Here is a 72089-nt window from a genome sequence, read left to right on the forward strand (position 1 = left end):
TTTGGTCCAAATGAAGAGGACAAGTCTATCTTATAAATCTAGTTGAAACATTTACCAACAGTGCTGTAAAACAGTGGTTCTCAACCTGTGGATCAGGACCCCCAGGGGGGTCCCCAAATTATTTTGGGGGGTCCCTATATGTTAAGCTTAATGTTAACATTGTTTTCTCACTCAACAGTAAACAGACCAACAACATAGGTGTATGTATGTATACATGGTATTTGCCCCTTTCTAGTACCTCTGGTCAAACATTAGCAACTAATGTACAGTAATGCCAACTCCTACAGTTCCAAGTGCTTGTCAGGGTGGGGGGTCCCCAGTTGAAATATGATTATTTGAGGGGTCGTGGCCTGAAAAGGTTGAGAACCACTGCTGTAAAAGACATATTTTCAATTTAAACTCCAAACAACAACAATAAAAGATGCTACGGTTCATTACATCCCAGTGATCCAGAAGTGACCCCGTTTTGTTCTGGACACACTCCATTCATCTCTCCCTGTTCTCTCACTACGACGGGGACAGGTAAGAGAGTGTGTGTGTGTGTGTGTGTGTGTGTGTGTGTGTGTGTGTGTGTGTGTGTGTGTGTGTGTGTGTGTGTGTGCGTGTGTGTGTGTGTGTGTGTGTGTGTGTGTGTGCGTGTGCATGTTCACATGAATATGTGTATGCTGCGACTGTGCATCCAGACCAGCTGGACTACATTTAGAGAGAGAGAGGGAACCATCCCCCCTCCCCCCTTCCTATGTACTTCCATGTGTGAACACGTGTCCACTTCCTTGTTGGACATCTCTCTGTCTGTCTGTCTGTCTGTCTCTCCATCTCCCCATCGTCGCAGGGCCAAGTGGTCAGACCTGGAGAAGCTGCAGTCGCAGTCCGCACACTTGAAGGGTTTCCTGTAGTGTCGTGTCAGCTCGTCGCAGAGGGCAAGCTTCCACGTGCAGCTGTCCCAGGTGCATTTGTGTGGCTTCTCACCTAAGGGCAGTGTTTCCCCTACATGCATTAAGCAGTGGGGGGCCCCCGCTGCTTCAAATCCGGCCACCACTGTATGATTTTCAGATTTTTTTTTAAGATTCTTTTTTTTTTTTTTCCTTTCTTCACAACAATGTAGCGCTCACGGTTGTGAATGACAACACGGTTGTCATTCACTCACTGGTTAGATGTGGAATAGAAACGAGGGATACATCAACACCACTGTCATTAGGCAACAAACATTTTTGACTAGTCAGAAATAAACTTTGCTGTTGTGCTTTCATACATGCACACACACAGAGTGTGTAGCAGTGGTGTAAAGTATTTTACAAGTACTGTACTTAAGTACTATAGGAGTATTTCAATTTCTCAATACTTTTACTCCACTACATTTATGACATGATGGCTATATGCAAATAGCCGATCTACAAGCTCACGTGAGCTTGTAGATCTGCTACTTTTAAAGGATTTTAAAAATGTTATACATTTGGAAACTGTTATTATGATTACTGAGAACTTTTACTTTTAGTACTTAAGTTTATTTTGACACCAATACTTTTGTACCTTTACTTATTCCACAATTTTTTTTTATTGTAGTGTCGGTTCTCAAAGGGGTCCTTGAGAGAGTTCCAGGGGGTCCCCAGCCAAATGATAGATAGTTATGAACCAAATAGACCCTTATGGGTCTGTAGCTCAGAAGCAAATGGACCCGTTCATTCCCCCCCCCCCGCCCCCCCCCCCCCGCTCTCCACAATTCTTCCCCACTGCTTCAGCTTCTGGCTAGGGGAAACACTGAAGGGACAAGTCGGACAACTTCAGATTTTAACCACTTTAACCATTGTTTTATAATTTTAACTATTGAAAAATAGCAGCTCTACAAGCTCACACCAACCCTAAACCATGTCCCAATATGTGATTCTTGAAACGTGGTGCACACGAAACAGTTCTGAACTGCCTTCACTGAATGTGTGTGCCAATCCATGCTTCATGGAAGCATACATGGAAGTATCTTCTGAAGTTGCTATTGTATTCTGTAGTCATTTGAACCATTATGCACCTTGAATGCAGGGAAGAGGAAAGGTTGCAAGTGAGGAAACAAAGGGAAGCCCATAATATTATGTTTGTTTTTTTTTTCGTTTTTTTTTTTGGCAGATCTGCACTGATTTCAATAATAGCCCCTATGGTATTATTCCCCTCTTGTGGACTGAAACTCAATTAGTGTGGTAACATTCACCTCTTGTGGACTGTGACTCAGTAAGGACGCGGTCACACCGAAGTTCTACCTATGCGGGCGGATTCTGCCAATGCTTTTCAAAGGGAACGGAGCACATTGTTGCCATTGGTGGACAAAACGCTCCATCCCCATTAAAAAGGATTGGCAGAATCCACCCGCATAGGTAGAACTAGAAAGATGCAGTTGCGGTGAAGCGAGTCACTTTCCCCATTCAAGTCAATGGGGAAAATGAATGAACTAATACATTAATGGCCATATATGGAGATCGCTGTGTCAGTCCTTGTACCTTTTAAGCCCATATATGGAGATTGCAATTTTAAGCCCACATCTTCAAGATAAGGGGCTCTTAGCAAAATGCACCACGTGTCAATGAAGCCTGTCGATTACACACTAAATATCATTGGTTATTTATTTTTTGTCAAAACTATGTTATGGTTGTTGTTTTAATACATTTTAAAGCACAGTTATTTGAAACATCTAGAATGAAAAAAATAAATAAAAAATCACTCAATCATTCTGGTGTAGGTTGTGTAACTTTAATGAGAAAATGTTTTCTGTTGTGTTGGACTCTGTTGGGGAACAACCATCAAACACTCTAATAAAATCGATTATATTTATGGAATATAATGACAATTAATGTATTTATTGCGTATTTCCAAACAGGGTAATGAGCCTGTAAGGCAGGGGTCAGCAACCTTTTTGAAATGAAGAGCCATGCATGTTTTTATTTTCTAGTTAGTCAGTGTGAATTTTAATGACACCACATCAAACATTCTGAGATATTTTGATTGTCAGAACATTGTTATAATGATCATTAGATTCAAGCAATAACCTACCTATCTCCCTGACTCCCTCCCCAGTCAAAGTTCAGTGTTTTAATGAATGTAGAATTATGTGCAGGTCAGGATGTAATTTGTGCAAATTAGGTGACTTAATTTAATTGACCACGTTTAAAACACTATTTGATTTTAAAATAAAAGTCCTTTCTCACACACTTCTGCCAGTGTGCCAGTGATCAACCTCCCCTGTGCCATTGTTGGCACCCGTGAATAAGGTTGGCCACCCCTGCTGTATGGTCACCATCTATCCGAAAGAACTATCCCATCACTCATATTTATTACATTTTGAGGCCTTACACCCTCTTGAGCTTGGACGTAGACTATACCTTCCATGTAGCTGCGTGGTCACTTTGGTCTTCTTCTTGGATTTCAGTTGGTCGTATTGAAACAAGCCCAGTACCGGCACCCTCGGCTGATGACTGGGCATCACCGCAGCTGTCCACCTCAACATGACTCAAGTCCAGGCCCTGAAGCAGCCTGCAGCCCGCTGGAGACACACACAGACAGTCACTGACACAAACATTCTACTGATGAGCAGAAATTAATTTAGGCCTAGAATTATTGAATGCTTTAACCAGTGAAAAATAGCAGATCTACAAGCTCGCTGCGAGCTTGTAGATCTGCTATTTTTGAAAAAGTCGTGAAAATGTGCGCAAATCTTTGAATATATGTATTTTCAAAGCGAACGTTTGTAACTAAAATTTTGCTTCTGGGTGGTCCCTGGAACTAGATATTTTGAGATGCGGGTGCGTGGCCAAATAAATATCATTTTGGGGGTCCTTCACATGAAAAGGTTTGAGAACCACTGACATAGTAGTCTCTCAAGAACAGACTAACTGAGCTCCAGTTATGTGAAAAGGACCTTTTCTTTGACGATGGCTAGCCAGACTGCTGACATAGAAACACAGGTTTTTCAAAAAACCTTAGAAGGATTCAAAAGACACGTATAGAATCGGGTCAAAATTCTAATTTTCACGATTTTTCAATAGTTAAAGCATAAAATAATGATACACAATAATGTGCACCCGTTCTGAATGGGTTAAGAAAAGCCTTCAGCGCTGAACTACCAAGTGAGTTTACACAGTTTACACAGTCATTATTGCATTCACTCATGGCTTATCCTCAACTTGATTGAAGGATATCTGTAAACATTAGTCTGTTGAATAATCAGAGCACATGAATAACCTTTTCGATAAATTACAACCTACATTTTGACTCTTATTTGATACTGCAGCTCTGATATTTTCCTTGCAGGTGTCCCTGGACTCTGATTACAGTCTACTAGTCTAGGGTTCGAATGCACTGTGGTGAATCCTGTCGGCAATTATTCAGCTGACGTGTCCCGATTTTTTACCACTTTCAATCTGATGTCCCTATTTTGGGCATTTCATTCAAAATCGCTACTTGTGATATATAGAGCGGCTATTTTAGAATGATATATTTTAGAAACTTGTTTTTCATTTAGAATTTCCATTTTATGTAATTTAATAATGGACGATAAAGTGTTCTTATCTCATCTTATGTAGTGGTAACTGGTAATAGCCAGGACACAATTCTTCTTACATACTGTACATGTAACTGTCAGGATGTCTACAGTTGTGCAGCCCATTACCTCAAGGAGTCCGTAGAATATTCTGTTGACGCCTTTCTTAAGACGTGGACCAGAGCTAAAAGAAACAAAGACAGAGAGAGAATTGACTTTAAATGAGACTATTCAATAGAACAGTGCTCAAACCAAACATGCTAAAACTGGGTCATCATCTGCATCAAATGACAGTGATCTAAAGCTGTGTTCCTCTACCAGTGGGTTGTGAACCAAAGATGAAGGTGGTTCACCATACATTCTGCAACTACAAACACAAATTCCAATAATGTATTCTATTGTGACTTCCTCAAGATATAGCATAACATTTAGGTCCATAGTACAAACAGCCTCTTCATTTGACCTGTGTTAACTGTTCACCATTGATGTCAAGAGGTCAATGTGCAAAATATATACCCCATATATACTTGCTATTACAGTTGTGATTGTTTGGTTCTGCAGGTTGAGTGCAGTAGACTCACATTTATAACACCTCTGACAGTTTTCCGGACACAGTGTTGTCGAAACCTGCTGCAGTCTCTGTCAGATGAGGACTGGAATCTTCTCCCTCCTTCTCATACACACCCAACACAAGACCCCGAGAAACAGTTAACAGTTAATACATAACATAGATGATAGGCCTATATTGCAGAGCTCATCCATAACTCTGCACCTCGGCCAAAACAGAAGCAATAGGACCAGTTTTAGCTGTTCTGCAAATGACTGCACCGTGGTCATCTGCTGTTGTTCCCATGTGGTTGTTCCCATAGCAGCAGAAAGCAGATCCCATCATTTATGTCCCAAAGCTATGGAACACAACAAGATATGAATCATTACATTTCACATAAAGCTATTGATAAATGTACAATGTACAGTACACAGAGTACACAACACACATCATGCTGTGGACTGGAGTACAGAATCAGATGACCCCTCTGTTCTGTTGTTTGCTTCCCATAGCAGCAGAAGGCAGATCCCATCATTTATGTCCCAAAGATATGGAACACAACAAGATATGAATCATTACATTTCACATAAAGCTATTGATAAATGTAGGATGTACAGTTAGTACACAGTACGAGTACACAACACACATCATGCTGTGGACTGGAGTAGGCCTACAGAATCAGATGACCCCTCTGTTGTTTGCTAATACCAACTGCTGACATTAGGCTACTTACCTTTCTGGCTTTAACTTTGGCTTGAGAAGCAGAGAAGAAGAATCTACACGTGTTGCGTGTAGGTTGGTCCACTCCACTCCGTAGTGGATAGCATTTGCACATGTTGTACAGTATAATGTTCAAAATGTTGATCAAGGCACAAGCGACCTCAGTCCTCTGTAAAATAAATGTGTACTTAGTTTGAAAACGGACATTTTTAGATGAAGTGAAAGAGAGAGAGAGACAGACAGACAGACAGACAGACAGACAGACAGAAAGTAGCGTTTCAAACGACCACCTAAAGTCACTCTCATCATGCTCTCTCTCTCTCACGCGCACGCATGCACGCACGCTCTTTTACTCCTCAGCCTCTGATGTCACTTCGGGGGAGGGGCTGTCTTTTTTATATGGTTTGTGTTTGCACAATACATACCTCACTTCCTTCGGCAGCTGCCATTACTGTGTAGTGTAGTGTAGAGAGAGAGAGTGAGAGTGAGTGAGAGACCAATGGGAGAGACGGTGTCAGCTGAGCTGCACACAAAAGAAAAGACGTGGTGAACAGTTCAGCGGAGGAAATATTTGAGGGGTCCTCGGAGCCCGGAAGGAAGGAAAGGAAGAGGCAGGTAGGAGGAGGAGGAGGCTTCCGTGCCAGATACAGCAGCAGCAGCAGCAGCAGCTCCTTCCATGGCTCAGTCCGTTGCTAACGGTACTATGGACCAGGATCTAGCGAGCAAGAGGCTCCACTCAAGGTAGGACCCTATGGGGTGGGGACAGAGATTTTGAGCTTTGCAGCCTGATTCTCGGGTGGGCTGTTGTTGTTACCGCCGGTGGAGGAGGGAGAGGGTCAAGCAGAGAAGGAAGAGAAGGAGACGGGGTGGGGTGGGGTGTTTTGGAGGGGAGGAGGAGGACTGTCTGCCGGCTCAATGCATGACTGGCCGAGGAGGAGCAAAGGCTAGTAAAGCAAGGCAGGCAGGCAAGGAAAGCTGGTCCGACCAGCTCAGCTCTCCCTGCAGCAGAGCCCCCAAGAAATAAAGACCCAGGCACACAGCAGCGTCAGCCCCCAAAAGCCCCACTTCTAAGCCTCATTCCTGGCTGGGCTCCCTGACATCTCAGCCTGGGTGAAGTGACTGACTGCCATGGTCTGGCTGTGGCTGGAATGTGTGCAGACTGGAGGGAGCCACGTAAGACGTGGACATGAAGGGTGGGATGGAGCGAGTAATAGGAGTGTCTCTGGCCGGCTGGGGATGGGAAGAGACAGACACATGGCCCATTCTTTTAAAACACAATATGTGGGTGAAATATCACACCAGACCACGTGTAATGCAGTTTAGAAGAAGAATACACACACGTGAGGGAGATGGACTGTGATTTGACAGACGTGGATATAACATAGTGACACAAATGGATTATAACTAGTTCATAATTTTAACAGGAAATGATAAAAGGTTTCTTAATTGCCTTGTCTTCATAATATTATTGAATGTATGCAACTCCCATTAGTAGACTACTGCTGCCTGTACATCATGATAACTGTAGTAGGAACATTTACTATACATTTAATAGTCAAGCATACTGCTCTAAATATTTATGTGATATTTAAGATGAATTTCATTTAAAACATTATTATTTTGAACACTGCTTTAAGTTGATGAGTCATATCTGGTTTGTGTGACGGGTCCCTTTCACACCGCACCAATGGCAGACTGTGCCACCACATAAATGTCACAAATCTCGCTATGACAGAGTGACACTGACACTGTGTGTGTGTGTGTGTGTGTGTGTGTGTGTGTGTGTGTGTGTGTGTGTGTGTGTGTGTGTGTGCGTGCGTGCGTGCGTGCGTGCGTGCGTGCGTGCGTGCGTGCGTGCGTGTGCAGTCTGTGCACACTAACCGGCTCTTGGTAAAATGTGACACATTCCAAGCCAAGCACTTTGACTGTTTGACGTGACCCAATGGGTATAGCCTACCTACCAGTACCTACACAGTATTACAAAAAACCTATCCACTTTTGGACACACATTGACATCAAACGCGGTTAATCACTGTCAGTGTCTTCTTGCTATTGTAGAAACTGCTGCCCCCATGCCACTTGAGGGGGCCAGGCTGTGTATACACAGAAGGGGCTGCTGGGAATGTTAATGGCTGCTGAGTTGTGAATTGACATTCACGAGCCCCGTGAGGTCATCATGCCCCTGGGACAAACAGACAGAGGCACGCACACATGCACGTCATGCAACACACATAGGCTACTGTATTTTGCTTTGTTTCCATCATATGGCCATACATAGAGGCATGCCTACTGTAACAGCATTCCCTCTGCTTCGCCAAGCCTACACAGTGTCAATCCATAACCTTTCTAGTGCAATGCCTCTGTTCTTTGTCTTTCCAAGGATGTATTTATTTACCACTAGACTCGAGCCTATAATGTTTTTATTTTTCCACTTTGTATGAAGAGTATGTTGAGTGAGTATGCAGCCTAGGGCCTAGGCTACCTACTTATCTTTGTTTACACCGCTCTCACATTTATGATAATATCAGGCAGGATAGGAACAATGTCCAAGTCCCTTTGTGTATATAAATAACATAGAACAACTTCCAAGTCCCTTTGTGTACATACATAACATACCGGTACTGTATCTTGTATCTTAGACATGTTTTAGTTCCAAAACCCTAGCTATGAAGAAACAAAACAGCCATAACTGAAATGTTGCTTGACATTAGGTCATCCCATTGCTCAAAATGTGTTAAAAAGCACCTACACCCTATACAATCAGTTGACTTGGGGCTCAGTTGACAGAGGCCTATTAGAGATGGGGCGATAATCTTTATTATCGTTTATCGTGATGGGAAACACTCACGATAATCGTATCGTGGAGAATTACATTCATCGTGAAATGTCATCCATCATACACTGGGATCAATTCACATTTTAATTGCTGAGCTGCTATGGTACCACTTAAACCCTCTATAATTGGTCAAAACCGACCTGTATAAGAATATACATTGTCAAGTCTTTTTTTCACTCTCTACCAAATCTCTTTGCCAAAAAATAGCAGATACAAGCTCACAACACAAATGTTCCACCCCAGGATAATGGATTTGCGGGATATTTTGATTATCGCGACAATATCGTAAATCGCTATTCTTTTGGTCACAATCTTGACATGAAATCTTCATATCGTCACATCCCTATAGTCTAAACTTCATCCCTTCCTTTTATTTTATTTTATTTATTATACACCTAATCTCTTTGTTGAAAATAGCCTATCAAGCTCACAATGTGGCATGTTGCAATACCTTTTGTTGTAAGCTTAATGTAGATTGTCTATTTTTGCTGAATTTGCCCTAAGAATAGAATAGGGATGCTAGGGTATTGGTGGTTAAAGTCTGACCAGAGGAGGAATTGTACTCATTGAAATAAAGACTCTGCACTGGAACCAGGTTATTACCACGTTTATTACAAATAAAAAGAGACCATTTTAATGCAGTGAACTTCTCGCTTTAGGACAAATGCAAAATCACCATTGTGTGTGTGTTGTCTTGAAATCTCACGATTCATTTTGTGGCAGGGGAAAATATAATTATGTAATGACCCAATTATGGGTGTTGATGATGTATTCCCCTAAATGTCTGTATTTCTTGGTAACGTTCCACTCGTTGTTTTTTTGTATGACATGCACTGTTCGTTGAGCAGTAGCTGCTATTTTTGAAAATGTTAGAATAAGGCGTAAGTGGTTAATGGAGGCAGTAAGGAGGTAGATGGGGCGTTGTGGCTCAGTGGGCAGCATGGCCACCTCCGAATCAGATGGTTCCTGGTTCAATTCCCGGCTCCACCTGGCTTTGTGTCGGAAAATGTCCTGGAACCTCATTATAACTGCTCCTGATAAGCAAATTGCTACCTTGGTTTCCTCTACGGTGTGTGTGTTTGCAATGCATTGTAAAGCGCTTTGGAAAGGCACTATATAAATGCACCGTTTATCTTTTCTTTACCATATAGAAGAATATAGACATGACAGATATGAGAATGAAAAAAAAAAGCACAATGTAACAGAAAGACAGCATAGAGCAAAGGTTCTGCCTGGATTGAGATAGACATACAACACGGCAAAAAACATTCCTAGAGAGTTTCTCTTTGGTTTCCCTGACAACTAGCCTTGGCGCTCTGTAATTATGGGCTGGATTAGTACTCTGAGGACACAGTTCCTGGGCTAAGCCAGGACTCTGCCAAAGGGAACAACAGTACAGAATCCCTAATGAAAGAAGAGCTCCAACAGAGCTGTACATGGACTGAATATACTGTAGGGTAAATATCACCACAAAAGCCCTATACATTTTATACTTCCTCGTGGGATGATGTCACTCAAAAATAGCCGATCTACAAGCTTACAGTGCGTTGCATCGCAAGTCTTTGCGCACATTGTGAGCTTGTTGGTTAGCTATTTTCACGATTGTTGAAAAAGTTTGAAGAAACATAAAAAAGTTGTGGAAAAGATATCTATTGACTTGCAGGAAATAGGCACGGTGTGGTGAGAATGTGCAGTTCACTCCAGACAATGAAAATGACCAAAACAACATTTTGGAGAATTGTAACCCCCTTGTACCAGAGAGGATAGAAAATAATTTACTCACAAATCTCAATTCTGACTTGAAGGGTAATGAATGTAGTATTCTGAAGGAGACAGGGTAAGGCCTGCAGCCAGGTACACTACATGCATTACCCTTCAAGTCAAAATTGAGATTTGTGAGTAAATTATTTTCTATCCTCTCTGGTACAAGGGCACCCTTTCCCAAGTTTCTAAATCAACCACTCTGCTTCACCTGCCCCAATCACCCTTATCAAGGACAACTGAAACGAAATACCATATTACGTTGTCTAATGAAGGTATTCCTAGAGGGGGCAACACAGTCATAATCAGTATGGCCAGGATTGACGTTGAATGAGGTAACATATTCATTTCTGACGGTTGACATCAGTGCTAATTCTGTGGCGATTAGTTGAGGCTGATATTACAGTCTCATGCATGCTCACATTGTATATGACCTTATCAGGCACTGAGAAAATAATAAGGGCATTGACGCAGGCACATTTGGGTGCTGGTGGAAAAGGACGTCTGTCCGCTTGTGGCACGCCCTCTGACCGAACCGAAAATAAGAAGGAAGGGGGAAAAAATGATCTACAAGCTCACAACGTGTCACATTGCGATACGCTATGAACTTGTAGATCTGCTATTTTTCATTGCTTTTCATATTGATGACTCTCCTGTTTGTAGCTATTGAACAACACTATTTATTTATTAGCTCTGCTCACAACAAAGTGATTAAAATGTGGATCAAAGTTTGTGCTGCTATCAAACCGCGGTGGAAAAAAGTGTGAAGGCTTTAAAATGATTGTTGTTGTCAACATCAACTCACGCTCTGTCCCAGTGGTGTGGAGCGGGACCACAAACTGCTATGGTTAAAAACATTCCCATGTTGGGGCCTTTCACTTTCCACACGGGATTCATGTATTTCTTTCTTCTTCTTTTTCTTTGCTTTGCTTTGTTTTCTCACAATACCATAAAACAAAATGTTTTATGTCGCTTGCAGCACAGGCATTTAGTCTTACACCTGTAAATAGTTATTACACAAGAGCACACACTATTAAGTTGTCAGATGGGGCTGTCACGATTATGACATTTTACTTGACGATTAATTGTCTCTAAAATAAGTGCGATTAACAATTTAATTGTGTTTCTGTCGAACATTATGAATTAAAACTACGTTTCTGTTTGGCCTTTGCAGCTTCTTAAACAAAAGTTGCACAGGGCAGAATTATAGCCTACTTAAAAAAAAACATTAATTGTGGAAATAGCCGATCTACAAGCTCAAAACATGTAGTTTGCTATTTCCACTATTTTCTTTTTGAATGTTTGGAAAATATATGAAGATTTTCAACATGGAAACGAATATGAAGATTATGCAAAGAATTATTGCGATTATCTCAAATAATAATTGTGACATGCCTAATGTAATGTCAGTTACTGTGGCTGGTATGCTACTTAAGAATGCTACATTATTCTCAAGTGTGTTGTCTGACTCAAGTACAGGTACTAGTTATTACAAAATAACAATGACTAATCTTCCTCATCTGACGGGCTGTGTGTGCTCACAGTCCACACTAAGCTGTTTTCATTGAAAGGGCATACATTATGGCTCACGGTAAAGGTTCAGCTTACTGTCAGACCTCACTGAAAACTTCACTATAGCTCTGGTTCCTGAAACCTGTCCAATAGAGTGTACTTCCCCTGTTCTGCCATGGTGACTGTATTGGAAGACTGTCTCCTTTAGACCACAGGCAGCCTATTATGGGATGAATGTCTCCCAAACAGACCAATTAGAGTGGTAAGCAGAGGAGAGAATGGCAGACTGTACCACACAGATGCATTCTTGGGTCAGCCACAACGATGGCAAGAATAAAAGTAAACTTAAAAAGAGGGAGGAGGGGGAGCGCGAAAAAACATGCTGCAGGGACTAATTCCTTTGTGCCTTATTTCTGCTGTTTTCTCTCGTCTTGTCGTCTTTAATTTCTTTAAATGTCTGGCAGATGTAAACGATTTTTCCTGCTTCAATTCCGTATTGCTTTTTTTTCCTCCCTACTGTTTCTGACTATACTTTAACTCATTTTCTCTGCCATGCTTAATTTTCTTAACTTCTTTTCTTCTATAACTGAACTGTTCCCAAAGACCACCTTGGCCTCTTTTCAGAGGAAAGGTTATGTATATGCAAAACTAGAAAAAATAAGGGATATAGAATTGCATATTCTCATTTTCATACATTAAATTGATTGATGCACATCACCTTGACTACTATGGCCACTGTACCTACTAGTAAGTAAGTAAGTAAGTAAGTAAGTGATCACTTCTCGCCTTTCTAAGGGAGAAGTGATAACTGAAAGGTGAATTTTCAGGGCAGTTTTGAAGGAAGCCAGGTGGCACTGTGGCATTGCTGTAGAAGGAGAATTGACACATATTTTTCTTATGTGTGGGTGTTCGCGCTCCCTCTAGTATTGTGTCTGTCGCTAATTGTTTGGAGGTCTTTAGTCAGAAATGCGGGTATTGAGGGGATTGAGGGCAGAGTTGCATGACTATTTTGAAAGCCAATCACATTTTTAGTTGCTTAACCCTGTCTTCTACCCTGAGCCATCTTAGGCTAGCAAAATGTATGGGAACAAGTTGGGTCATGGCCTCAGGTCGAGAAGTAGTCGAATCAGTTTGTTTTTGGAGGTATGGATGGAGCTTAGTCTTTAGTGACATTTTGATGTTGGAGCACCAGGAGGTGCTAGCATATAGTCAAAGAGGGGCTGAATGAGGTTTAAGTCCTTGGGGCACTTTTCTTGATAAAAGTGGAAACTTTGATTTACTTTTTTGACCAACTTTTGTTGCCATGCTATCACCAGACAGGTATTTGTCAAGAATGCAGCCCAAATACATAATCTCTTCTATGCTAGAGATTACTGTGTCATCAACTATGACCTTGAAATCGTTTACATTTATCTCACTTAGAGAATGTCTGGTCCCAAAAAGAATGGATTCTGTTTTACCTGGGTGTAGTGACAGTTTGTTAACGGTACCCCTAGTACGGATTTCTGTGACTTCAGAGCTGAGATCTTTGTTAGAGCTTCGGGGTAGTAGTGCTTCATAGATCTGCAACTGATCGTGGCGTGACGATGAACTGCAGGTCTATGAATGTTACGAGTTTCATGTTTACAGCTTTCCTTCATCCAAGTTCTAGTCTTCCCACGTAGAACTGGCCAACTATGACAACTGTCTTTTTAGTCTGCCAATTTCTTGAACTACTGCCTCCTTGATGAGCATCGGCATTTCTCACAGTTGTGGCTGTTGACTCTCAGCTCCCAGACCATCCTTAGTTGTTTAACCCAAACTGAATTCACTGGCAGCTGCAGCATGTTTTCTGCTTCAAGGGAGGGATTAGGCTAGCTTCATGATCCTTTTGCAGATGAAGACATTGACTTAAAGTTTCTAGTACAGTTTGTGATGCAGTATAATGCGCACTGCGCAGGGTCATCGGAATTAACCTTGTGCAATGTCAACGTTTGATCCAGTTTTTTTAGTGAATTGGTACCTAGTAGTCAAACATTTTAAAATGTTTCTTGCCTGGATTTCCGTTTCTCTTTTTGTTGTTGTTGTTGTTGTTGTTGTTGTTGTCATGTGCTTGTCAGAAAACCTGCAGACAACAGGCTCAGCAGGTTGTACACTACAGTTGTTTGAAACATTTTTCCAGATTTATTGCAACTAGATCCTATAGATGCCTTTTGGCTGTTATTTATTACAGTATTATATGGTCAGCTGTACAGTAAATGGTGCCTCCACACTCTGTCATGAACATACATACAGTACTATACTGTACAGTAGCTCCAGGTCATGGCTTCACAATCCTGTCCTCACATTCATCTCCACTAGGACATGTTCTACTCGTGAAAATGCTTTCAGTGTTATATAGGCTAAGTCGGTGATACTCAAACTCAGGCCTGCGGGCCACTTCCAGCCCATGGCACAATTTTGACTGGCCCTCCAATAAATAAATGAAGAATGAAGTTATTATCTTTTTTTATTAAGATATGTTTTTGGCTTTTATTCTTTATTGATAGGAGAGTGGACAGTGGACTGAAATGGGGAGAGAGCTGGGGAGTGACACGCAGCATAGGTAGTCAGGACCGGGAATCGAACCAGCAGCACGCTGGCAGGCTACACTGAGCCTGTGTGGTCTGCGTCTGGGTCAGTAGGCCAGCGGGTGCCCCAAGTTAATATCTTTATCATCTTTAGCCTAATTACATAACTATTACATGAATAATCATCCAGGAAGGGAAAACTGTGTGCACTCATTCAGCAACAGTAAAGATGAGCCTCAGCAAGTGCTGAACAGGTGATGCAGAGAACCCAAAATGGACGGATGCTTTCACTTTAATTTTACCATCTCATGCAAATTCAATACCACTATGTTTAACTTGCAGAAAACAGTGTCAGTTGTTAAGATCGACAGTATAAGGCTCCAATGAACAACAGAAGTTATCAAGTATCATTAATGTTGTTATTTTATCTACTGGCCCCTTGACATTTTTGTAATGTGGCCCACGGATTCTGCTATTTGAGTAACCCTGGGCTAAGTTATCTCATTCCTCCCGGATTCCAATTTCGTTTTTTCCCCTCAGTCATAGATTAGGAACTATTTGTAGATGTTCGATCCTCCAGATATGACACAGTTGACAGGGACGATGGATATACAGATATACAATATTTTAATGGTTTTATATTGTACATCATTGATAGTATAGTGTTGCTAGTGATTGTATTGTGGTTGTCTCCTTAAGTCATATTTTCTGAACTTTAATAATACCAATCAAATACTGACAATCCTTCCGAGGTTGGTAGAGTCCATGAAGTTTGAATGAGTTGAAATGAGTGACAAGGCTAGGTAGTTTTAGGTCACATGAAACGGGAAATGTTGCTCTGTTGTTATGGACTTCAAAGCCTTCACTAGAGGCATAGTTGCATCGTGATCAAAGAGACTCTCTCTGTCACCAAACTCTGAAAGAGAGAGAGAGAGAGAGAGAGAGAGAGAGAGAGAGAGAGAGAGAGAGACACACAGAGAGAGGATGAATAGTGCCTGTCAACAGCATGAATCTGGAGTTTGTCTTGACACAGGCAGCTTGTTTAGTTAACATCACTGACTGCCTTCCATCCAAGGTTCAAGGGCTTCTGGAGAACCTAAACCTTTCAGTTGCTTGTCACTTGAGCTTCGGTACAGTCCATCATTAACCCATCAAAACAAAAAATAGCAGATATACAATATGTTTGCGACCAAAGGTCGCAGTTTAACATGAGAAACGTCACATGTGTACACAGCGGCAAACCCATAGACCGGTTTGCCGCTCTGACATCATGCTCTGATGTCACTGTGATGTCAGGGGAACCAACATTTGCCAAAACAAAATACTGTATCAAGTACATATATTAGAAATACGTTTTACTAATAGAGGGTTTAAATCAGGGGTCTCAAACTGGCGGCCCGGGGGCCATTTGCGGCCCGCGAGACGATATTTTGTGGCCCCCACCTTAATATGAAAGTTTAATGTTAGTGCGGCCCGCGAGTTTTATATGAACCTCAAAACAGTTAATAATACAATACAGTTAACAGTACAGTACATGTTCCATAAGTTAAACACAACTTGTTTACACCAGGGTCCTTGTTCATCTTATTTTGTGTTAAAGAATAAAAAAGATATTTGAGAAGATTGGAAATTTGGGGGAGATAGATACAGTAGTTGTTAGACTGGTATGAAACTACAGTATAATAATAAAACAAATTAGCGCACATGCACTAATTTGTTTTATTAGTGCATGTGCACGCGTGCATGTGCGCTGAGGCTGCGGCCCAGCTTCAGCCAGACTCTGCCTCCAGCGGCCCCAAGGTAAATTGAGTTTGAGACCCCTGGTTTAAATGATACCGGATAATGCAGCTCGGCAAATAAAAGGTGAATTGATCCCAGTGCATGACGGAGGACAATTTCACGATAAATTAAATCTCCACGATATGATTATCGTGAGTGTTTTTTATCACGATAATCGATAATAACCAGATTAAAAAAATGGGAGATCCGGGCACTCGAGTTAAAAGAGGGACCAGCTTTTATTTAAATTCACCACAAGCGGCCTTTATCAGGGCTATATTTAGCCCTGATGAAACAAAGGATTTCATGCCCCGTTAAGCCCCATATACTTTGTTGTGTATACCAAATTTGAACAATTTCCGACAGACATTTAAACCTTTGACAATCGACGCGGCCCAAAATGGAAACAGCAGGTTGAGTAAAGTGGTTCACGGGCCAGTCTCGTGCCTTCCTTGGTAACATAATAATGTTAGTGGCGGAGTCAGCAGACAGATGGATTAGTCTGGGATATTCACTCGCTGTCCTCTGAGAAGGTTGAGATCTCTGGATTAGTGATTGGCCAGATGCCTCGCCCCCACCCCCACCCATCGCTGTCTTGTTGGTGTGTGAGGTGTCACCGTTCTGTTGTCACTCATTTCCCCCCGCCGTCACCCGCAATCTCTCCTTGGTGGGCAACTCACCTCAAATAACGTTTGGAAGGAGGGAAGAGGATCCACAGATAGAAGAATAAAGTATTCTTACTGAAGACTGTCAGAGCTGGTCATTTTCCCAGACTTTGACAACAGATTTTGTTTACTTGGAGCGGAACTTAACTTCACTGCTGGAAACATAAACGTTGGGATCATTCTGGTTTAAATGTGGCTTTTCGTAACGCCTGGATATAACGTACATTCTTGTGTGGGAGCTTCAGGTTTCAGGCTCCTTGTGGCTGTTGCGATATTTGGATTTTGGACTTTTAGAAGAGTGAAAAGCAAGCAGATGTAATTCTTGTCGTGGGAATGCAAAAAGTCAATTGATGTGAATTTTTCTTGTTTTTATTTTATTTTATCTAAAGCAGTGCTTCACTATACTTACCTTAATCAGTGATAGGCATGGTGATGGAATTCACTTTCATTTTACAAAACTGGATTTAATACTAACTCTAGTTTAATTTTGATCATTTTGAGCTTGCCCCCCCTCCTCCTCCATGGACCCTGAGTGTTGCCCCCTGACTGGGGCAGAAAGGGCAGTGTGTAGATTAGTTCACCAGGGGCCTCGGCCCCAAGCTGTGCTTAAGCCTTTGCGGCTGGAGCTACAGTTATATGTGGAGAAAACACGAGTCAAGCTAAAACCCAGGTAATGTTGGAGATCATTTTCTTACTACTAGGCTGAAAACGTCATTTCAGATGATTCGTTTTATGCCTTTATTAATAGGACAGTAAGCAGTGATGTCATTACGTGCGCATCCCGCATCAAAAACTCATTCAAGTCGCCCAGGGACTCATTCATGTCATGGTCCTGGGGTCCCGGGGATGCGCCTCCATTGGAGTCCATGTTAAAATAATTTACCGGGTCGCGGTAAAAGAAAAACATTTTAAAATTCCACAGACACCACCATTGTTCATGGGTGAAAGCATCCTGCTTTACCCTATGTTAACACAAATAGAATCCACGTAGAAAGTCTTAAACAGGCGATAGAAACGTCAATGTTTTGATTCCACCGACGTCCGACGCCATTTTGCGCGCCCGAATTCATTAGGGGGCGGGGCACATGTTTTAGTAGTTTTAGTAGTTCTAAGTTCAAACATTAGCCAAATTGTAAAATAAATATAAGAAATAGGCAAACATTTTGAAAATAGCCGATCTACAAGCTCACAGCGCTCGAAAACATTGTATTGAGGACTCATAAAACTTTTCTGGGACCCATTTGAATGACCACCTGTGGGTCCCGGGACCCATTACATTGAAAACCTAGTAACATCACTGCAGTAGACTGACAGGAAACGGGGGGAGAGACGGGGAGTGACACGCGGCAAAGGTTGTCCGGACCGGGAATCGCCAGGCATCCATGCCTATGTGGCAATGCCTTAAGTGGTATGCGCCCGGACCAGTAGGCCAGCAGGCGCCCCCCATTAGATGATTGTTTTAGTGCTGCTGATTGTAAGAGTTGCCTGGAGAGAAACCAAATTCCATTGGATTTTACTTGTGGCTGTACTGTTGTGCATGATTGTCAACCTGTGATGGGACATGCTTTTGTTAAGTGTATGAGGGCCACAATGGAAATAAGTCCTAGACTTCTCATCCTCAGATGGTTTTAACTGTAATGTTATTGCTTTTCAAGTAAACTTAACTAAACTAAACTAAACGATGACACCTAACAATATAGAGACTTTTATGCAGGACTAGAGAGTTGAGAGGCCCTTTTGCACACCTTAACTTGGCTTTGCTGATCAAGTTATTGCCATGGTAACCAAGCCATGCTAGAGGTGGGTGGAATACTGTGTATACTGTATGCATATACAGTACAGTCAGTGACCTCTCCCTTGAAGCAGTCTGATCCTGCTCTTTTGTTAAGTTATTTCTGGCATCCGGTAATGGTACAGTATATACTGTACATGCTTTCTATTTTAATTCAGCAGGGATAGTAACATGTAGGTACTGTACTATCTAAAACTGTACAGCTGCAGGTTAACTTGCCTATTTTTGAGCGGTGGTCACAACGCTCCTATACGTGGCCGTGTGTGTGGGTCTGTCTGTCTGTCTGTCTCCGTGTCTGTCTGTCTGTCTGTAGCCTGCAGTAACCTTTTCTGACCACACATGTTAAAGGAGGGGCGCTGTTGCAGACACACACACACACACACACACACACACACACACACACACACACACACACACACACACACACACACACACACACACCACCGCTCAGTTCACACAAGTGTGATTTTCTATAGATATTTTAAATAGGTGGACAAAAATGTGTCGACTTCCCCTTTTTAATAATAAGAAATCTTTAATATAATGACATATCTATGATGTATGTCAAATATTAAACATGTTGATCTACTGGCAGTGTGAACAAGAGACCGAGCTCTGAGATCGGTCCAGCGGATCGGTCCAGCGGGTTTCGAGATTAGCTCCGGACAAACAGACATACTGACTGACAGACAGACACTCTTACAGATGGCTACCCTCCTACGGAGTCATTCCATAAAATGAAAATCAAACCAGTGTGAAGTGAGTAGTGCTCACTTTGCATGGTATCAAACACGATACCATGCAATGGTATAATGGGCCGTTCTGTCCGTGACGTTAGTTATCTCTATACATGGAGTTCCGTGCTCATACCGACATACTAGGGACCTACGCACAAAGCCAGACTGAGGAGCGATGTGCACCTCTAAAAAAAAGGTAGAATGAGCTGGAAGTGCAACTTCGAGATGCTCATCGTCACATCGTGTCAGAATGATGTCTGACTCTGTTGTCAAGGAAACATTGACATGGCTACACTACAGACCCTGTTGCTATGGTGATCTTGTCTAGAAGATACCCTATTCAAGCTACTTTCTGTCTCCCACTTTGTGTGCGTGTGTGTACAGGATGGAGGCGTCTTGTTTGGAGTTGGCCTTGGAAGGAGAGAGGCTGTGTAAAGCGGGGGACTTTAAAGGCGGAACAGTGTTCTTTGAGGCAGCGGTTCAGGTGGGCACAGAAGACCTGAAGACCCTCAGTGCCATCTACAGCCAACTGGGCAACGCCTACTTCTACCTGAAGGAGTATGGCAAAGCCCTGGAGTACCACAAACATGACCTCACGCTGGCCAGGTGAGGATGCAATTTCTAGTGCAGTAAAGGCTCATCTTTTTTGTACATGTGTAATGCCCAATATAACACTTCTTCAACTGACAAACATTTAGCTGTTCAAAAATATGCAATGAAGGTAGGGATGGGATGATATGAAAATGTCATGTCACGATTATTGTGACCAAAGTAATGGGGCTTTTAAGCCGTGACATCATTTTGTAGTCAGACCTCCAAGCAGATTTATTGTCAATATCTGTCCCTGGCTATTTCAACAGATCCGAGACAAAAATAACGACTAAAGTATAATTCTATCACTTTCCTTTCAACAACAAAGAGAAGAAAAATTAGTAAATAGTAAAAATAGTAAAAGGATTCGCTTTTTTGGGGGGCAACAGTTCTCCTCTGCCTACAAAATGATGTCAGACTTAACAGCCCCATTGCGATTTACGATCTTAACGCGGTAATCAAAATATCCCCAACATCCATTATCCTGGGGCGGAACATTTGCCAAATAAATAGCAGATCTACAAGCTCACAACGTGTCACAACAGTGCAAAGAGATTTGGTAGAGAGTGACTACGTTTTCTTTTAATTATTCGGCAGACAAATACATCTAATTTTGAAGGTTCTTGACATGAAAAAAGTTTGAGCACCACTGATATAGCAACGTTTTTCGACACAGATGTGCGACAAAGTATGAATTACCCCCGGGCCCCGGTGTTGCCCAGCTGTCCCAGAAAAAGTGACGGAGGGTGGATTTGAAGCGGTTTACGCTGACCAACCACCGGCTTGATATTTGGCTTTGAATGGGAAACACCATATATAGTAAGGTAACTTTTAGGTAGCTGACCTTCCCCATTGACTTTGAATGGGAAACACCATATATAGTAAGGTAACTTTTAGGTATCTGACCTTTCCCATTGACTTTGAATGGGAAACACCATATATAGTGAGTAACTTTTAGGTATCTGACCTTTCCCATTGACTTTGAATGGGAAACACCATATATAGTAAGGTAACTCTTAGGTAACTGACCTTTCCAATTGACTTTGAATGGGAAACACCATATATAGTGATGTAAGAGTTATTTTTGTCATCATAATGACATCAGATAAAACCTTAAAATGAGTATATAACTATTTATTATTATTAGTTGTATCATATCATATCAATAGTTGTACTAGATTAGATGAATATTCTATGGCTAGGAAAAATGCGACTACAAGATGCATCAAATCCAAGTCCAAAGTGGATGAAGATTCTAGAGCAAGGAGAAAAGAATATATGAGAAAATATAAAGCTACAAGATGCATCAGCTCCATGTCCAAAGTAAATGAAGACTCTAAGGCAAGGTAAATTATACTGAGACGGAAACAGATATAATTGACAATATATTTCAAAGAGCATGTAAGACCTATATATTTAGTAATTCGGTCAAGAAAACCACATATAACAATACAGAACGTTTCAGTACCACAGTCTTACATATCCAAGAACATGACAATCTATAATATTAACACCCAATGATTAGATAAGCTACACTTACAATTTATTTATTATGAACTCATAAAGAGGAAAGTAGGTTTTGTATTTATTTTTTATTTTATTTATTTACAGTTTTTCATTTTAATATTTTTTTTATTATTTATTTTATTTATTTACATTTTTTTATTTAAAATCTTTAAATTGATTTTTTATTTTTCAATCTCATAAGAAAATACAAATATAAGAACTTTTATTTAAATACCTTTTTTTAAGAACAGTCATTTTTATTTATGGCCACTTGACCATACACATACATTTTTTATTTTAATAGCTACAGTATTGTATTTATTAATTATTTTATTTAGTTATCACCATATATAGTGATGTAAGAGTAAGGTAACTTTTTAGGCAACCACACTCGCAATTTCCCAAATTGCAATTTCTCTAGTTACATCACATTCCCAGCAGGATCCCTCGTACACCTGCTCCTTTGGAATGAAGCAACCTTTTAGCTGACAGGATAAGAATACAATTAAAAACTCATTGTCAGAGTGTTATTAATTATGTAATAGAATAAATAATGATTCATTAACCACTTAAACCCCAGCATCCTTATCGTGGGGAAGGGTTTTGCTGAAAATGTCAGATCAACAAGCTAAAGCGAAAACCCTTCCGCACAATAACATAAAACAGAAAATACACTAGTATAGAGGGACTCCGGTAAACCATCATATGGGGTTTAAGTGGTTCATTAATTATAACATAGATATTCGAATGTTTTCTTGTCAAGGACCACCACATTTATATGCTTACTGTACCCCATTTGAAAATAGTTTCCCATAAGAGAAGATTTGTCAAATTGTCTAAAATAGTCATTGTATAGTACACGCTCACGTGTCGCGATGTGACGCGCTGTGAGCTTGTAGATTTAAAATAGGGCCTACAGTAAGTGTTTAAACTGGCCCCTGGAGCCCCCCCCACCTCAAGGACACGCGGGGGGACCCCCACCTTATGAGAGCCAGTGACATGAGACTGCTCAGTGTCCTTACTTGTCTCCACCATTTCCTTTCACTTTCAGGACAATAGGAGACAGAATAGGTGAGGGAAAGGCCAGCGGTAACCTTGGCAATACGCTGAAGGTGCTGGGGCGCTTTGATGAGGCAGCTGTGTGCTGTGAGAGGCACCTGGACATCTCCCAAGAGCAGGGTGACAAGGTATGACATGCACTCACGCACATAACTCATAACCATAAAATCACCATATAGTTGTTGTCGGACAGAAACCTCCTCTTTTCTTTTTTTTTATCGTAAATGAATGCTGTATCCAATAGCTTATCTACAAGCTGAAAACGCTTCACTGGGAGACGTATTTTGAGCTTGTAGATTGGCAATTTTTGCTATTTTAGAATTTCAATCCTGGAAAGTAACAGTTTTTGGACTTTGTTATGACAGTAATGATGCACCCGACAGCAACTATATGCCAATTTAGCTAACAGTGGAAATAACACGTTTCCTTTTTTTCTTTTTTGTCCTACCTCTTATGTCTGGCCGTAAGAGGATTCCGGAGGTTATGATATCCCAGATACGATCTCAGTTTTTATTTCATTTATTTCCGTCCGCGAGCGGTGGGATTTTACTCTAAATCACTTATTCGTATCGCTCGACAGTCGACAATTCCTTTTTCTTGTTTACATCTGTCCTTCACAATGGCAGAGGTGTATCCCCAGCGTTTTGTCAATAATGGGCTGCCGTAAAAAGGCCAACAGTCGCTAGATCCCAACCCCACGGTTAGAGCTAACATGCGCTAGAAATTGACAATTTTTTTAAATGTTGCAGCCAGGACACATAGAAACAGAGAAACAGGAAACAGAGAAATGGGCCTTTTCCTGCAAAATCTTACATGGGAGCCAATGAAAATCTGAAAAAAATAAACAGCATAGTCCAGACAGACAATTTCTTTTTTTACTGCCTGGCTACTGTTGGCCACAGAACAGCTGGAATGACCGTCGATGGAAGTTCATGTTGTGGTTTGTGATTTCTTCCTGTTGCAGGATGTTAACGCATGTCTTGTTAATGCTTGTGGCTTTAGGTGGGAGAGGCCAGAGCCTTGTACAACGTTGGGAACGTGTTCCATGCCAAGGGCAAGCAGCAGCTGTGGGGCTGCACGCAGGAACCTGGAGACCTGCCTGCTGCTGTCAGAGACACCCTGCAAAGGGCTACTGGCTACTATGAGTAAGCATGGTCTGGCAAGAGAAATAAGCAACCAGGTGTATGAAAACATGCCCTCAAAAGAAGTGACTAACACATGAGCTCTTTAAACCTATGTGCATCTTTTTTCTTTCTTTTTTTAAGATCTTGGGAAAGAAATTACAAATTTGAAAGATTTTTGAAAGATTTTAACAATACAAATCTAGTATTGGGGGGGGGGGGGGGGGGGTCCCTGGCACAACATTTTTTCAGATGGGTATACAAGGACCATTAGATATTAATTTGGGGGTCCTTGACATGAACATGATTTAAAACAAGATTAGCAAACAAAACAAAATAAACTAAATAAATTATTTACAAGCAACTTAACAGAAAAACAAGCCCAAAGTCGCTTATAAGAAGCAGACATGGCAACACTGGTGACAATATACTGCACATACACACCTTTTATGTTCAAAACTGTTGATGAAATAAATACATAAAAGCATAACCTGCGTTCCAGTGGATACAATGCAGTTATTACCTTAGTCACAAGCTCTTGTTAATACCTTTTTATTGGTTATATATTTATAAAACACAGAGAAACCTAACCACTTTCACTTTATTATTTGTCTAATAGCAATGCATCATTATGCGGTGTGTTGTGATCTTATAGATGGCCATTTCACTACTATTGCAGGTCACTGTTGTGCAACAAAGTAGGGGAAAAGTTATAATATGGAGAAAGATATTATAGATTTACTTTATCTACTGTAGAACAGTGATTCTCACAGTCTTTTTTCATTTCAAGGACCCTGTTGAGGAATTCTGCCTCAATTAGTAGGCACTTCATGTTATTAAGATATAAGTTTAAAACATGAGCTCATGGGCAGAAGTACATTAAACATTCAGCAGTTCTCGTAGGAAAGTTCTCGTCAATCATTTAGCTGGGGAACCCCAGGAACCACCTCAAGGACCTGTGGGGTCCCTGGACCCTATGTTGAGAAGCAGTGGCACACACGCACACCACACGCACACCACACGCACACATTAAATAAACACTTCATACTAGGGCCATTATCGCCTATTAAACCCACACAGCACCAGCTGAAGGCAATTAACGGGTACATACAGGTGAAAGTGCCAGCCATGATTCAGAACCGGCTTGTGTCAAAGTGTCCGATTAAACTGCAATTGTTGTTGCATTAAAAGGAAATTAGAAGCTTTCACACGTCCCTGGGGATTCACAGATGCACACAAAGCTTGAGTGTTCAGTAACACAGTGAGTGTTGCAATGGTTGCTGTCTAGAATCCTTTTGTCTCTGATAATAATAATGTCGCTAATAATTTCACAATTGACATTGGTGAAAATTACACATCCCACAGATGGTTGAACAGGAATCTTGCCACTGCATAAATGTATGTAATAAGTAAGCCATTTACCATGAGAGGGAGTGGGTTGTTGGCTGATTTACCACTGTTTCAGGGTTGTGGCACGAGGCGAAGCCGAGTGCCAAACAACCCTGAAACAACCTGCGACCCTCGAATGTTAAATTGCTTTTCTACCACTTCTACCATATAAATGAAAGAAAACACAGTTGTAACTTGCAAGGTTATTTAGTTACAATCATTAATTGTTTCAGTGGGCGGGGTCCAAGAGCCAACTCAAGGTTGTTGACTGATTTACCACTGTTTTAAGCCAATCAGAATCCAGTATCTGAACACGTGACCACAAAAAGTGGTAGGTTTCATTTTCACTGGCTAGTTAAATAATCAAAATCACTGGTTCTCAAGGTGGGGTGTGGGGGTCCTCCAGAAGGGTCAATTGGCTCCCCAGCTAAATGACATTTCACAACAAGCTTGTAGATCGGTTATTTTCTTTTAAGCGTTGACATTTTTTCAACAGATCTTGTCCTATGAGGGTCCCTTGCACAAAATCTTGTTCGGGATGTTCGGGAAGCACTGATGTCTAAACGGGAATCTACTCGTCTGTTTTGCAGAATGAATCTGTGTTTGGTCAAAGAGCTTGGGGATCGAGCTGCCCAGGGGAGAGCCTTTGGTAATCTGGGCAACACGCACTACCTCCTGGGAAACTTTGTCGAGGCCATCAAGTTCCACCGGCAGGTGAGTAATCACAGGATTTATACTCACATATACACATGTTGAGTGTATAAAGAAACGGACATCATGAACAAGCGACTTGTATTTAGGGCCACAGCTATCGATTATCTCCTTATTGATTATTCTATCGATTGCTGCTTTAGAAATGGAAATAAATACGAAATAATTATATATTCATTAATTCAACAAGATCATTGAGGTGGCGGCAAAGAAGATGGTAGCTACGTGGTGGAAACCTCCTCATACGTTAACGTTTCGCCAGTGGGCCTTAACCTTTCTAGATATAGCATATTTAGAGCAGTCGATAGCAAGGTTGCACGGAGCAAAAGAAGAAAACATTAATATGTGGTCGGACATTGCAGATAAGCTTAAGGCTATGATTCAAGAAATCACTATATAGTGGTAACAGCCTAGCACAGGCATGCACTATTGTACATTCCGTGTTGGTCCGGGGAAAGGGGGTGGGTGGGTTTTCTTTTCCTTTTCTTGTTTTGCTATTGTTTGTGTTGTTTGTCTGTTATTTGCATTTTTATTTTGATTAATGTTTTACTTTTTCTTGTTCTGCTCATATGTATGTCTATAATTTTGATTCACTCATGTTATGGAAAAATAAAAATAATTGATAACAAAAAACAAGATCATTGAGGGAGACCCTCATTTACAGTGATGCAGAGATTACACATATAAATAACAACAGTTGCATGTTGACAGCAATCAGTTAGAGCAGTTGCATACAAGTAATGCACGGTTATTGAGTACATTCCTAAAATGGCCAATAGATAATATTGCTAGTATAGGGTATTTACCGTAGTTTAAGATCTTGTTGCAAGAGCTTCCGAGAACCAGGTTCAGTTCGGTTCATTTGGCACGAGGAACCAGAAGGACTAGCCATTCGCTAGAGCGAGTTAGAATGCAACAAGGGTTCTGACCTAGCATGGATGAAATATATTGATCAGTATATTGATCAACCGATCGATAGGGGAAAAATGAATCCCCCACCAGCCCGAGTATGACATAAGAGCAGAAAGGCCACCATGTGATTATGGTTAATGAAGTGATGCAGTGAGCATGACAGCTCCCTTGGCTAACCCATTAAAACTGGGAAAGCATCTGTGTCATTTTAGATTTTACTAAATATTTTGAGATGTGGGGGTCCGTGGCCAAATACATATAATTATGGGGTCCTTGACATGAAAAGGTTTGAGCACCACTAGGATTTAGAAGACATCGGCCTCAGGTTTAATGGGTTCATGACCTCTCAGGCTGCTCTGCATTCATAGGACTGAGACTGATATTGTGTCATTTCACAGCGACTGTCCATCGCCAAAGAATTTGGTGACAAAGCAGCGGAGCGCCGAGCGTACAGTAACCTTGGTAACGCTCTGATATTCCTGGGCCAGTTCAACACAGCCACAGAATACTACAGGTGAGAATAGAGAGGATGTGCTGACATCTAGTGGAGGAATGGTAGAAGTGCACCTGTGTGGTAGAACAGTAGTTTCTATCCCAGATGTTATGGAAGTGCCATATTTTATGCTATAAAAGAAAACCTAAAATGTTGAAAATAGCCCAATGTAAAAGCTCTTAACATGTCACATCATGACACATTGTAAGCTTGATGATCTGCTGTCTATTTTGAAATTCTGCCTATTATAACAAGCCCAAAATTGGGACGTGAGGAAAGATTATACATTATACTAAATTATATTGTTTTTATGGTTGCATATACCTTTATATTAATGACCATCACTTATAGTACTTATATTCTGTAATACATTAGGATATGACATAATGGGCTCTATTGTCGTCCATGCCTTACTCTTTATCCATATTTCTTCTTTTTTTCTTTTTTTTTTACACTTTTTTACTATTTTGAAAAACATTTTTGAATATTTCAAATAGCTGATCTACAAGCTCACAACGTGTTGACGTAAATCGTCACTTTTTGAAGTATTTTTAAATGTTTTTCAAAATAGTAAAAAAAAAGGCAAAGAAGTTTGGGGATAAGGGGTACGGCATGGACAAAATTATAGCTTGATATCTGCTATCATCTACGAGCCAAATTGTCTCCACTAGACCTACTTTTTGTGTTTTTTTGTTACAGCCTGTCTGTTATGATTCAGCGTGTCCTTGTAGCAGCTACTAGCCACTTGCCAGTAACGAGTATAGCTAACAAAGCCTCGTCAATTACTTATTGATCCAGAATTCCACGACAGACATCATGATTGAAAGTGGCCAAACCAAGTAGTTAATTATTTCAAATTGTCTCTCTCCTCCCTTCTTTCTGTATCATGTCATGCCTTCGTGCTGTTGCCTGTAGGAAAACCTTGCAGTTGTCCAGGCAGCTCAGAGACCAGGTGATGGAGGCCCAGGCCTGCTACAGCCTGGGCAACACCTACACTCTGCTACAGCAGTATGAGAGGGCTATTGACTACCACCTCAAACACCTGCTCATCGCCCAGGAACTCACTGACAGGTGGGCTCACTCGCACGAACGCACAAACACACTCACTCACTGACTCACTGACTCACTCACTCACTCACTCACTCACTCACTCACTCACTCACTCACTCACTCATACATACACACACTCTCTCACTCACTCACTCCACACTAGGGATGGGACGACAATCATTGATAAAAAAACACTCACAATGATCGTATTGTGGAGATTTAAATGTATTGTGAAATTATCCTCCGTCATGTACTGGGATCAATTCACCTTTTTCAATTTTCAAACTTTTAAACAATCTATAATTGGTAAAACAGACCTGGAAATAATGTACTTGATACAGTCTTTTTTTTTCACTCTCTACCAAATATGCAAGCTCACAAGTTGTGAGCTTGTATATCTACTATTTATTTGGCAAATGTTCCGCCCCAGGATAATAATATCGTAAATCGCAATTTCTTTGCTCACAATAATCGTGACATGAAATGTTCTTATCCACACACACACACACACACACACACACACACACACACACACACACACACACACACACACACACACACACACACACACACACACACACACACACACACACACACACACTCTCTCAGGCACACACTTATTTGCAACTTAAACATCTTTGGTAAAGACATTTATATATGTATTATTTTGTATTTCTCCAAAGGGTTGGAGAGGGCCGTGCCTGCTGGAGTCTGGGAAATGCATATGTGTCTTTAGGGAACCACAGACAAGCTCTCCACTACGCACGAAAGCATCTGGACATCTCCAAAGAGGTACACCGTTTTCATATGGATACAGACTCAGGGTTCCCACGGTCATGAAATTCCTGGAAATATTTTGAAATTAGAAAAATATTTTTCCAGTACTGGAAAAGTTTTGGAATTTATCAAGGGTCCTGGAAGGTCCTGGAAAAAAATAGCTACAGTATGCATTGTCTTTGGTTATTGATTTTGTTAATACCTCTGAAATGACAAATTAAACATTGGCCAAATTGTCAATATTAGAGGCAGAAATTGTGAAACCCGAGGCGTTGTGAGCATGTAGATCTGCTATTTTCACAATAGAAACGTGTTATACAAAATTCTTCAACTCTTAGTGCTCGTCAGGGTGGGGGGTCCCCAGTTAAAATATGATTATTTCGGGGGTCACAGCCTGAAAAGGTTGAGAACCACTGGCATACACTACCTGTCTTTGGGCATTGCGCATAGGAGTAAGCGACTTGTTATTGAGCTGAATTATTGTTATAGTCCTGGAAATTGGGTTAAATATTCTGGAAAAGTTTTGGAAATTAATTGGTAAAAATGTGTGGGAACCCTGTGTATACTGTACCCATGGTACAGTGTAGGGCAGCAACAGTTAATCAAACTAATCAATTTAATTGATTATAAACATAATAGATTATTAAACAATAAATAGAAATTGCAGGTCCACAAACTTGTAGGTTGGCTATGTTTGCTTGACACTTGATAGGCCACATGTGGTTAATCAAACTAACCGATTTATCAAAAAATCTATTAGGAATTTGATTTGTTGATTTTAAAAAACACAAAAATCTCCAAGAAAATCCTTTTGGTTATTCGATGAAAATCGTGAACGTTTGTGCAAATCTTTGAATGTACTGTTTATATTTTAAAGCAAACATTTGTAACACAAATCTGTTTGGTTCCAAACAAACAAAACCAACAAAACATTTTCAGATGGGGGTTTGCGATCAAATACATATGATTCTAGGGGGTCCTTGACATGAAAAGGTTGAGCACCACTAATGTAGAAACATAAACTTTTCAGAAAACCATTAGGATTTAGAAGACATTTTTATATAATATATTCTTCAGGTCTTAAATGTTTCAAATGTTCTGTATGTCTTGTCTTGTCTTGTCTTGTCTTGTCTTGTGCGTGTGCGTGTGCGTGTGCGTGTGCGTGTGCGTGTGTGTGTGTGTGTGTGTGTGTGTGTGTGTGCGTGCGTGTGTGCCATCAGATTGGGGACAGGAACGGGGAGCTGACAGCCAGGATGAACGTGGAGCAGCTGATGGACTCTCTGGGAGTCAGTGAAAGTGACCTTTCACCCTGTGGGTCAGAGTTTGAGATTCAAGGTGAGAATAGGCCGAAGTTTCAAAAAATTGCAAAGAATTGCAGATTTACAACTTATAATGTTGCAGATTTAAGCTTACAATGAAATGCGTTGTGAGTTTGTACATCAGCTATTTTGTTGTACAACAGAGTATATAGGCCGGGATTAAGTTGTTTAAAAGCATTGCTTCAGTATAAGTGCCAGTCCACAAGAAGCAGAGTTTCTGTCTCAGTTATCCACACATAACATCCTCCTGGCACGCGCGAGCACACACACACACACACACACACACACACACACACACACACACACACACACACACACACCATATTATGTGTGTGGGGTTTATTGGATGATAGAAATGTCATGCAGGCAATTTATTATTATTATAATATAAGAACAATTATAGTTCTTGCAGTAATCAATGTTATTTGATGGCATTGATGTAATTTCATTAAAAGTGTACTTCAGAAAGGGAACAGAGTTGTTGACCTTGTATTGTGGGATTTGTATTGTAATTGATTTAACATTGAAGTGCTTCTTAGATGGGTTATTCTTGGCATTTAAATTAGTGTGATGGAATCTCTCGAGGAGCAAGGCGGTCCCCAAGCAAGGATGACAGACCAGTCTGCATGTTCAATATGTATTCAGCACAAAGTATACATTACAACTAGGGATGGGGCTCCTTCATTTGTATTGATAATGAGCACGTTATCGATCCTGTTTATTGAGCCCACTATTGAGAGTATTCTAATATTTAGAGACGTGAGATAAATTCTGAACAGAACTGGTATCTTTTTTTATTGGCCAGTTGTTGTCTGTGAGTTTGTGGCTGACCACTATCTATGAAGATGACAATTGACGAAAGTAACAAATATTATCGTTAAATATCATTAAAACAATCATTCATTAGTGTGCAATAAGTGTTAAATGGCTTTACTGTGACCGAAGGTCGCATTATACCCTGAAAAACCTTGTATTATGAATAGTACTGTAATCATTTCTTGATCGCCTCTTGTCTTGATTGTTTAAACATGACGTCATGGGCCGCTATGCTCGATAACAAGCTTGATAAGCCCAAAGCTTATTGATACCGGGTACTCAATAAATTGAGTACCCGTGTTATTGAGTTTGTAGCGAGCCCTTGTTTCAGAGCTCCATCCCTAATTACAACATAGGTCAGTGGTCTTCAACAGGGGGTCCGCGACCCCTAGGGGGTCCTCAGAGTTACTACAGGGGGGCCTCCAAATCTTTGTGTGATAGGATCACTCTTTTAACAACTTGAACGCTCGCATCCCTATTCTGAGGAGAACTTTATAGACGATCCACAAGCTCTCAACGCCTCACGCTGCGCAGTGTTGAGAGCTTGTAGATCAGCTATTTTGGGCAAATAGGTTTGGTGTAGAGGTAAAAAAGAGCAGACCAAGTACAATGTGAAAGGTCAAGTTTACTAAGTATTGATGATTTAATGGACATTGACAGTGCTGTCAAACAAGTCTATGAATCTATCTATGACATTTATGAAAATCTGCAACACGGTTTTATACAATATGTAGAGGGGGTCCCTGCTTCATCTCTCTCAGCTAAGGGGTCCTTGGCCTGAAAACATTGAAGGCCCCTGTCCTAGGTTTAACCCATTAAGACCGGGAACGGGAATGATCATCGGGTTTCACACACAGGCCTGCTCTGTAGGCACAGCACACTGTTCTACCACGCTGTTTGTTACAACGTGTCTTGAGGTGATGATCACCCCTAAGTGGTGAGATGAAGAAGTTGGCCTTTTGCTAACAAAAGGCATACATTGTCCTCCTCTAGTCACATGGATGGAAGTACACAAAACATGAACACACAACACAATGAAAGGGAAATTGTCCGCTTCTTCACATAAGGACGTTGCATGATGGTTCTCTCCTGGACTGATTCACACCCTGATTCGAGGATTCTCCCTTGGGTGATGAGCAGGCAAAGAGTCCCTTATTCAGACTGTGTCTCCGGTTGTCTGTCTATGTTAAGTCTCCGATCCTTACCACAAACATCATGGGACCACCAGCACCATTGATATACTGTAGCATTCTGTTGCAGAAAAGACAATAACAACACAAAAACTACACATGGGAAACCCATACACATGAGTCAGTTCATGAGAGGGTTTCAAACTAAAGCGTAAAAGAGATGCTGCAGGATTTTACATTGAAAGTTGTGACAAATATTCTCCCCCCTTTTCTTTATAGGAGCAAGACCCAAGTTTACCAAGAGAAACAGCATGGACAGTGTGGAACTGTGGAAGTACTCATCAGATAAGGTGATTTTCTAATGAGTTTCCTTAAAGTTAAAGATTCTCTTTAAAAAAAATAACATAAGCTCTATATTCTGATAGCAATGATTAATAGAGTGTTTGTTCAGTAACAGGCAGGCCAGGAATTTCATGGAGGCCCATTGCCCCTCACTTTGGCCTTGTTCCCCTCAAACCAATGGCATGACCTGAGGCCATGTGGCCTTAATGCCCAAGCTGACTGCACCACTTTCTCCTCTGTCTCTTTCTTGTCAATATGTAGACAGTAGACACCGGTGTCTCTTTCTTATCATGTAGACACCAGTGTTTCTTTTGTTGAGATTCTGAAATCTTAACTCCCCCGAGTCCCCATCTTTAAACCTTTGATTGAAGCAGGGCTGAGCATTGATCAGATTGTGAATACCATCATTTATCTATTTCACTGCAGATTAGATTATCATCCCTAACCCTTAAATTCAACAAATTCTTTCAATGGACTAAAATCTTGTTTTATTTGATGGCCTTCCTGCCCTGGCATTTGGCCTTTGTGCCCTCAAAAAATTGACAACACCAAAGGCCAAATGGCCTTGCCCCTAAAATGATGAAATTCCAGGCCTGGTAACAGGGCTCTCCCTGTCTCTCCAGTTATTTAGTAAACAGAAAATCCATTTTCATGTCAGAATACCAATTCTATCCAATCAGGAGAGAGAACTCATACAGGGTACAAGATGAACAAGTGTAATAATTGGAAGTGAAGACACAAGGAAATGAGAAGACAAAATAGAAACTGGAACGCTATACAGTTGAAGCTGATAAATGGGTTATCTCTCCTTATTGAAAGAAATTAGCAATCCACCTGAAAATGGATTTTCTGTTTATTAGAAAGAGATGGCGAGACAGGGAGACTCATGTGACTGAACAAACACTCTAATAACTATCAGAATATAGAGCTTTAACCTTTTCGCAAAAAGTGTTTTGTTTTAAACAACAACAAAAATAAATCACTTACTGTACACTACCTGTTAATATCCCACCACAAGGGCAAAATGTCATCATCATCTTCACCTCACAGAAATGTGAACAGTTATAACTCAATAATAAAGTACTAGTCCATACCCGTTCGAAAATATGAGTACCCAAAGTGCAGGGTTTGGGTTATGCGCTGTGCACACACACAGTATATCAGGGATGGTACGCGTCTTTACGCCGCGCCGTGGACCCACGCCGAGCACACACACACACACACTCGTAGCTTAGTCTACCCGGTCTGTGGTCATGCATGCATGTGCACACACACGCTTGCGCGACACGTCGCCTTGTCGCAGGTGATGTAACGGCAAAAACTCCTAACGTAGTTGATCAGACTTCACTAATCAGTAATCAGTAATAAACAACTTGAACACACACACACACACACACACACACACACACACAGTTCAAGTCCACGCGCCTGCAATGATCGTCCCATAGCTTGGGGGACTATAACCATGGCGACGGCTGTAACCATGAGGACAATGTGTGTATGTACAAAACGCTAATAAACAGCATACAATTTGGGAAAACGAAAAAACGGGCGTCGCAGTTCAGAGCATATGCTAATGGGCAATGCCCGTGTGGCAATTCATATCAATTCACCCTTTGTCAAGTCCCGCCCATTGTCCTGCCCCTCTCCACACCCATTGGTTGCTGTGTCTTGGAGGGACATTCAGTGGGACATTCCATCCACTGCCATGTTAATTCAGTTGCTTCATATTGTTATTCTGTGTGCTCAATTCTAATTTCAAACTTTGTTTCAGTCAATTGGAGCTGCTCAATGGCAGCATAGTGAATCAGCATGATTTTAATTTTTTTAAATGTTTTTTATTTCTCAAAAAATATGTTTTAGCTAATTCAACATAAAAAGGCGGAACCAGGGCGGGACAAGGCAGATAGAGCCTGCTGGTTGGTCAGTCAGGGACCAACCAGGAGCCTAACAAAGGGTGAATTGCTCCAGCCACTGAGGAGAACCGGGCATAGGGCATAATATAGGTGGGCAAAGGTTCTGCATTACATTTCGGCCATTTGAAAATAGCCGATCTCTAAGCTCACAGCTTGAAGATCTGCTATCCAAATGATTTCTATCCACCTGTTTCTGCGGGAATTTACTGCCGAATTATGTGTGGGACACATCCGGAGAACAGCTGACATACAAGCTCACGTCGCGTCGCAGTTGCATCGATTGTGAGCTTGTAGATCACACTCGGCTGCGACGCCGAAAGTGCCGCACACCTTCTGCGCTATGCACGATGGGACATTGGAAACTTGTGGATACACTTGAAATGGGACATTCTGCATAATGAGGACTTTTACTTTTGGTACTTTAAGTACATTTTTGTGCTAAATCTGCCAATGCTTTTGTACTTTAACTCAAGTAAATTTTGAATTCCGAACTTTAACTTCTAACAGTAGTATTTCTACATTGCAGTGTTGATACTTTTACTTAACTCATTTTGTGCTCCTGAAATTAACGGATTAAAATGTCCAGCGTGCCTCTCGCTTTCTCCATAAGCGGCCAGTCTCTTATTTTGAAGGCCAGAAGTCGATTGCGTAAACACTTCCGGTTTGACGTCATCACGTCATTCACCGGAAACGCTCGTCGTCAACATGCCGTTGTTGTGTAATGGCGGATCGTTGCTTTTCAACATGTGTTTTATTAGCGAGAATCTACTGCCATCCTCCCCTTTGAAAGTGTTGTTTGGAGATAATGGACATTAAAGATGAGATTCCCCATCTGCCTCAATGTTATGGGATTACTATTTTGTGCACGTGGATCCGTGATGATGATGAATCGGCGAGGGCGATTGTGCCAGGACCTTCCGCGCAGCTACAGGGTAGGAGAACCGCCGTTACAGTAATAGAGTACTTTTCACGAGTATACTCGGGATCGGCACCATATGATACTCGAGTATTTTTCACGAGTATTCTCGGGATTGGCTACAAATGAGTTAATTAGTTAAGTGAGTACTTTTTCCACCGCTGTACTGAGACAGAGTTTGTCTTTCCACCACTGCTTGTGCTGCAGAATGGAGACAGTCAGGACATGGACAGCATCTCCAGGAGGTCCAAGAGCCAGCTGTCCCAGCCGGGTAAGAGGAAGGCCTATCCTGACAGCCAGTCATCAGATGAACGCCAGTGGCTGGACTCTCCCCTCGACGCCGATGACATCACTGTGCAAGTCCCGCCTCCAGTGCCAGTAAGTCATTAGTTATATTAATCACTTAAACCCTCTAGCAAAAAAAAAATCGCTGATCTAAAAGTTTGCAGTTTGCAATATTTAGCCGTTTGGTAACACTTTCTATGACGTAAAGTGTTTTCGTTTAATGCCGTACTCTGTCTTCTTCACTTGCAATTAAAATAATATGCAAAATAATGGCTTTAAACACAATATAATGCATTATGAGTGTGTTGTAAAATTATATATTGCATTATTACAACGATGGGATAATAACTATATAAATTGTAATACTTTCTATGAAGCCCATGTCTATAAACATACCGGTAGTTAAAATGCATTATAATCTACCTATAACAATGTATAAATATATTCATAGGGCTTTAGATAATAATGTTAATAGACAATAACACACAGTAAAATATATTTTTTTAATAATTAAAGACAGTCAAGTATCATAATACTTTGCTGGACACTCATGGACCTTTGTTTTTGATGATTGCTTATAATTATAATTATATATATAGTATATATACTATATATATAATACTATATATAGTATATATACTGTGCTTTAAGCAGATTATTATGAGTCTAGTCTATAATGCATTATTTAGACAGACTGATAGTTGCAAAGGTAATCAGAGACATGGCTTGTTGCTGACAACAGCGATGTCTTGAGTGTCTTGTGATCGCTTAAACCCCAAGTTAAATCCCAGTGCCTTCAGAGTATAAAGTGTATCACCTAAATGCATTATCCTCATCCTCCACCTCTCATTCCCTCCATGCATTTTAGATACACAGGGCCGTTTTAGTCGATCGATAAGCACCCACCTGACAAATGCGAGATGTTAATGGGTTCAGTGGTGGAAAAAGTACTCACATTTTATACTTAATAAAACTGCAATGTAAAAATACTCGCGATGCATTGTGAGCTTGTAGATCGGCTATTTTCAAATGGCCGAAATGTAGACAGGGCTTAAATGGTTAATGTATGTTTTGTAATAATAATCAATCTACAAAGTAACTAGTAACTAAAGTTTTCAAATAAATGTAGTGGAGTAAAAGTACAATGGATCTTGGATCCAAGATGTAGTGGAGTAGAAGTAAAAGTATTGGAAATTGGAAATACTCAAGTAAAGTACAAATAACTCAAAGGTGTACTTAAGTACAGTATTTAAGTAAAGGTACGTACGTCTTACAGTAGTTACTTTACACTAGGGGTGCCACGGTTCAGTCAGCCCACGGTTCGGTTCATATCTCGGTTTTTGGCTCACGGTTTTGGTACGGTTTTGGTACAGTAAAAATTGAAAATGAAAAAATAAAAATTTTTTGGGGGTGCAATCATATGTTTGCAATCATATGTGTGCAATCATATGTTTCCCCCCTAAAACATGATAATCAGTTATTATAATTATACTAGGAGGAAGATTTTCTCCAAAAAAGTGTACAGAAAGAGTTAAAACTAGAAGCAGTGCTCTTCCGAGCACAGGTCTCCACCAGGCCGTGCGTACTGGTGGTGTTACTGTATAATAGGCCAATGTAAAAAGGGTGGCATATGTTCCTCACCTTAGATCTTTCATGGCAATCGGACGCTGCATGCATGATTTGAAGCATTGTGTTCCAAAAATGTGTTTTGCTAAAGTCTACCTAATGGTGGCGCTATAACAGGCCAATGTGAAAAAGGTAGCATTTGTTCCTTGACCTAGTGGGAATATGTGTGGCAAATTTCACGGTAATCGCAAGCTGCGTTGATGATTTGAGGCATTTTGTTCAAAAGCGGAGCAATCCTGCAAAATTTGGAAGCTAATATTAGCCAATCAGGATGGAATATGAAATATCAGACTGATCGGACTTGATCACATGACTATAGAGATACTGTGTACCGATTTGCGTGATTTTTGCATAAAATCTCAAGGAGTAATATCCAAAAATGTGTTTTACATATGTCGGCCCAAAGGTGGCGCTATAAAAGGCTGATGTGAAAAATGCAGGGCAAAGGTTTATCCTTAGCCTCTAGGGAGTGCGCTTACAAAGTTTGAAACTGATCGGTGGAGTTATAGGTAAAACCACAAATCGGTCTGTTATAGCGCCACCATGAGGCTGATTTAAAAAAATCGGCCTAGTGGGAACGTGTGTGCGCGATTTCATGATAATTGCACTTTGCGTTTGTGATTTGAGGCATTTTGTTAAAAACGGCTCAATCCTACAAACTTTGGAAGCCAATCTTAGCCAATCAGGATGCAATATGCAAAATCGGACAGATCTGTGTCGATCACATGACTGTCGAGATACTGCCTACCGATTTGTAGGATTTTTGGACAAAATCTGTAAGAGTAGTGCACAGAAATGTGTTTTGCGAACATCGGCCACTAGGTGGCGCTAGAAAAGGCCCATTTGAAAAATTTAGGGCAGAGGTTCTAGATTGGCATCCAGGGAATGTGTGTGCTCACTTTGGCAGCAACCGGGCCAACGGCGACTGAGATTAGCTGCACACAAACTGCGAGGACGCACGGACGGACGCACGCACGGACGGACGGACGCACGCACGGACGGACACACGGACGGAGGGGAAAACATACTCTCCCTCAGCCTTCGGCTGGTGGAGACAATTATGTTTTTATGTGGCCACACCCCAAAAAATTAAGAAATTCGGTTCATTCGGTATGGGCTGTTTGGTTCGCTACAGGGCTGTTCGGTATACCGGTTCGGTTCAGTATTGTGACACCCCTACTTTACACCACTGGTTAATGGTGGCTAGAAGACAAGATCTCATTATACAGCATCTGCAGAGGAGTCTGCTTTATACCTGAAGAGCCAGGGAAAGAAATATGGACAGCTAAGCTGATGCAATCAGTGATTACTAAGTATTTAAAACCACCATGTTATTTCCTTTAAATATGAATGTAAGAAAGCATAATGTTTGTAAAAGGCACCTTTTTCTTTATTTTTTTATTCTTTTACAGCATGGCTCCTCAGAGCCGAGTGGTCTAGAAAAGGGTCTGTGTGTGTGAGTCTGTCTCTGGAGCTAATCAAACCAGACTTCTTGTGCACACTACTGCCAGCAGGCCACATCAGTGCCTTTCCCTTTTAACACACGTTTTGTACTTTTTAAAATATTTCACCTTTCATTTTTTGCTGGAAGTCAAAGGGGCTCTGATTGGGTCGGAGACCTTGCACACATCAGACGATGACGATGTCATCATAGGCTGGACACACAACGTCCAAGATCCACTTCCACAATGTTCCTGGTCCTGGACATACAAGGTTTATAAATGAATATCATTTAAAGCCTGAGAGTGCTTCTAATATCGAACAGGAAAGCATGTTGACGTTTTGCACCTCTCTTGATCTTTGTATGAATGTAATCTGAGGGTAATCTGATAATACATGCTGCTGGATGTGGCTAGAGAAGAGGGTCTGGTGAAGAGAGGGTCTGTAAAAAGGGTAGAGGGTGCCAACTGGAATGCTCGTTCCTATAGCAACGGTGATGTAATTTAGGATGAGCCTTTTGCCCCTCCCACATTCACTTCGTCTTTCCTTCTCTTTCTTTCACAGACCCCCCCCTCTCCCCCCCCCCCCCTCATTCACACACAATTCTCACTGCTCATCTCTTTCTCCTCTCTGAGGTGTTCTGTCCCGGTGCCCTAATAGACCGTTTGTCAGCCTTCTGATTGGTCCCTGAGACTCCCTGACTGGCCAACCAGAAAAAAACATTCACTTTTTGCTATCGGGGGTGGAGTTTGTGCAGTGGAGAATGTTGCTTCAGCCTTTCAAAAACTGTCCGCAGTGCGCGACACGGAGATCGGCCGGTACGGTGATAGCGACGGCAAGCGTCAAGCGATCTCGCTCATCATAACGAATAAGCTTCAACAAACTAGTTCACATGTACCTTATCAATGGTCTAAGAGTCACGATTGGGTACATATAATTTAAATGGGCAGAATTACGAAAAGCCAGCCTATTATGTGAGGAGAAACATTCTCTCTGTCCTCTTCCTAGTACCCAAGATGCAATGCGCTTCTCTTTCTATCTCTGATCCAGAGGAAAACTACTGTTTTGCTATGTAATTACTGTACCTTTTTCTTCCCTTTTTATTAATATCACGTAGATGTGTTTTTTGTGGTACTTTATATAGCTGTAATGAGGCTATGAAGGGAAAAAAAATCGCATCCACTACCACTATAAAAGAATCTGCAAAGAGGATTCTGTCCCACTGGGATTAAACAAATTAAAACATATATTTTCGGGTAAATCCCCTGTTTTGCAATGTAACTACTGTACCTTTGTCTTCCCTTTTTATTAATATCACCTAGGTGTTTTTCCTTTGGTACTTTATATAGCTGTAATGAGGCTATGAAGGGAAAAAAAATCCCATCCGCTTCCACTATAAAAACAATCTGCCCAGGGTTAATGTCCCATCATAGTAACAGGGCAGAATGGGGCGGGATTTGCAAAAGGGTTTATTGAGTAACTGGACAGTAAGCATCGCTTGCTGCCGGACAGAAACCTTGTATCTCCATAATTCAACTTTTTATGTTTTCTTTCCCTGTACGTTAATGCCCTGCTTCGTGATATGAGAGTGCCGCACGAGAGTAGTGAAAATTGCCGATCTACAAGCTCATAGATCATAGAGCTTGTACTGTAGATTGTCTATTTTCACTATTTTGCTTACTTTTGTGTAATGAAAAAGGAACGGTTTTGGACATAGAAGGTTTCCACTTGATGACGTGGAAAGCAGAGATTCAAATAGAGACAGGTCCAGGGGTGGAGGACACTGACAGAGAAGTCACAGCACAGTGGTAATTAAGAGGGCAAGCTGATGACAATTGATTGATTGATTTTCTTTGTGGTCTTGCAGTATTAATGCGGGGGATGTGCATCATCGCAAATTACAAGGTGTGCAATGGTTAATGGAACTGATCAATATAATTGATTATAAAACAATAAGATAATGTAATAAAATCTAATAATCCCTATTTGGGGCATGTAATTGTAAGCAAAAGGTTTCAGAAAATGTGGTAACAAATGTAAAACAGTCGCTTGTAGATGAGCCACTGTTTAACACTGTTTTACATTGTATTTTTTCGTAAGAACAGTTTGGTTTACACCGGTCCATACATTTAAAGCGGGCCGCTTCCTGCCGGGTTGTCGGGCATCTGTGCCAGATAGATACTGGTGATGATGGCATGCTAATGAATGAATGTATCTGTGGCCGTATGCCTCTCAGCCCCAGTACATTGTCACCCCTCGTTTGTCCCCTCAGCCATCGCTCCGCTGACAGTGTGACCTTGATCGGAGGGACCCCCCCCCCCCCCCCCCGCCCCCCTCTTCACACCCCTGCTCCCCATAATGAGTTGTTTTCCCACACTGGGGAGAACAGGCCTACAGCTGGGGCACAATGATGGCCTGCAAGGAGTGACACACAGAACGAGAGAGAGAGAGAGAGAGATAAAGAGAGAAGGAGAGGGAGGGAGAGAGGGGGAGAGAACAGTGGCGTCAGTTCAGAAAAAGCTAAGGTATGGCAACATGACTGGTGTCGCGCGTGCAAGACACCAGTCATGTCGCCATACCGTACCTTAGCATCAGGCATGATACATTTATTTTAAGAAGTACAATCTATTTTTCCCCCCATTTCTATGGTTTTCTTGGGCTGGATATGGCAGCCTGGAACGGTTGTTCAAGTGCAGCTAAACTTGGCATGTTAGTAAACGTGCTGCAATTAACATTAATGAATTGCACCTGTGCAGCTGACCTGCGGAACCTGGGAATATACCATTTTGTCAAGATGGGGAGAGTACAAGTTTAAGTGACCATTTTGTAAAATTTTGCATTTGTGGTCATTTTACTGTAATTTAACAACATAATAACCAGAACAGATAGACAAAGAGACATTCGTGGATTTATATTTAAAAGTAACTTTTATTTTCCCCCTGGCCTGGACCCAGGGTATGGCAGCTGCATACCCCTGCCATACCCAATTGACGCCCCTGGGAGAGAAGGGGGAGAGAGAGAGAGAGAGAGAGAGAGAGAGAGAGAGAGAGAGAGAGAGAGAGAGAGAGAGAGAGAGAGAGAGAGAGAGAGAGAGAGAGAGAGAGAGAGAGAGAGAGAGAGAGAGAGAGAGAGAAGAGAGAGAGGAGGGATAGAGTGTGGGATGTTGAAGGGAGGGGGCACTGGAGAGAAGGACTGGGAGAGCAGTGGAAAATGGTGAGTTGAGGAGGGGGATCGAGGGTTAGTGTGAAGCAGCCGTACAGGCGGATGAGAAGGGAGAGCAGCAGGGCAGAGTAGAAGAAACGGGGTGGTAAGATGCTTCATAATGAATAACATTGTGACTGGAGGTGATGCTAAATATGTAACTTTGCAACTTCTGTGGATTTGTTACCTGCATCGACTGACTGTCATCTACTGTAACTTTTGTCTCTGCTGCTTTTTATTAGTCTATCAGTTTGTCAAGACTCGAATGTGTTTGTTTGCATTTCTTTTCTTGTCTGATCAAAGTGGAAAACTACAAATTAGTTTTAACCACTTGAACCCCAGCATCCGTATTCTGGGGGAGACATTGGCCAAAAAATAGCACATTGTGACGCACTGTGAGCTTGTAGATTGGCTATTTTGGGGCGTGAGATTTGGTGTGGACCGAAAAAAGCAGTCCAATTACAGAGGACCCTCCTTTTTGCCCTCTAGACCAAATCTCTTCACTGAAAGCATTGTTATCTACCGGTACATGCAACGCACTGTGGTACTGTACGTCATGAGCTTGAAGATCTTCTCTTTTCCCCAAATGTTTGATTGTTTTCGCAGAATGTCTGCCTATTATGACCAGCTTAGGGATTGCTAGGGTTCATGTGGTTAAAAGTTCTTCCCGATAATGTGACTGAACGAGTACATTGTTTTTTGCTGACCTATTTCCTAATTATGCTAGTGTGTAGAAGTATTAACTTGAAGGTTGGTATTTTGCTTTGTAAGTGTTGCTAGTGCATCAAAACGTGAGCATTGTTAAACCTGATTTACCTAAGGTCTTTTCACACGCAACTATTCGTATTAAAACATTTTTTTGCTGGATTCTGTGTGAATGTACACATGACACAAACAACAGTTTGTCCAAAAAAAATCCTTCATGCAAATTAATTACATGAAGAAAAAGAAGAAGAAGAAAAAAACACCGTCTGGAAATAGCTGATCTTCAGGCTCAACCAAATATAGTCAATCTACAGGCCTGCGTCACGTTTTGAGTTTGTCTTTCGGCTATTTTCACCCGAATGCTCACCCCAGAACAGGGACAGTAGGATTAATGTGCTTATTTATTCTTATTCTGCTACGCTGGCACATACAGTAGACGTATTGTCGACTATACTGTAAGCTGCTTGTGTTGCACTTAAGGGAGCTGAGCATTATTGTTCCAGGGGCCATAATCAAAGAGCTTCTATAATGGAGGATGGCATCAGGCTCTATTGATCTGTGAGGCCTCTTCTGTTCTGTTTTCCATTAACCTGGATTGTGGTTTTTTTGTCCGTGATGATGTGAGATTATCACATGATGCTTTTACAACACAGGGAGCATTGTTGATTTCACCTGTGGTTGTGTTGTGGTTGGAGAGACATTGTGCAGGATGTAACATGACTAATGCACTGGTTGCGCCAAGACACGGATTCCCAACCATTTTTAATGTCAAGGACCCGCAGTTTTTATATACCGGTACATTAGGCCACGGGCTACCATTTGTTTTCATGTCTGGGGCCCCCAATTTACACTGTAATAAAATCCTGTAAAAAGTGTTAATTTATCTCTTAATTTATCTCAGAGAGTGTCATTGTGGGACCCCATTAGGGATGGGACGATATGAAAATGTCATATCACGATTATTCTGACAAAAGAAATCGCGATTTATGATATTATCGCGATAATCAAAATCCATTATCCTGGGGCGGAACATTTTCCAAAAAATAGCAGATCTACAAGCTCACACGCGTCGCAACACAACGCGTTGTAGGCTTGTAGATCGGCTATTTTTTGGCAAAGATATTTGATAGAGAGTGAAAAAAGACTGGTATCACGTACGTATATTATAAGTACCTTTTACCAATTCTAGAGCGTTTCAGTAGTACCAGATATGCAGCTCAGCAAATAAAAGGTGAATTGAACCCAATGCATGACGGAAGACAATATCACGATAAATTAAATCTCCACGATACGATTATCGTGTTTTTTATCACGATAAACGATAATATCACGTATCGTCCCATCCCTACTCAAGAGTCAAGAGAATGAACCGAGCAAAGGGAGTCATTCATTTAACAGAATCACATGTTTTTGGACTACGGTGGTCCTGCGCTGATTTTACTGAAACCTTTGTTCCAAGGAGCGTGATTGTTTTTTTAATGGCATCCTTAGACATTTTGATCATTATTATTCACAAGCAGAAACACATGGCTTAACTCTGTGTTATCAATAGCTTGCCCAGCGCTGCCCAAGTTGTTGCTCTGACAGATCAATAGAGAGATTGATTGATTGGTTGGTTGGTTGGTTGGTTGGTTGATTGGTCGGTTGATTCATTGATTTTGTGTAGTGTGACAAAGTAGTAGCCTAGGGCAGGGGTCTTCAACAGGGGGTCCGGGACCCCTAGGGGGTCCTCCTCAGACTTACTACAGGGGGGCCTGGTGTGATAGGAAGAAGAAAAATCTCCTTTTTTATATTAACCACTTGAACCCTAGTGTCCATAATCTGAGAACTTTAGCCAAAAGATCGGCTATTTTCGGAAAAGAGGTTTGGTGTAGAGGAGACAAAATTGCAAAGAAAAAAAGTGGTTAAATATCTGAAAACACAAATTGACATGAATCCAAAATACACTAGGGATTGTGCTGTCAAACGATTAAACTATATGGAATCTGTGAAAAGGTTGTGGGGGTCCCGGCTTCATCTCTCTCTCAACTAAGGGCTCCCTGGCCTGAAGACGTTGGAGACCCCTGGACTAGGGCATTAGTCTATGAAAAGAAAAACCCAAAAGACATAAAAAGTTGAAATATGGATTGGAGATATGGGGTTTCTGTCTGACAGCAATGATATCCAATTGGGTCTCCTTAAAATGAAAAGGATGTGTTGAGAACCACCACTTTTATGTATCACGCAAATACGTTCAATATCCCCGCTGCAGTGTTGTCAGATTTCGCAAGAGAAATAAGCAACCAGGTCTACAAAAACAGGCCCAAAAGAATGGAGGTCCTACAAAGAATAGTCGATCTAAAAGCTCACAATGTTGTGAGCTTGTAGATCTGCTATCCATGACATGAGAAATGTTTGAGAGAACCACTGGTTTAACCAATATTTACGACTTTACGGAAAAGCAAGCGAAACGTCGCTTATAATAAGCGAACGTGGCAACACTGCGTTCCTCTCTGACCTCTGCACCCTATCACTCGTCACTGTCCTATCCTGTTCAAGAACAATTATTTGAAAACAAAGGAGCAATTTAAAATGATAATGACGATACAATGATACACACATCATAGCAAAATTGCACATCAATATTCATACTGTGTTTCGGGCATACTACTGTAAAACTACAGTAACCTGCCATAATGTATGTAGGCTATGCGCACGTGTGAAGCTGACAAAAGGCAATCTCCTGTTATATTCCCAAGACAATTTTAGAGGTCATCACTGCAGGGGCCTTTGTACTGGACTGGAAATTGGTAGTTTATTTTTATAATGTGTTATATTAATCATGGGAGATGGTCTGCATACCTTGAACATCTAGGTCATGGCGCTCTCTCTCTAAGAAAGCCATCCCATGTGAGCTGGCCATGTTTGTATTACCTACTAAAGAGGTAAAAGAAAACATAATTTAGGCAGGATGACATCGGCTAGACCTTTTTTAGGAGCCAGACCTTCCATGCCCAAATATGGAGTCATAAAAGAGATGCTGAACGCCTCACTGTTCCCCAAACACTGGGTCGCTGGCCCATTTGGGCTTTTATGGGTTGCGAGTAAATATACCTTCATTTTTCGTTTCCTACATTTTGTCGACATTTTTTTTTTTTTTTCTTTTTTTTACAATATGTTTATTTTGTTTTTAAGACATACAAGACAACATATACAATACAACAAAATATCACACTCAGAGTTCAGACAAAACAAAAAAATATATACAATATATACTAAAAAAAACACAAAAAACAAAACCTGACACTAACACGACACATAAGAATATAAAATAATTATGGTACAAAGAGCACATATAACACTAACAAGCAGATTTATATGCCGCACGGCCAAACAAACGACTGTAAAGAAAGGAAAGAAAAGAAAATGAAAAGAAAAGCTGCTACCCCACTCCCGGTTCCTCCATCAAATAGGAGAGATCATTGCCCTTTATATACTGAATAAAGTTCCCCCATATTTTCTCAAACAGCGATGCTAGGTTTCCCTGTCTTTTTCCATGAGAGGGCGATAACCCTTTTGGCTTGTAGGGACCCAAGATTTTGTCGACATTTAAAACAAACTCAAACTTTTTTCAAAAGAACTTAACAAAAGTAAAAAAAAAAAAAGAAATTACATGAATTAAAAAAATAAGTGTTATCCTTAAAGAATAGCTTTTGTAATTGTACCCTACTGTTTCCCAAACTTGCTATGAAAGTGTTCAATCAATCAATCAATCAACCAATCAATCAATCAATCAATCAATCAATCAAAGACTGGCCACATGAAGTCTGAGATCCATGTGAAGTTACGCTGTTATTCTTACTCCACCAGATGGTTGCGTCTTGAGTTCCAGACTACAGACACCACCATTTGGCGGAGTCAGGTTACCCAAAATAGGGATGCCAGGTTAAAAGTGGTTAAGTCTGTCTGTGGGTTTTATAAATATTTAAAATGAAAGTATGAATTATTAACGAGAGCTTGTGACTAGATAATATCTACATTGTATCCGTTCGAACACAGGTCCTTTTCTTCCCCATTCCCTGAAGAGTAACTATTTTGGACACATACACATACGCAAGGCTTATGCCTGACAGCATTGATTTGTATCACTTGGATTGTGATCTTTGGTTTGACCTTTTTTATTCTCTTTTTTTTCCTTTTGTTTTTCAGAAACTGGGTCGTGACCCCTCAGATGAAGACTGCTTCTTTGACCTCCTCAGCAAGTTCCAGAGCAGCCGCATGGATGACCAGCGCTGCAATCTTGATGAGACACAAAACGGAGAGGGTGCTGCTGACTCCATCCCGTCACTAAATGACATGATAGGTAGGTTGGAAATAAGGGTGCAACAGATAATCAAACCAATTGATTTACAAAAACATTATCAGTCTATTTGATCTTATTTTAAATTAAAGAATTTGGGGGAAAAGATTGACATTTCATTTTTTGTTTCTCCTTTAATATATATATTTCTTTCATAGCAAAAATAGTGGATCTACAAGCTCACAACTGAGCTTGTAGCGACTATTTTCCCTCTTTTTGTGCGACACTATTGTACAACAAAAATGGTTAATCAGACTCATCGACTTAGTCGATTATAAAAAAAAAAGAAATTGATTACAATTCTTCAATGTCGTGTCAAGAAGTAAAACAAATGATCAAATAAATTGCTTCTATATAATGCGATTAATCAAAAAAGTAATCAATAGCATAATCACTAAGGAAATAGTCAACAGTTGTAGCCATAGTTGTAAACTACTACCTTGAAGCAGAATGATAAGAAACAGTGTTCTTTTTGTTTCTGACATTTTAGTAGATAATTAGAGATAGTTTTAAAAACAGCTGAGCCTCAAGACAATTTCCTCCACTTCTGTGGTTTGTTCTTTGACTCAAGAGTAAATTGTAATTACTTGTATCTGTCATGAGACTTACTGTATAATTGCATCGTATGCAGTAGCAATTTCACAGTTTAAAAATACTTTGTTACATGTAAAGATGGGGACTGCCCATAAGTCCGAAATCTCATTAGTCCTACATCTCATTAGTCCGAATTTAGTTAGAGTTGGGTTTTAGGGTTAGGTTTAGGCATAGTTTTACTGAGGTTAGTGTTAGGTTTAGGCATAGTTTTACTGAGGTTAGTGTTAGGGTTAGGTTTAGGTTTATGCATAGTATTTTTCACCAGGTTAACATCACCAGATTCTGACTAATGGGATGTAGGAACAAATGAGATTTCGGACAGTATTTCGGAAAGTATTCGCATCAAAATACTTACAATAGTCAAAGTAAAAAGTATTCATTATGCAGAATGTCCATTTCAGATCCTATACATACTGTATATATCGTTATTGGATTAGAATTTTTGATTATGAACCTCTTGAGCTCTATTTTATACCGTTCGAAAGTAGATGGTTTTGATTTAACAAATGATTTGATTCATTATAAGTCATCTAAATGTGCAAAGTAACTAGTAACTAAAGCTGTAGTCGACTACAAAGTACATTTGCCTCTGATGTATAGTGGAGTTGAAATATAAATAAAAGTATCAAGAAATGCAAATACTCAATTCAAGTAAAAGTACTGTGACATTGTACTTCAGTACAGTACTTGAGTAAATGTACTGTTACTTTCCATCACAGATAAGGTGGATGTTTTAACCCTCAAATACCCCGAACGCGCCCGAGTCGCGTTAGATTTTAACCACTTTAACTATTATTTTATGCTTTAACTGTTGAAGAATAGCAGATATACAAGCTCACAGCGCGGCACCGAGTGCTGCACTGCGAGTTTGTAGATCTGCTATTTTTGAAAAATCTTGAAAATGTGTGCAAGTCTTTGAATATCTTTGACCTGATCTTTGACCCGACTTCTAAATCCTTCCTCTAAATCAGTGGTTCTCAAACGTTTTCATGTCAAGGACCCCCACAATTACATTTATTTGACCGCAGACCCCCATCTCAAAATATGTTGTTCCAGGGACCCCCCAGAAGCAGAGATTTGAGTTACAAAAGTTTGCTTTGAAAAATATATATTGAAAAATTATATCAAAAATAGATATACAAGCTCGCAGCACGTGCTGTGAGCTTGTATATCTGCTATTTTTCAATAGTTAAGGCATTCAATAATTCTCGGTCTAAATGTTTTTTTGTTTTGTTTTGCAAGGGAAGAAAAGCTTCCCAGTCTTTGCATTCTATGCAAAGATTGACTCAAATTGACTCCCCATGCATCTCTCTCAGATCCTGCACTCACCACGTCGCCCCAGACAGAGGAGCTGTTTGATTTGATCGCCAGCTCCCAGAGTCGCCGCCTTGATGACCAACGGGTTAACGTTGGCAACCTGCCAGGCCTGCGGATCACCCACAACAACCTAGGGAGCCTGGTGGGCGAAGGTGACCCCCAGGAACCCAGCGATGACTTCTTCAACATGCTCATTAAGTGCCAGGTGGGAACACACTTACAGTACATACACAACGGGCACTCAAAGGGTTGTGTAGGAGCCAGAATGACTTAAATGTAAGGGCTGGTGTTTTTATTATTGACATGAATAGATGCACCTTTGATTGATAGCTTGGGCACTGCGAGGGTGGTGGGCGCGGGAACCGGAGCTGGGGCGCTGCCACGTTAATTACTCTGCCGTTCACCTGGGCACCAGCAGTTTGGGAATTTGGATGGAGAGGGGGTGAGGGTGGGAGCGACAATTTCTGTTAACCGCATCAAACGCAAAGAAATAACATCAACAGTAGTATAATAGTGTGCTGGGAACTGTTATATTTATCTGTTTTGTGGAGAATTAAATGGTCAAACGCTACGATTGCTGTGGACCTGAATTCCTTTGCATGCGTGTCATACAAGTGTCTACACTCTCATGTTTAGCTCCTCGCTGCCTTTTTTGAGTAGTCTACAGCCGCAATAGGTTGCATCTTCAAGGAATCAATTGGCATAAAAATTGGGGAGAAAATGGGGTAAAAAGGCCAAAAGAAAAAAACTTGTATCTTCTCATTTGAGCAGTGACTCCCAACCTTTACTGGATTAGGCCCCACTTGAAAATCTTGAAAGTGTTTCTGGTCAGATGGGTGGGCTGTGTGCATTTTCAGAACATGTTTATTTAGAACAGGTACACATTATTGTGTATCATTATTTTATGCTGTAACTATTGAAAAATAGCAAATATACAAGCTCACAGCGCGGCACCGAGTGCCGCGCTGCAAGCTTGTAGATCTGCTATTTTTGAAAAATCGTGAAAATTAGAATCTTTACCCGATTCTATAAGTGTCTTTTGAATCCTAAGGTTTTTGAAAAACCTATGTTTCTATGTCAGCAATCTGGCCGGCCATCGTCAAAGAAAAGGTCCTTTTCACTTAACTGGAGCTCAGTTAGTCTGTTCTTGAGAGACTACTATGTCAGTGGTTCTCAAACTTTTTCATGTGAAGGACCCCCAAACTGATATGTATTTGGCCACGGACCCCCATCTCAAAATATCTAGTTCCAGGGACCACCCAGAAGCAAAATTTGAGTTACAAACGTTCGCTTTAAAAATACATATATTCAAAGATTTGCACACATTTTCACAACTTTTTCAAAAATAGCAGATCTACAAGCTCGCAGCGCGGCACTCGGTGCCACGCTGTGAGCGTGTATATCTGCAATTTTTCACTGGTTAAAGCATTCAATAATTCAAGGCCTAAATAATCGATTGTGTTCTGTTTTTTTGCCCCTCTGGCACTGGGTCACTCCCTCTCTCCTCACCGGTGTGCAGTCCTCGCGGATCGACGACCAGCGCTGCTCCCCGCCTGAGGCAGGTCCTCACGCTCCCACGGTGCCTGACGAGGACTTCTTCAGCCTCATCCAGAGGGTGCAGGCCAAGCGCATGGACGAGCAGCGCGTCCATCTGCCCTCCGACGATCCCGACAGCCCTCAGTCGCCTGATCCTGAGCCCCCCGGCGGGGATTCCAGCTAGGACTGAAGCTCTGTGTCAAAGAAATGGGAATAGGTGGAAATGAAAGTACCTGTTCAAGGTGAAGGGTTTGAATTAACTGTTTTTTGCAACACGTTCTCACTCCTAAGTCGTCATATAGAGACGCTTGGTCAGGACCTCTATCGTTCGTGTCCGGTCCGGATGCGAACGGTACCCCCGTTCGTGTCCCATACTGACTCGGACGGATCATTATTTAATATTTTATTTAACATATATTCAAAGAGTTGCATAATTATTTTTCAAAAATAGCAGATCTACAAGCTCGCAGCGCGGCACTCGGTGCCGCGCTGTGAGTTTGTATGTCTGCTATTTTTCAATAGTTGAAGCATAAAATAATGGTTAAAGTGGTTCAAATCTATCGTGACACAGATGCGTTCCAGGTCTAAATGGCTTAATGGGGTACCCATTGGGTACCTGACCAAAGCGTCATTGTGTGACCAGTTGGGGGTGAGAATGTGTCGGTTCTTGATGAAGAGGTCAATCCCATGTGCAATAGGTGGTGCCCTGCCAGCTGTCACTCATCGTAATTTACCTTTTAAATGTACATAAAACAAGAAATCAAGCAGAATTTGAGCCAGAACATGTGGGGGACAGAAGAGCTATGGTTTGACTTTTATAATTTTGGGATGTTAGCGTAAAAAAGACAAGACCCCGTCGAATGCCTTAATAAACGTTTTCCCAGACTCTCAGATTGTATTCCCCAAGTGTCCCATGTCTCGTGGTTGATAAGTGCATGATTAGTATTTACCATGAAGGATGGATGTGTGGAACACTGGTGTTATTTGTATAAACAGTATTAAGGATGGTCAACAGTAGTCAAGTGGAAGCCAGTGTTAAATAAATTGCTAGCTATTTTCATCAATCTGATGACAAGAATCACGGTTGAATTTGCAAGGGGTATCGGGGGGAATCCATGCCTCTGCTTTTGATACCCCCATCCTGTCATTCCTTTCTATTTCGTTTTTTTTTATCGCCGCTGGGGATATGTTTTATCCCTGCGTCTGGTCAGACTGCGTTAAATACATGCATTTTCTTTTGGGGAAATGCACATTGTATGATATGTTTATGTTTCATAATATCACAATTTTAACACGTTTATTTAAAAATGTCATGTTAATCACATTAACCCTGGCATCCCTATTGGGGTCAATTTTGTCAAAATGAAGACACTTAAGAAGGTGTATGACTTACTTCTGGAAGAGTGCTGCCACCAACAATGCTATGCTCTCTGCTGACACACTGCCCCCCTGTGGTCAAAACAAACAAACAAACAAACATTACCACTGATTAATACATTACAGTTCATTTTAGTCCTTGGGGATAGATCTTGATCTTGAATATTTTGAAGGAGAAAGTTGTAATAATGATATCGCGCTCAAAGTATAATGATTTTAAGCACTTTTATCATATTTCATTGACGAGCTTTTCTTAACTGTACCATATCCTTTGCATATTTGTGTGAATAATTTTGTAAAGATTAGATTGTTATCATAAATGCAATTAGTGCCTAATAGTGTACATTTCTATTCATTTCCGAGTCCCTTGCAGCACAGCCAAGTTCACCAAAGAGAGGTGCAGACTAAAACTTTAAATGAAATGGCGTTTTTGGCCTCAAGTGAGTTTGAAACATGATAAGTATAATCATTTCACTGTACATATCTTTAAAATGTACTGTCCTCTCTTTGGGGCTCACTGTTAATTAAATAGTAGTGCACACCTCCTTTTTGTACCTCAGAGGTCAGCCTAAAATATCATGTGAACAAACAAGTACATGGTGGTGATCATGTACTGTATTTCTCTTATGGCTGTTTTCGACTACACAAACTAAGTGAACCCTGGCGTGCCATGAAACCTATTTCACGGATTGTACAGATGTGTTTTTCCACGCGCTGCGGCTGGGAGGTGATGATACTAACCTTGAGTTCTGGGAACCCAGAACTCAGAACTTATATACTGTACTTTTAAGAATGTTTTTCCCTAAAATCGCAAGAGTAGCTGATGTACAAGAGTTGATACCTCCCCCTTCAGGGCTGGTTGTGGTTACTTATAATGTAAACGTCAGAAAATGAATAAATAAATAAATCGCAGGACTTCACAGGTTCTGGAAAGGTTATGGAAGGTTCTTCTAGGTCAATGGTTCCCAAAGTGCTGGTCGGGACCGCCAGGGGGGGGTCTCCAAGTAACTTATTTTAGTGGAAGAAATATGTAACAAAAATAGGCTAATGTGTTCACTTCCGGCAGAAAGCGTGAAAATTTGCACTTAGGGGTATTTTTGTGCGCCGAATTCAAAAAATGACGGTCCCAAGCACTTTTCCCATGGGATCTGGTGCCTCCAATTCACTTACCATACTAGGGGAAAAAGACCCCCCAAAAATCTCTTTAAATAGCATGTGAGGGGTCTATCTAGGGGGTTTTCATGATTCTGAATCCATTGCAAGCATTTGTTTTGCACGAAAAACATTCCTTGGGCAAGAAATGGACCCTACACAACTGTGAAAAGTGATGACTCATCACTAAACCATAGTTTTGTGGGGTCCATTTCTTGCCCAAGGAATGTTTTTGTGCAAAACAAATGCTTGGAATGGATTCAGAATCATGAAAACCCCCTAGATAGACCCCTCACATGCTACTTAAAGAAGATTTTTGGGGGGTCTTTTTTTCCTAACCCTAACCCTATGGTAAGTGAATTAGAGAAAAGTGAATTTGAGAAAATTGCTTGGGACCGTCAATTTTTGAATTCAGCGCACAAAAATACCTCTAGGTGCAAATTTTCACGCTTTCTGCCGGAAGTGAACACCTTTTTCACATATTTCTCCCACTATTTTGGGGTTTCCCCCAGAGGATTAGCTTAATGTGCAACATTTGTTTTCTCACTAGTAAACCACAACTTTACTGTTAACTTTTCTGTTTACAGGAAACAGTATATACACATTTAAGACCCTTTGTGATACCAAATTGGACACATTTTAAAATATTAAGTGTGAAAATATTTTCACAAAATGTTTCTGTGGATTCTGTGGAACCGAGTTAAACGAATTGTTATGCCTACAATTCCATTTGCTTGTCATGAGGGTAGGGTTACCCTTTTAAATATGATGATGATTATTATTATTATTATTATTATTTAAGGGAGGAGGGGGTTGCGGCCAGAAAGGTTTGGGAACCCTTGTTCTAGGTTAACCCTTCATAGTGGAAAAGACACATGATAAAGGAACATGTCCCTGCTATGAACCTGTTACATCCTTCCTCCTCATTGAAGAACAACTTCAGAACTAGCTGGTACGACCCCTCTTTGTCACTGCCATGATAATGTACATATATATTTTTTTGTATTTATGTTCCTTTTGAGGATGTGACAATGTTCCCTGTGCTTTTAATAAAACGGTCTCATTTGGCTATATTGTCGTTTTGTTTAGCAAAAGTTTAATTAACCGCATGAAAACCCCTTTCTAGTGCAATGAGAACTTGGTAAGTGGATGGAAAAAGTGCAGATATTAGGAAAAGGAAATGGACTAAGTACTAACTACAGTAAGTACAAGGGAACCTATTAGAGAACTAGAATGATTGATATGGTTGAATGAATAAATATGTTTGTTAACAGTACAGGTAGTACAGTCAAAGGTTATGTTAAAAGGATAACACAAAAACCCCTGGGGGCTTGTTTCCATTTTGGTCCATCAGATGGCAAAAATACTATAATAATATTAGGAAAGTATCCAAATAAATAGTGAGTACTTTTAAGTAATTGTCAGTCCAGGTGGGATGACACAGGTATCTCGGGGGAAACAACAAGAAAGAAATAATGTCACATAAAAATGTTTTAATACAATTATTTCGTTAATCTATTTATTTCTTTGCTTTTAATAGTAGGCTACATATCAATGGTTCTCAAACATTTTCACCTGCAACATTTGGCCATGGACCTCCTTTGAAAAGATTGTGCCAGGGAGGGACCCCTATAGAGAAGATGTAGGCCTATTGTTAAAATACTTATTCAACATTATTCTAGAATTGCATCTACAAGCTCACAACGATTTGCATTGTGACACGTTTGTTATATCGGTTATTTTTTTTATAGAAACCCTTATGGGTAGGCTATTGGGTATGTAGACCTATGTCAAACTGGGGGTCCTTGAACTTACTAAAATGGTTGAGAATCACTGCTAGAGCCGTTCAAATCTTCTCTTGTGGGGGTCCCTGGCATAATCTTTTCAAATGGGGGTCCGCGGGCTAATAAGTGTCAATTTGGGGGTCCTTGACATAAAAAGGTTCGAGAGCCACTGCATTATAAACATCATAGACTGTAAAAAATAAAGATTATAATCTCCTGTTTCACACTCCAGTCCAGTTGGTGGCGGCCGTGTGCGTCTAAGCTACCCTGTGATTGGTTACTTTCCATCTATCCGGTATCCAATGAGAAGGGGGAGATGCAGATTTAAACACAGTTCAGCTGTGTGTGTTTGTTTCGTCAGAGTGCTGCTCTGCTCTCACGCTTTATTGTTGTTTGGGTAAGTGTTTTTAATTATCTCTAAACGCGTACTAGTATGACCTGTCTAAACAGCAAAACGTATATGATATGTCAGTAAACAATGTGGTTTATATGTATTTTATGACTGACTGTCGAGCGAGCCACAAATCCACTAGCTCTGGTCCAGACAGAGCGTTAGAAGCGAGGTTCTCTCGCTCTGCCAAAAACACCGCTATTCCGAACGTTGACTTCTAACCCTTACCCTAACCCTAACCCTACCCCTAACCCTAAACCTAACCCTAACCCTGCTTCGGAATAGCGGTGTTTCGGAATGGCGGACTGTTGCCAAAAAGGTTCTAAACTAACTTCGCTACTCACACAAACAAAGGCATTTTTGCCTTGTTGAAAGTTTTTCTCCGTGGTGGGAAACCTCAGCAGTCGGCACCGCACCCACTGTAAAATACCAGAAAGACTGGTGACGCGAGGTTAGTTAAATACACTCATTTTTATGCATCCACACCACGGTCAACCTCGACCGCCGCGCCGCAGACACAACCCGGAAATGGTCTGCGGTGGTCGCTGGTCGAGGAGGATGCATTTTATTTCAAAAAGCCCCTATCTCTAACCCTAAACCTAACCCCTATGGGAGTGTCGCCACTCCGACAATAAGAAGTCCATTTCGGAGTGGCGACATGTCGGAATGGAGAGAGCCTCCCGGTAGGGAGGTAACGTCTTAAATAAGTTCTCCACAAGCGTTATTTATGGCTAGATCACAGTAGCGCTGTTAACACGGCTACTTCCGGATAGTGGCTTGATTAGCCCTGATTGTTGCCTCGGACGGACGAGATTTAATTAATTTGATCGATTCTCATATTTGTTGTATTCATTTGCCTTCTTAACACGTAGGCCTACATGTTTTATGAATTGAGTACAAAGAACCCACATGGAAACAAGCCATATACTTTCTTGGGTTTAAAATCCTCTTTATAGCAGACCTTGTATTGAACTGTAGGCCTACTTTACGGTGCTTGTTTTTTGCAAACTGCTAATTAAGTAATCAAGTGCTTGCTTACCAGTCAAATCGGATCCATTAATCACATATAGGCCTACATGCATTGTGTGTTTGTTTCCAACTGTAGATTTTTCTTTAAATGTTGAATCTAGAGTTTCAACACCAACCATTGGCAGCCCATGCATCCAATCAGAAAAGCGCCATCTTCTAATCAACCATGTTCTCGCCAACATTGCAGCTGTACAAAAAGCTTGAATTATCCTCTTTATCTGCAAAGTGTTTGTTTAATTAAAATGTATAAATCCATCAGCTGACCGTGGCGTTAAATTCAATAGGCAAATGCTGGTGTACACGTATAAAGGCTACATGTATGTCAGAGCACAGCTGGCATCATTTACTGCGTAGAATGTCAGATCCAGCTGATAACATGATTTGTGTTTTGTGATGTTTGCTAACTATACATTTGCTATTTATACTTTACCTTTTTTTTTCACAATTCGTACTTTGCTTGCCTTGTGTCTATAAAAAATATGTGCAAATATATATATATTTTTAATCTACATTCACAGGAGGCAGCAGATAAAGCCTGCAAAATAAGACGTCAAGTCCCTTTCTGAAAGAAGCAAGAATGGATGAAAGCCGTGAAAACATTCCTCCCACCGAGTGTCCTTCTCCACACCGTGATGGGGCCCCCCGAAGTATGGAGGCTAATCCACTCGCTGAGGGCTTCTACTTCACTAGTACCCCAGCGTATAACCGCAATGTTGGAGTCAACTCAAAATCACAGACCCCCTGTTTGCTACCCGAACTCACCCCAGTTTCAAAATACCTACGGAAAGTTCTGACCAGTGTCAATACCCCTACATCTGACTTTGTGCCCATAAAAGATGAGATTTTGCCACACGTCTCATTTGATGTATCTACCATGGTGGATGTAACCAGCAGCCCTGTCGTCAGTAAAGGTGGCGCTGCAGCAGAGGCTGTCGGTTCATGCAGCGACATCGAGAACGTTACCGTGCACACCCTGGACGGCACCCTGGAGAGTTCAGCCAAGCTCTGCGTCCAGGCCACTGCTAGCCCTATAAACGACACGTTTGATGTCCACCCACCTGGCCCCTCAAAGTGTAATAATGTGACCGCTGATGCAGAACCTACTGACGGAATGGCTGCTCTGCATAACACTTTTGATGCTGAGCTTGATTCGGTGACTGGTGCAGAAGCTGACCCTGCTGAAGTGGCCATCTCCAAAGTGGAGCCTTGTGGCACTACCTTTGAAGCTGAATCTGTTTCTGCCCCCCACAGCTCAAATTCTTTGTTTGAAAGCCATACACGTGATAACCCCCAGAACACCTTTGATATGGACAGTCAGAGTTCAGCCAGTCTCCCTAACCAGACCACTACTAGCCCTATGATAATTAACCCCCAGAACACCTTTGACCTGGACAGTTCAACTAATCTTGCTAGTAACCACCAGACCACCACTACTAGCCCTATGAGTGTTAACCCACAGAACACCTTTGACTTTACCGGTGCAACTTGCCCTGTGAGAGTTGACCCACAGAACACCTTTGACCTTTCCGGTGCAACTTGCCCTGTGAGAGTTGACCCACAGAACACCTTTGACCTTTCCGGTGCAACTTGCCCTGTGAGAGTTGACCCACAGAACACCTTTGACCTTTCCGGTGCAACTTGCCCTATGAGAGTTAACCCAGAGAACACCGTTGACATGGACAGTCCAGCGAAGCTCACTAACCAGACCACTGGCCCTGAAAACGACACATTTGATGTCCACCCAGCTGGCCCCTCAAAGTGTAAAAATACAACAGTTGATGCAGAACTCAATGCCAAAATGGTTGATCTGCACATGACTCTTAATGAGCCTGTTGTGGTGGCAGCCTGTGAAGATGAGACAGATGTGGCGGCAGCCTGTGAAGACGAGCCAGTTGTGGTGACAGTCTCTGAAGATGAGCTGGGTTTAGTGGTAGTCTCTGAAGATGAGCAGGGTTTGGCGGCAGTCTCTGAAGATGAGCGGGGTGTGGCGGCAGTCTCTGAAGATGAGCGGGGTGTGGCGGCAGTCTCTGAAGATGAGCGGGGTGTGGCGGCAGTCTCTGAAGATGAGCGGTGTGTGGCGGCAGTCTCTGAAGATGAGCGGGGTGTGGCGGCAGTCTCTGAAGATGAGCGGGGTGTGGCGGCAGTCTCTGAAGATGAGCGGGGTGTGGTGGCAGTCTCTGAAGATGAGCGGGGTGTGGTGGAAGTCTCTCAAGCGGAGTTGGGTGTAGTGGCAGTCTCTGGAGATGCGCTGGGTGTAGTGGCAGTCCCTCGAGCCGAGTTGGGTGTCGTGGAAGTCTCTGGAAATGAGCTGGCTGTTGTGGCGGTCTCTGGAGATGAGCCAGGTGTTGTGGCAGTCTCTGGTGATGAGCCGGGTGCAGTGGCAGTCTCTGAAGCTGAACCTGACTTGGCAGTTGCTGGACCTAGTAAAAGTAAGGACAATTCCCAGTCGAGCACTTTAAAGGGGGATGACATGTATGACACTGACAGCCCGGCTTTTTCAGGTATGTATAGCACTATTGGAGCGTGCAGTCTGGAAGACAGTTTGAGGGAAGACTTTTTACAAATGCATCACCCTATCCATTTGTCTACACCCATGTCTCACCACACCCACGCAACTGAGAACCTGGGAAAAGACTCTGTCGTGCCACGAAAACTTTATCAGGCACACTCACAGTTTGTGCCCCCAACAAACACTGAGTCGGACTCGCAGTTTGTTGCCCCAACAAATCTTGTGTGTGACCGGAAGACCTTCATGAACGTGAACGACCCCAGAGTTAAACACCTTCTGCCTCCTTCAGTCTCAATGATTCCTGGTGGCCCTTCAAAAAAACACTCTGGCCTACCCATGATGAGGAGGGCCCAAGCTGATGGACCTGGAAGTACTGCTGCTCTCCCCAAGGAGGTATGGGTAGATCTCGTTCGCTCTCGATATAGACTCTATATAGATGAAGTGTACACACACAAACCACCTGGCCCTTAAATGTGTGATTTTTTTTTGTCCCCTAAACTGACTCCCTCAGGGCACAGGAATCCCCAAGTCCATTGTCCCGGAGGCCAAAGGAATCCCCAAGGCCATGGTCACGCGTAGCGCAGGCGCAGGTAAGAATGACTTGTTCTGATCTGTATTTTAAATCTCTTTTTAAATGGCATGGCAGTTGTTGGCATGTTTGTATTTACTTATAGATTTCAATTGGATGTCCCAAATCTCAGTAAAATGATAAATTTAGTGTGTTCACCTAGCCGCAAATTGCAACACTAGATTTTATTTTAATCTGATGAATCTAGGGTTGCAATACCTCCCATAGGCAGCCAATGCATAAAAACAGTTTTTTGCTATCTGATTGTGTTAAACGGCGTCAAACTCACCATTATTGGGGCTGTATGGAAAGCTCTGAGTATCCTCTTTCTATCTGCAAAGAGTTCTTTTATAAAACTCCACCGTAGACATGTTATGAGCTACTTTCTGTGAGAAATCCGAGCAGACATGGTTTATTTTGTTGTGCTGAACTTCGGAAGCGCTCGTCTTCTATTACGCAGCGTCCCGTTGCCTCCTGCATTATGTGACATTTAGAACCAGGTGGTACACAGGACCGCTGAGTGACTTCCCACAAGCGCTTCCAAACTCCAGCACTTGGGAAAAATAATCACCTGAAGCCAATTTCTTGATAGAAAGTAGCTCCTAACATGTCTACAGTGTATTTTTATGAAACAAACACTTTGCAGATAGAAAGAGGATACTCCGAGCTTTCCATACAGCCCCAATATTGGTGAGTTTGACGCTGTTTAATACAATCAGATAGCAAAAAACTGTTTTGATGCATTGGCTGCCTTGACCAGAAATGAGATGGCATGTGTAGATTCAGATGTTATGTGTTTACCTGGTATGCTTAGTTTCGTTGAAACACGCAATCGGTCTCTTTGCACAGTTTTTTTTTTTTTTACCCTGACGTTTGTCGACTAGGGTTCATACCATTTCATTCTGAGTTTGCACTTGTAAGTCGCTCTGCAAAATGCCTAAATTGGAATTGATCCATCTCTTCCGTCTCTCCAGGTGTGCCTGCTGTAGGAGCCGCGCTACCCGGTTCTGGTTTAAGAAAACGCCAGGGTGTGGGTCTACCTTTAGCCACTCAGAGAGCCATGCCAGGTCTAAGGCCCCCTTTGACTAGAAGCATGGCTGGACTGGCAGGAAAAGCATTTGGTGAACCATCAGGTACACAATGTCCAAAACGCCATAACGCCATACAATATATCTAGTCTCATTTCACAAAATGGGTTTAATATAGATTGTGGTTCTCAACCTTTTGTGTGACCCACCCCCGAAAAATAAATAATCACATTTTGAACTGAGGACCCCCTCCCTAACAAGCACTTGGAACTGTGGGAGTTGAAGATTACATTTAGTTGACTGTTCCACAGATAAATATCTATTGTGAAAATGGCTGATCTACAAGTTGCAAGGCGTTGTGAGCTTGTTGATCAGATACTTTCACAATTTATGCCTCATTATTATATTTGGTCAATGTTATAGTATAATTTGTTTACTGATGCTATGTTTTTTTCCCCCCCTTTTTTTTTAGAACCACTGATATAGCGCACCCCTTGTCTTATGATGTTGCTTTTTCAAGTATAATTCAATGTAATAATAATATAATATCTAGCTAAAGGTGTGGTTGTTAAGTTCCATCAAAACTCTTCACTTTAAGCTTCATTTTAAGAACAGGAAAAATATTGCACTGTTTGACTAAAGCGAGATGAGGTGGTATCAGTCTCAAACCTTTCAATTAGACCTTGTATGCACAAGGCTTAGACACACTGTATGGTGTCGCTGACTTATTTTCCATCTTTTGAGAAGTACTGACGTGCTTTTCATAACTCGTCAATATCAGTATTATGGAAATTTAGATATGGTGTCTGTTTGGAATTCCCACAGCATATTCTTACTGAGTTCTTTAAACGGTGAACTGTATTCTATGAGGTCAGCTTTTCTTCACGTCTCTAAATGCAGTATATTTGCTTTTTTCTCCAGCTAAAGCTCACACAAATGCAGCCCCTGCCATCCCATTATTGAAGCTTGGCCAGCCAACAAACAGGAGGGACTTGAGGAGGGACATCTCAAGTGGGGAGTCTGCTTTGTTGGCAAAAAGGGAGACGGGTAAATTATTATTGCCAGACCCATGAAATGGGTAGGCCTACATAAGCAAATGTCGGTCTGTCCCTTTTCTATATAAAGGGTATATATGATGATGACATGATGATGACATGCCTACAAAATGATGTCATAAATGATGATGACAGACAGGGGGTCTGGCACAACCAGGTTGACCTGGTCTAGTTTTATATATATTTAAGTCATGAATTGTTCCATTCTGGTAGAGGTTTATTTCTGGCTTTGAACACCCTTCCTCCGCAGGTGTGAACCATCTTGGGGATTCTATCATAGCTAACTCAAATGTTGCAGACAAAATGCAGACGGTATACCATTATAAGCTAATGTTTCTTGTGGTCCATCATGTAAATCAGTCCTGGACTGCTGGATTCCCCAATGGGTCTCTATTTGGTCCCCTCCTTGTGTGCCTCTAAATAAAATCTCTTTGCCGACAACAGCCAAGATACAGTTTATGACAAGCACAGATGACTAGGGTTCATGAGCTTAACCCTACTTCATTTCTCTCCCTGTGATCTTTAGACGGTCCAGCGCCCTCTACTAGTGCTGCTGGTCCTTCCCAGACAGGTAAGAGGTGCTGGATGTCTGTCATCAAACCTAATCAATTAAACTTCATTTTGAACATAGAGAAGTAGTTATGTCACAGAGATGGCAATATGTGGAAAAGTGCTGTCACTGGCGGTGCAGAACACAATGTTCATTTTCCCAATTACGCCCAATAAAAAAAAAAAAGCTTTTAAATAGCTGATCTGATAGTTAAAAGTACTAAAATAAGTTTCAGAATGATTTTATTCATTTGGATCCCCATTAGCTGCTACATGGGAGCTCTGCATTCTTCCTGGGTTCCACAACAAACATAACAATACAGAATTAATTCAGTGGGAGACCTGGGGGGCTTTTTGTTCATGTTGTCTTTTAAATCCTCCATTTTTGCCTTTTCCATTGTCTTCAGTATCACACAGCCTGTCCCTGAAGAGGCCTGGCAGTAGACTGGCTTTGCCGGGAGCCAAACAGAAGAAGATGGGTAAATAAAGCGTTTGTCTTTATATTCTCAAATCGGGGCGTCCAGGTGTCGTAGGGATACATTTCCTGCCCACTGCTGGAGAGACGAGGGGATTAAATCCACACAATCCTCCTTTAGGCCCTGTGATTATAATGAATTATAGACCTTAAGTTAAGTGGTAGTTAACAATATTTTATAGTTTATAATGAATTATGGCCAGCACTTAACCTTCAGGTTGGGAACACATTTTTGTACAGTATGTATTTGTTTTTGTAATATTTGACGTTTTTCAGAAAACTTAAGTCAGGCCCTTGATATTAAGTTATAATACTTCATTAAAGGAATAGTTCACCCCAAAATTCCTTTTTTTTTCTCTATTGATTACTCGCCCCTTGAAGATTTGAGTAGTAGATTTGTTTTTGTCGCATTCCTAAAATTAAAATGTCCTAAATTTACCCCATTGATTTGTCTCCATCCGAAATCAATGGGGGTACATTTTATCAAATTATTGTCTTAGGAATGCAATCTTTCCAGTTATTATCTTTTATAAAAGAGGACGTTGAAGACTGCCAAAGACTCCTTGATTCATCCAGCTCCAACCGCCGTTGAAGAGGCACAGCTAGGCATAGATTTTGCTGCTCATAAATGATACAGTAATATAGCAGGAATTATGTTCTATAGTAATGAGCGGGTGTTTGTAACTTGGTGACAGTGTCCCTGTGTATCTGCCCTCAAACAAAAACACTAAGTTTTTTCCTTCTCTCCCTGGGCTATTAGATGATCCGGTGGTGTCTAAAGCCTCGGCTCCATCTCAGCCAGGAAGGGCAGCTAGGGGCCTGAAGCCACTTACAGGCCACCAGAGGGCGCCACCGCCTCCTCCCAAAGTCCAAGGTGAGTAGAGATCAGCATGGATGGAGTCTTGTCAGTGAAAATCACTGTTTGAAAAAGTGTTAAAAGTAAAATGGATAAAACGATAGAAAGCAGTAAATGGGAACCTTTTTAACACTAATCTTTTCTTTCCTCTAATTACAATCTAAAATATGAACCCTTGTTGTAAAAAACAACGTTGTCCTTTAAAACACAGAGCATTCTATTCCGGAGAGGTATGGTTATTAAAATATTGGATGTAAGGTCTCCATGCCTCAAAGGCCTCAGTGGTTCCTCTGAGAAATGTAATTTTTTTCTAAGCTTAAGAAGTACATCACATCATTAAGACGGATCAAGTGAGAGAGTTCCAAGATGGTAATCATCTTGCTAAGAGTGTGAGCTCTTGTTTTAGTCAAATCCTTCTGCTGAGTATTCATCCATGTGTCATAAATGTCTTTGCAGACTGTCCCAATTGCGCCAACTGCGCTGTACTCGAGAGACAACTGGCGGAGGCTCGAGAAGAGATCATACGGCTAAAGGGTACGAGTGGATTTTACCAATTTGGTTTGCAACTCACTGGTTTAAAGCACAAGACGAGTGCTTTAAAGCACAATTACATTCATTGGCATTGACTTCCATTTAACGGCTCTAAAAGAAGATCATGAATGTCTCCAATTGGACTATTTACTTAACAACCTCACAACTAAAACCCTCTTCCATTTCTGTGTTGTACTCATTAGTGACATGATAGCAGAATGACATGCTTAAAAAGGAGTAATTCATCCAAAGAATTGTCTATTAGTTACACAACCCATGAAGCCTTAAATTCTTCGATATTTTCATTTTTTTGTCGCATTGCTAAGCCAATAATTTGGAGCTCCAAACCCGAGCCCTTTTACAAACTTGATAACAAATTTATCGAAGACCTGGGTATAAGCTTTGGGCTTCTCAAGCCTGTTGACTAGAGCAACCCATGAAGTCCTGTCTAAACAAGCAAGACAAGAGGCAATTAAGAAATGAATAGAATCACCCACGCTGGCACATGTCTAAAAGCGTATTGATACCTGCCAAGTTCACCAGCAATGCCTGGGAAACAAAATCCACTTCACTTTGTTGTGGTCACTTTTTTCTTTTGATATCTAGATCTGTACAAAGACATCAGAATTCATAGGCATGGTAGATGCAGGGTTCCCAAGGTCATGACATTCCTGGAGATACTTTGAAATTCTAAACTTTCCACTCCTGGAAAAAAGTTTGGAATTAATCAATGGCATTGTTTTTGATATACCGGTACTTCGTGTTTGGCTGTTTTTGTTAATTAAAAAACATGGTGAAAACGCTCCGTGACGCTCTATAAAACGTCACTCGACCAAATAAAGATCCAGCAACATGTACTGTATATTGTTAGCTTGTAGATCTGTTTTGTCAAGTCGTGCCTTCACTAGTCTGTCTTGGGGCATAGCACGCTGGAGTAAGAGCCTCAATATCAACAAATTGTGGATCTGACCCGTCCATCTGATCTGACTATGGCTTAGGTTTGCACTCTCCAGTTAAGGGAGGATTTCTGTGGAACAAACTCTGCCATGTTGAATAATTCCCAAATAATGACACCTAAAATTGCCCTGGGAATATGCCATAAGTATTCTACATTCATATCCAGGTATATGTACTGCTCTCCAATTATTTATTTTTTAAATTCATTGTTTTTTCCTTTTCTTTCAGAATCTCTCCACTCTTAAATGAAGAAGAAAGGGCCACTTTATGTACATATCTTATTATTGTTTTTCAGATTTTAATTGTTTTATTATTGTTTTTCAGATTTTAATTGTATGTCCCGATATATATTTAATAAAGGACTTAACTTTACACTGCCTCGGATACCTTATATTTTTTTGTGCCACTTTAGTTTATACAACTTCCTTAGTAAAGAGAAGGACAGTCGGTGCCTTTTAATGATGTACACTACAGGGTTCCCACGGACATGAAATTCCTGGAAATATTTGGAAATTAGAAAAATATTTTTCCAGTACTGGAAAAGTTTGGGAATTGATCAAGGGTCCTGGAAAAAATAGCTATGCATTGTCTTTGGTTATTGATTTTGTTAATGCTGTACCTCTGAAATTAAACATTGCCCAAATTGTCAAATATTAGAGGCAGAAATTGTGAAAATAGCAGATCTACATGCTCACAACGCCTCGCAACACGAGGTGTTATGAGCATGTAGATCGGCTATTTTCACAATTAAACAGTGTTATACAAAATTCCTCTACTCTTAGTGCTCGTTAGGGTGCCGGGGTCCCCAGTTCAAATATGATTATTTCGGGGGGTGAAAAGGTTGAGAACCACTGGCATACACTACCGGTCTTTGGGCATTGTGCATAGGAGTAAGTGACTCGTTATTGAGCTGAATTATTGTTATATAGTCCTGGAAATCGGGTTAAATATTCTGGAAACGTTTTGGAAATGAATTGGTTAAGATGTGTGGGAACCCTGACACTAGTATTTCTAACCCTTTTCTGCTATTGGCTAACCAAAATGCTATGTTTATGCATCAACACAAAATCTGCCGATTCAGTGCAGTGGAGGGCTTCTGCCTCTTTGCATAGTCAATACTTTTGATGTAGGTTGGACAAGAACGGGGCTTTGGGAACTTCCAGCAAACGGATAACCGTGGATTTCCTATGCGATTAGACATTCAGCAGTGGTTTCCCAGGCTTTCTCCTCGTAAGCTGTAGATAAAGAGGTAAATGAGGTTAACTTTTGTGACATTCATTCATTTCTAATCTAAGTTGTATCCTTCCTCAATAATGCCATAATTATTTACAATACAGAGGCTCCTCTGAAAGACTTGACGAGGAAGCCATAATGAATTGCTTCCCCTAGTGTTCATGCAGTTCTGGGGCAATTCTATTAAGCACTTACCTCCACTTATTCATAAGGTGACCCACAAGCAGTCAGCCTCACAAACTTGGAAGTGCCTGTGAGAAGATTGAACAGCAGCAGGTCCCATGTTAATTTTAACGAGCTGCCAGCGAAGGAACTCGAGGTGACTGCAGGAGTAATCTATAGATGACTGCAGGGATCATCACATTCATGGTGAAAACTATGCAAAAAGCTAATCTTGGGGCTGATTTTGGCAGATGTGTCATCAGACTGAAATATTGCAATACAGAATGAAGCCATTGATGACTGCTGTGACAAATAAACTTGATTTGTTTGGCTGGTATGTTTTGAGCCAAGACTGACCCCTAATGGACTAAAGTGGCATTTCCTGTGGCATTTCCTGAAACCTGAAAGGTTTGTAACTATTCTAATGAAGGCAGAGGCTAGCTTGATTTCTGCTCAGAGTGGGCGGGTCTATGGGCTCGAGCCAGGCAAGGCAGATGCTGCATTCCTATTAGTGACAGGCTTTTTGATTGAAGAATGTATAGATGTATGTATAGCCTGAATAGATGGCCAGATAAATAAAAAAAAAACCCCTAAGACTTCATGGCAGCCATATTGCCATGAAATGAGATGGGGTACAATCATCATACAGGTGACGCTATTCCACTGAAGCCTTGTTTTGTGTGTGTGTGTGTGTGTGTGTGTGTGCGCGTGCTGAAGAAAGCCATAAATGGTGCATTTATGGCACCTTTATCCAAAGCACTATACAATCTGCATCACATTTACATACAGGGGTTCAATGTCTTCCTCAGGGACACTTTGGCTTTGTTCACAAACTATTGGAATATCTTTTCCTGTTTGATATGGCATGTGGAGTTTGTGGACGCATGAGCTCAGACGCCCTGTGAGGGCTGAGACGGGTTTATTTTAATGAACCTTTCCCATCCACCTGCTTTCTTTTTCAGATCCAGACAGTGTGCTTGTCAATATGACTTGGGCACTGCCTTGCTTAGCAGCTTAATCAGGCATGCCTCACAAGCCTCCAGGCCTTGCTGGTGGTGCAACTGGCTTGCTTTCAAGGGATTTAAAAAGTCATGCATTTGACGTAAAACCAAAGCTAGATGTCCAGTGAACCAAAATGAGCGTTCCTGTCTACAATACCATATTGGTTTTTTTTTTCTTTTTTTTCCCCTTTTTTTTGGGGGGGGGGGGGGGGTAAACAATGCGTAAGGAAGCCCTTATTATACTACTGTGTCTTGTTTTAATTTATTTAGTGAGTAATGACTTTATAATCTTTGCAATGCATTTCTAAAGGATAGACTACTGTAACGGCTACTGTTACTGTTTTAATCTAGAATTGATCTCTTGTCTGCTCTCTCTCTCCCTCGATCCCCCCCCTCCCTCTCAGGATGCCAGCTGATGCAGCCTTTTCCACATCTTGTTCTTCCATCGAAAGTTGATGATGACCATGGCACATCCCAATTTGTTGCGTTTTGGTAAGTGAACAGATGACTGTAAAGACCAATCTGAGCCAGTAATTTGTTGCACACTGGACAGGTCAGAAAGGAGCAGGCTCGGCTCCAGGGTGAAATGACTGAGGGGGCAGGTGGCAAATGGCAGTGGGTGGGGCATATCATTTTTTTATTTAGTAAAACAATATGTACATACAACTTAACCCATTTAGGCCTAGAATTATTGAATGCTTTAACCAGTGAAAAATAGCAGATATACAAGCTCACAGCGCGGCACCGAGTGCCGCGCTGCGAGCTTGTAGATCTGCTATTTTTGAAAAAGTCGTGAAAATGTGTGCAAATCTTTGAATATATGTATTTTCAAAGCGAACGTTTGTAACTCAAATTTTGCTTCTGGGTGGTCCCTGGAACTAGATATTTTGAGATGGGGGTCCGTCGCCAAATAAATATCATTTTGGGGGTCCTTCACATGAAAAGGTTTGAGCACCACTGACATAGTAGTCTCTCAAGAACAGACTAACTGAGCTCCAGTTGAGTGAAAAGGACCTTTTCTTTGACGATGGCTGGCCAGATTGCTGACATAGAAACATAGGTTTTTTTTTCAAAAAATCTTAGAAGGATTCAAAAGACACTTATAGAATCGGGTCAAAATTCTAATTTTCACGATTTTTCAAAAATAGCAGATCTACAAGCTCGCAGCGCGGCACTCCGAGCCTCCTGCTCTCACAGTGGACTGTACCTTCCTGGATCTTTCTTCTCCAGGCAGGTCGTCCGAAGTGTTTCAGGTCCAAAGTAGCTACACAAGCAGGCACGTGCACACATAGATAAGACATCAAAGGGGGCTTGAGCCCCTGCCCTTTCATCCGTCTGTAAAAAAATGCCCTCTCCAGACCATGAGTGCAGTTTTTAATATGGAGAAAGAAATGCAAATGCCCCCATTTCCATTCCTAAAAGCAACATTCAAGATAATTGCCTGCTCCAAAAAAAGGATATTAATTAATTAATTGGGCAGACAATTAAACCAATTAATTTAAATGTACTTGGCATATCACAAAAAAAGTTTGTTAATTTACTAAATTCCCTGGCTGCTGATTCGGGATCTTGTTTGGCTTTACAAAACAAGTCGGTAAATCAGTAAGTTACTGACCCTAGATTTGTACTCGGAGGCTCTAAAAACCAGTCCAGTTTCAGGCTTTTAGTTCAGAAAGTTGTCTGATTCCTCGCAGCATATAGGATACGTTTTTTTCTTACAATAATACACAATTTATTTTCTTCCAAATAAGCCTCCAGAACGATAATTTGATGGGTAGGTACAGAAGCTGACCCACATTGCATTCAAATATTGTAAATACTGCAAAACTGATTTTTGTTCTATTATAAAAAACAATCAAAGATTTTAATAGTTGCATAAAAATCAACCTTAGTTTATAGCTGAAAAGAAAATAATTAGGTGCATTGTTCTTTTGGATTCTTTTGGGGAACCCTTAGTTTTTGTTAAAAACTACTGCAGGGTAAAATGGCAGGTTGCATCACACTGGCCTCCATAGTGATATAAACAACACAGCTAATCAAAATAATAATGTCTGTTAGATTTTAGCTGTGACAATACTGACTATCATGGTTGCACATTGGCATGCCCATTGCCCATGTCTGAACACGCCTAAGAAAATCTAACACTCATTACCAATTTGTTTGGTACAATGGTGTATTATTACATACATCCTCATACATGGGGAAACAGAAAATGATCGGATAAAAAGGCTTCTTATTAAAGAACACAGAGGATTCGGGTGATTACAGAATGCCGTACCGTATTTAGTTAGGTGTGAGACTTTATTAAGCACTTTGTTTGAGAAATCTGAATGTTGGTGTAGTTGTAGGGGGCTAAATAAGCCGCTCTGCCCGAACCCATGTAAATCCAGGAACATTGCGGTCGTGAGCGACTGTCATGTTTCAGGGCTAGGTCTCTACGAACGGACCATACGTGATTTACGAAGGGCTAAAATCGCTTTGGGAAACCCGGCCATTGACTTTATACATACGCTGTTAATTATTTTTGATATGTTTGCATTTATTTCCTGGTATGTATAAGTAGATCATGCATTTATTTTATGGATACTCACCTATTAACCTTATTTCCATTCCCATTGCTTCTAAATACCTGGAAATAAAAGAGCTTTATGACTCCAGTCAAGTAGATAGGCTTTAAGTGGTTAATGGGCAAGCCTTCATGTCTGGGTTTTTTCAAAGTCCATAGTTATATAACCGTAGGCGTATACCCAATAACAAAGTAAATGCATATTTGTTGAACCACATTGCAATCTGCCATTTGCTGATAAGTGCCCCCCCTCCCTCTTCCACTTTTTACAGACTTCCTCATAAGGACAAGCGCAAGTGTCAATTACATAACCGGATGCAAGAGTAAGTGAGGCGCAACATTGAAGATGAAATACAAACCGTGGTGGACCTAAATTACAGTATATTCACTCAAAGAACATCAAGCAATCTAGCAGTAGGGCATACTGTAGACACTGTGGCACATACCTACTGTGCAGTAGGCATAGAGGTCTACTCGGTACAGAAGACCTCCCATGCTTTGTCTCTCCCATTAACCCCCCCCCCCCCCCCTCTCTCGCTCTCTCTCTCCCCCCTCCCTCCCTCCCTCTCTCCAGTCTCATTTCTTTGCTCTGGATCCTTCCCTACCCAGAATGCAACGCAGGCTGAGCAGGGCTGAGCTGAGCTATAAAAAGGCTCAGGCTGGGGGAGGGAGGGCCAATGTGCAGCAGTAACTGCTCAGACGCACTGAGATCCAGAGGGAACGACAGCCCCCCTGCGCTGGGATCTAGAGCCGCAACGCGTAAGAGAGGTCAGTACAGAGGACAAAGGCTCCATAGAGGAGGACCAGGCAGCAGGCAAGGTCTATTTGGGAATGACAAATAAGCAGATCTGAGAGAGAGAGAAAGTGGGTAGGGCTGTTTGACAGGATGGGCGAGAGGAGAGACAGCGAGAGGAGAGACTGGCGCAATGTAGTGAGTGGAGTGAGTGGCACCTGTTCATCTGTTGAGGTGCCACCACTCACCTGATCATGCTGCACTCGATCTGTCATCTCATCTCCTTCGACAGATACGTTTTGGGATGGTTGGTAGATATTGTGTCACTGAATGGACATTTTGTCTGCTGTGTTTGCCTGGCACAGGCTAAGCTCGAGCAAGTCGCTATGGAAGGAAGAATACCATTCAGAGTGCCATGCACAGAGACTATGAGAGGGGAATTGGAATTGGCTTGAACACAGTAAAAGCATGTGTTATAATTAACTCTGAGGTTGTACAGGTTTCTCCTTACAGGCCCATTTGGTAACATTTGTGCACTCTCTGAACACTGCATATTTTGCAGTATAGCTTGAGCAAGTCACTGAGGAAGGAATAATGTCATTCAGAGTGCCATCGAAGAGGGGAATTTGAATTTGAATGCATACGTAACATGATATTATAATCATGTTTGCTCTCACAACAGTGATTATCTTCAAGCATGCACCTCTGCCAGTTCATTGTTATTTTCACCAGGGATGCGAGTGACTTTTTAATTCCAGTGCTGTGTTAAAATGTCAGCGGTGTCCATTCAGAAACAGGCTTGCTGCTGCCTTTGACTCACGCATGTCGATGGTGCATGTGTCCTCTCTCTAAGCTCAGAGCCCCAAACACACAACGCTCAGTATGAACTGCCACACATTTGATTCAATAATACATTCCCTGCTAAACAGTGCATCTCTCACACACACAGCAATCCCTCGCTCCTGACGTCAAAGAGGTCTCCTGTTCCCCCTTAAAGAGACAGTACACATATTAAAGCCACTGTGTGTGCAATGCCTTATAGTAGTTACTAGTTAATGAACGGTGAAATACTGTCATGTAGGTGGCAGTGGATTAAAATGTGTGGTTTTGTGGGGGATGGGACAGGGGGCTCAGTGCAAGACCTCCCGGAACAGCTGCGGTCTTTTTATAGCTAGACTGCAATTTTAAAAGGAGTAAATAACATGGGAGAAGGTGCTCGGGTGGCACAGGGGTAAAGTTCCTGCCCTCCACTGCAGAGACTAGGGGTTTGTATCCTTCGCTTCGCGGTCCCCCCGGAATTGTCGCCCGGCGACCACACAAACACAATTGGCTATTGCTTCTGCACTATAGCAACTCCTACAGGTTGGTCAGGGTGCCTGTTCAGTGAGGTGTGGAAATGCAGGAGGGAAAGCACGTACCTCTGTATGCCTTACGTCCTCCTAGATAAACTCCTCAGTGTCAGGGGGAAAGAATTGGCATTGACATCACACATTATCGGAGGAGACACGTGGTTGTCTGTGCTCTCCCTGTAGCACCTATATACCCCCTCCCCTCACTATACATCCTGCTGCAAAGTGTTCAGAGCTTCTAGATCTGCTATTTATGGTGTGTGTGACATGGCA

The 72089-nt window shown here is 41.4% G+C and overlaps 1 protein-coding gene across 1 annotated transcript; it reads left to right on the forward strand.

Moving 5' to 3' along the window:
• The first annotated feature begins 6298 nt into the window (after positions 1-6298).
• Positions 6299-50774, forward strand: gpsm1b (G protein signaling modulator 1b). Its single transcript, XM_080742620.1, has 14 exons — positions 6299-6530; positions 19805-20026; positions 22569-22704; positions 23579-23721; positions 25677-25800; positions 27108-27223; positions 28118-28273; positions 28936-29044; positions 30250-30364; positions 32574-32644; positions 35676-35846; positions 46914-47067; positions 48975-49180; positions 50495-50774. Exons 1-14 carry the CDS (start codon positions 6466-6468, stop codon positions 50693-50695), a joined length of 1989 nt encoding a protein of 662 aa, XP_080598746.1. The 5' UTR covers positions 6299-6465; the 3' UTR covers positions 50696-50774.
• The last annotated feature ends 21315 nt before the right edge of the window (positions 50775-72089 follow it).

The sequence above is a fragment of the Nannobrachium achirus genome (assembly GCF_963921795.1).
Source record: "Nannobrachium achirus genome assembly, chromosome: 15".
Lineage (NCBI taxonomy): Eukaryota > Metazoa > Chordata > Actinopteri > Myctophiformes > Myctophidae > Nannobrachium > Nannobrachium achirus.

Excerpts from the sequence above, each read along its gene's own strand:
- gpsm1b (XM_080742620.1), top strand. The coding sequence starts at position 6,466 with ATGGCTCAGTCCGTTGCTAACGGTACTATGGACCAGGATCTAGCGAGC. Across the intron at positions 23,722-25,676 it reads AGGGCTACTGGCTACTATGA|AATGAATCTGTGTTTGGTCA; the intron begins GTAAGCATGGTC and ends TCTGTTTTGCAG. Across the intron at positions 29,045-30,249 it reads ATCTGGACATCTCCAAAGAG|ATTGGGGACAGGAACGGGGA; the intron begins GTACACCGTTTT and ends GTGTGCCATCAG.